Raw genomic sequence first — 72,089 nt, 5'->3', positions numbered from 1 at the left:
GACATCTAAGTATTGGAAAACTCAAATTTCAAATTATTGTTTTATGAGGATAATCATATAGTGATTCTTAAGTGGATCCTAAAATTTCAAATTGAAAAAATCCTCACAAGTAGGTCTTCCAGCTGAGGGAGTATAATTATTTCTCGTCCCGATGGTGCATAGTATACGTGCTCAAATGTATATACCATTCTAGTGCATGTTATTTGGTACATGTTATAAAATGTTATAAACTGCATTTAATCATATGTTACACGATGATACTAATATATTTTAAAAAAATTAGGTTAGGTTTTGTGGGTACTTCAGGACAAATTTTAGGGGTTCAAACCCTAGACCTCCCTCATGTACAATCGAGGATTGTATACAAGGACAAATTTTAGGGGTTCAAACCCTAGACCTCCTTTATGTACAATCGAGGATTGTATACAATGAGATAATTTACATTCATATAAGATAACAATCACCTTAGTTATCGTATGTGAAATTAGAGGGCTAGAGGTGCCTGACAAAGTTCAATAATTATTTGCTTGAACTTGCTTATTGGAACACCCCTAGCTCCATTCCCGTAACAAACCACTAAGGAGGACTACAACCGTCTTCTACTAAAGCAAACATTTTGCATACTTTTTAGGAAAAATATACAATGAAACCATTTATATTTGGTACAAGGTGGTCACAATTAATCTTGACTAATGAATGTGCAATTAGATGACTCTATTTATTTTATTGACCAAGCTTAAACTTCAAAAGAAATTTTATTGAACCTTGTGGTACACTCAAGCTATTAGATTTCATATAAGAAGGTCGCAATTAATTGTGACTTCCTTGTATCAAAAGTAAATTGTCTCATTATATATAGGAAAAAATTTATATAGAGCCGAGGCTCTAAACAATTAAATTTGAGCCTACCACAAAAATTTCACTAGAAGAGGTTATTTTGAAGCCCAAATATCTTCAAATTAATCATCTCGACATCAAGATGTATGCACATCAAAAAATTGGATTTCAAATTTTGGAAATCGTGTATTTTGTAATGTATTTTTAGACCGTCAATTTTCAAGACTTTCAAGTTTTCATAGATCTATCGATCTACTCTATTTTTGAAGCTTTAAAATTTATAAATAAATATAAAAATATATTTTAAGTCTATCACAAAGATTTCCAATATTGAAACCACATTTCTCGACACTATTTGCAGGTGGGCTCTAATTTGATTGTTTAGAGCCTAGGCTCTATGCAAACCGCACCCTTGTATATAATCCCTATTAAATACCATGGTTCAAAAAACCGTAGACTCAACTTCCTGCTACTTGAGTCAGATCGGGACCGGTCGGTTCTGGGGTGGGTCCCCCGCATAAGCCTTTCTCAACTTGTTGAGCCTTTTTTGAAAATCATGCGATCTCAACCAAATTTAACACCTATTTTATCAATTTCTCACAAATTGATCTTCTCTCAGTCCCCTTTGAGATCCAATGACAATTTTTGGATCAAAATTTTCTTTTGACGAGATATTTGTTGTCAAAATCTCGCCATTTTTTAGACTCAAATCCCTCTCGGCTTTTCTTGTGATTTCTCTCTCAATTCTCAACCAAATTATTTGAAATTTGTTTCAAAATAGTTGTTTTGGAGCCTTCAAAACTAGTTCATAGCTTGTTGGATCAAATCAATTGTTTGAAGAGATTTCACCTGTTCTTCATCATATGAACACAAATATGTTGATTTCTGAAGTTTTATTGACAATTTCTTTGAGGATGTATCTGTTAAACTTCTGAATCCTCCAGGAAAATCATTGTGTATTGATTAATCATCAAGAATATACAGAGTCCCCTATACATAAACGGCTAATCAGTTATTGATTATAATGAACTAATCTAGTCTTATCAAGAGAGTGCTAATCAGTTATTGATAATAATGAATTAATCTAGTCTTATTAAGAGAGATATCTATATCCAATACAAGATAACTTAAAATTAAAAACTATCATCAAGTAACTATATCTCTTCGACTATCTCTATCTCTACAATTCCCCTCAAACTGAGGTTGGGTGAGCATCATCAGTTGTTAACGAGATAGTCATGACGAGTACGAGTAAGTGCCTTGGTAAAGATATATGTAAGTTGTTGTTGGGAGGTAATATATGAGAGTGTAACTTCTCCGACCAGAAATTTGTCACGAATGAAATGACAATCCACTTCTATATGCTTTTCTGCTGTCATGAAACACTGGATTTGACGCAATACGTATGACGCTTATATTATGAGCATACAATGGTGTAAGAGTTCGATGAAGAATATTGAGGTATTGTAAAAAGGCTCTCAACCAAGTAATTTCACTACAAGCTGAGGACATTGTTTGGTATTCGGCTTCTGCAGAATATTTAGACACAGTTTGTTGTTTTTTATATTTCTATGATATGAGAGAATCTCCAAGAAAACTACACCACCTAGTGGTTGAGCGTCTAGTATCGGGGCATCCTGCCCAATTTGCATTAACATAAGCTCATAACTGGAGTGAAGAGTTAGAAGACATCTATGATATGTACCTTGTAGATAACGAATAATATGATGGACATCAGAAAGGTGGATGTGACGAGGATCAGCAATAAATTGACTAATGACTTAAACTGCACGAGAAATATCTGGACGGGTCATAGTGAGATAAAGTAGACTCCTAACCAGTTGTCTATAAAGAGTAGGATCCAGAAGTTTTTCGCCATCATCCTTTTTATATTTTACATTCACCTCCATTGGTGTATCCACTAGTTTTTCATCAACTAAGTTGGTCAGTTTGATCAAGTCTTTGGTGTACTTCTTCTGGTTAACTATGTATCCATTAGGGGAATAATGAATCTCCAGCCCAAGAAAATAAGTTAACGAACCCAAATCTTTCATTTTGAATAATTGATTGAGAAGCTCTTTCAAGTGTTTGATATTATCCAGGTTGTCTCCTGTAATGAGAATATCATCAACATATAGGAGAAGAATTGTTATTCTTGAAGAACAATGATGAGTGAATAAAAAATAGTCATGAGCCTTTGTTTTAACCCAGCATGCAGAACGCCCTGTCGAAATCGTTCAAACTAAGCTCTTGGAGCTTGTTTTAAACCATATAATGACTTTTTCAAATGACATACCATAGATTGCAATAACCAGGATGAGGTTGCATATATACTGTTTCTTTCAAATGTTCATGGAGAAATACATTTTTCACATCCATTTGAGATATAATCCACTGAAAAATTGCGGAGAGGGTAATTATTGTTCATACAATAGTCATTTTAGCAACAAGAGCAAACGTTTCATCATAGTCTGTGCCCTACGCCTGTTTGTAACCTTGAGCAACTAATCGTGCTTTATATCGTTTGATCCTTCCAGCAGATTTAAGCTACACACATTTACTGCCAATAATAGATGTGTGAGGAGGACACGGAACAAGATCCCAAATATCGTTTTACAACAAGGCACTGATTTCTGCATTTATTGTCTCTTTCCAACAAGGCATAGTCAAGGCTTGCTGGTAGGAGGGAGGAATATCCATCAAATTTAAAAGGGCAAATAATGATTTAGGGAGTAAACAGAGATCTAGATCTTTAAAAAGAACCCCAATCATATCAAGAGAAGTAAATAAAGCTCTAGGCTATAGTGAAAAGTCAAAATCATCAAGGGAGAAGTCATATCGATTAAGTATGTGAAGTACATGTGAAGAACGTCGTAACCGAGTAGAGATATCAATAGGAGTAAAAATAAAATCACTTACAGGTAAGGAGGAGGTTTGACCTTGCTCTGTTTGGTGAGATGGAGGGTACGTGGATTGGTATTGTTGGCCTTGCTGTTGAGGTACTAAAATGTGTAATGGTTTATCAATGGAGAAAGCTTGAAAGAAATGAGCAGATGACCCTGATGATTTTGCAATTGAAGAGTAATAAAAGATGCTTTCCAAAAAAATAACATCGTGAGAAATATGTACACGACGAGCTGTTAGATCATAATATAGAAACCCCTTTTAGTCGGGACAATAACCCACAAAAACACAAGTGACTGCTTAAATCGAAAATGTTGTTCGTTCATGCTAAAGAAGATGAACGAAACATACGCACCCAAAAACATGCAAGAGAGAATAATCAGGATGATCATGAAATAATGAACAATATGGAGATTGTTTATGCAAAACCAAGGAAGGGAGACGATTTATGAGATAAACAGTTGTAGATGCAGCTTCAACCCAAAAACTATGAGGAATACGAGAGTCATGCATAAAGGTTCTCACAACTTCTAAGATATGGCGGTTTTTCTTTTCAACTATGTCATTTTGTTATGAAGTACATGGACAAGTTTTTTGTGATTGAATACCCTGTGTTTTCAAAAATCTAGAAAATCATTTGATAAATATTCCCCCCTAGGAGTCTGACCGTAAGATTTTTACTTTGGTATTAAGCTGAGTTGCAATCATGGATAAAAACGTTTAAAATGGGAGAACATTTCTGATTTATGGCATATAAAGTATATCCAGGTATAACGTGTACAATCATCAATGAACAAAACAAAATACTTATATCCCATTCTAAATAAAGTTGGAGCAGGATGCTACACATCACTATGAATGAGATGGAAAGGTGCAGTTGTTTTATCGACTCGAGTCAGAAAAGGTAAACTGGTGCTTTTATTCAAATAACAACTAATACAGTATTTATTGATATAATTTAAATCAAGTGCTTTATTTGGCAATGAACTAGAACGAAACAAAGTATCTTATTTGCATTCGGATAACCAAGTCTCCGATGCCACATATGCTATTATTTATTGGAAATAGGAAAATCAAAATTCGATGGAGAAAAGAAAGAAGTATCATGGTTTGGTTTCTCAAATTCCAAGGCAAACAAACGACCAATTCTACACCCCTTCCTTGTCACTCTCCTAGTGTGTTGGTCTTGTCTTAGATAACCATCACGAGAAAATTGAACATTATAACCATCATCAATTAGTTGGCCCACAGATATTAGATTAGCAGTTAATTTAGGAACGAAGAGGACATTACGTAAATGAAAAAGTGTACCACGGGAGATAGAAAGTGAAAGATTATCAGTACCAATAATATTCAGTTTCTCCCCATTAGCGGTGAGAATCTGACTATTACTTTGGTATGGTTTAGTAGATGCTGGACTTGTGTGCACTCAAGTCATATGATTAAAGGCACCTGAGTCAATAAACCAAAAGGAATTTACACTAGGGGATAGGTGAGAGTTCTTACCAGACAAGCCCATAGCGGAAAAAGCAGAAGGGATAGCTGTAGATACATAGTTTTATACCAACTGTTAAATATCATATGATGTCTGGGACATTGTCATAGTTGAGTCATGAATAGTATTGGATGGAGGGGTCTCTACTTTTAGTCCCTTGGAAGCATCATTAGCAACTTGGTATGCCCTGTATAAAGGTCTTCGTGTATCGCATGCTCGGTTGCCTCGCCGAGAAAGATTTCGACATTCTTTGATAATATGCTCAGCACGTTTACAATAAGTACAAAATTTTTTCTTCTTACACTCGGATGCTATATGACCATAATCTTTATACTCATAACATTATAGCAAATATGGATCCTTTTGTGATGGTGTTCCTCTAGCTCGTTGAGCTACAAGTACAGACTCTATATCCTTCTTTCCCTCAATGGTGGCTTGGGTCATGATTCTTGTTTCCTCACGAAGTAATTCACCTAGAATAGCATCCATATTTGTTATTTTTTTGCAATTCAAAATTTTGACTTGAACAATCTCATAGTCTGGATGTAACTTCATCAAAAACTATATCACCTCCCTATCACCATTTATCTCCATTAAGCTCTGAATGCAACAAGCACTAGTGATAGCCTTCAAGTTTACATATTCATATTTTGTCCACAAGTGAATATTTTGTCCACAAGTTCCTGAAACCAGCATAATATTCCTAAATGATTTTCTCCCCTCGACTATAGGAAAACATATCATACTCGATTTGGAAGCATCTTGCAAGATTTGTTGCTGATAAACATTTTGCAAATATTCCCACATTTCTTTCGCAGTATGAAAGCCTCTCATTGGCCTTCCAATAATCAAATCTACAGAGCCAAGGATCCATGAGATAATTTTTTCATTGTTGATCTTCCATTGTTTGGTATCTTTAGTATTGGGTGTAACCGGTTCAGGTTTAGTGCCATCAACATACCTCCACAAACCTTTCCCTTTAACAAAAAATTGAAAATGGAACCGCCAATCGAAATAAATTTTTCCATCAAGTTTTATAGCCAATACATCTCATTTTTCAGAAGCCATATGTAAGTTGTATCAGAACTCACAGACGTGATCAACAATTTGGATCTAGTAAATAATTTATGAACATAAAAAAGAGTTTTGATATAATATGGTCCCTATAGACCACCTCTTTTATTTAAAAAAAAACCTCAAAGAGATCAACAAAGAAGAGAGAGATTCACGGGTAAAGAGATCCACTGAACAGAGCTTAACATAAACGAAGAGAGAGAAAGTATAGATCTGATTCTGGCGAAGATGTAGTAAGGTACGTGTACGAAAAGGCTGAAACGTCACCGCGATTTTTCGGCAAAGTTTTTCGGTGTTTTTGGGTGAGTTTCTCAAGCTCGCAGTGGTTTCTCTCTCTACAACCAGTAGGGAGGACACCGAGAAGATAGAGGTGGCTTGCAGACGACTTGGTCAGAGCGTTGTGCCAGATAGTGGTTGATTTTAGGTTTGAAGCTTCTTCTTCTTGCGGTATGGCTTCTCTCTCTAAACTCTTCTCTTGTATCAAATCTCTTCAATAAAAAAGAGGGAAGAGAAACATGGGAAATGCAGCACTAGTTGGGCTTGGGCATTGGCGAGACAACACTAACACGTGGGGTTAATAGTAAGGTTATGGACAGCTTACATCGTTAACACGTTGGTCTCTAGGTTATGAGAGAGAGAGCTTGGAGCATGACCATAAGGCTTTGATCAAAAAAACGAATCATGTTGGGCTCAAATCTAAGGTTCAAAGAGTCGACAGTAGGTCACAAAAGATCCAACGTTTTAACTGCACAATTGGATGGGATATGATAAAGGAATAACATATTAGCCATCCAGTAGAGATCGGAAGGCTCAAACTGGATGCTGAAGAACCGAGGTCAAAGTTCTGATACCATGTTAAACTTCTGAATCCTCCAGAAAAATCATTATGTATTGATTAATCATCAAGAATATACAGAGTCCCCTATATATAAACGGCTAATCGGTTATTAATAATAATGAAATAATCTAGTCTTATCAAGAGAGTGCTAATCAGTTATTGATAATAATGAACTAATCTTGAGTTATTGATAATAATGAACTAATCTTGAGTTATTGATAATAATGAACTAATCTAGTCTTATCAAGAGAGATATCTACTTCAAATACAAGATAACTTAAAATTAAAAACTATCATCAACTATCTATATCTCCTCGACTATCTTTATCTCTACAGTGTCTCTACACGGGGTTAGATTCAATCCATCTATATCTCCTCGACTATCTTTATCTCTACAGTGTCTCTACACGGGGTTAGATTCAATCCACAACAAGAAGTTTGTTAATCATATTTTTATTCATTTTAATTTTTCCTCATTATTTTATTACTTTTTGGAAAAATGCTTAGAAAAAAAAAGAAGTCACTTTTTTGTAACTATTATGTTACATTTTTGTTGAGGCTTTTGTTCTAGGGCGTGTTATGAATGATCTAGATAATTTACTTGTTGATTTAAACTTGTTCCTCAATTGATGGAGCGACGTTGGGGCTGACACCGATCAGGATGACTATGAACGATCATATCGTTTCTTTTGGTATTAGATTGCATATTTTGACTTGTTTACTTATAGGAAAAAGTTTGCAACCTTAAAACATAGAATTAAGGTTATACCTCAAAAATCAATCGAAAAATGTTGTTTTAATTTTGAAAAAGCCTCTAATTGATCATCTCGACATTGAGATATACGAATACGAAAAAGAAAAAGATTTCCAGTACCAGAAATAGTGCACTTTCAACACATTATCTAGACCATCTATTTTCAAGGTTTTCATATGTTAATAGATCTACTTGATTTAAATTATTTTTGGAGTTTAAAATTTTATAATTAGAGTTGGAAATAGATTTTCAAGCAATTTAAAATTTTCTTTTTCCAAAATTACATCTTATGATAAAATTTAGAGATGCACCTTAATTGGATTGTTTATGGTCGCAGCCTTACCAACCACACCCTTACTTATGTTATTGATATGTTAAATATTGGGATTTAGTGCTTTTTACTTTAGAATGTGAAACAACTGGGAGGCACTCGAACACAAACTAAATTCGGTATTTGCTCCTCTTCAATAATTTATCAAAATATGTAACATATTCGTTAAACTTTTGTCTTGCAAAAAACAAAGACAATTTTTTTATTAATATTCCAAATTTTTACATGCCTCCTCAACCGATTCAATCAATCCGAGTTGGTCTAGTCCGGTTCACCGAACCAAACCGAGACCTATATGTGCCCTGGTTCGAGCCACCAGTTGGTATTTTTAAACACAGTTGAATACTGACATATTTTTGTAGCCTTGTACTAATGCACTAAAGTCTAACATGGTTTTTCCAAATGAAAGTCTCCCCATCCACATGGTTGAGATCAGTGTTTTAAAGGTCATTGATTTTCAATTCAGATGGAAATAGGCCAGGACTTAACGCGTTTAGGATGGTATGAGTCCCGACCCGATCCCACGTAAAACGCCCTTATAAGTCTTTTTTAAAAAAAAAACAAAGAAAAGAAAAGAAAAACTTATCCAACTTTTCTTGGGTCCCCTCTAAATTTTCACCCCATCAAGCCCTTATTTTAATTTGAGTAATGATCCTATAGGACCCCAAAGGATCACAATTAAAGTTGGCATGAATCTCAAAAAAAGTTATGACATGGGTGTAGGATTTGACTTTTCTATATATCAATGCTAATTTAATGGTGATCCTTCGGGGCCCTACACACATGGGTGGGGGAGGGTCCTATAGGATAATTTCTCTTTTAATTTTTATTTTATTTCATTTTTGTTTAATATTTTCTGGATTACCAGATCCAATAATTCAACATGGATCTGTGGGGTGAACGATTTGCTCCACCGGTCTAGGTTTTGAAATATTAGTTTGGATTAACATGACTACATCTAACTGCCACAAAAGTGTTTCGTATTTTATTTTTTATTTGATATATTTATCTCAAATTTGGGATATGGATGCATTTTTAAATGACATACTAAATAAAAATAATAAGAAATATTTTTTAGGGAAATTATCGCAAATACACCTTAATTTAAGCTTAATTGAAAAAAAACACAAACTTTTCCTTATCTCGTCTGCCCATTTTTTTCTTTATTTTTGGGTTTTTTTTTTTTTTTTTACCAAAATAACTTTCACGGTAGTCGTATTACCGCAATAGTTAGTGCATATTATACGATACTTTAAGTACCTTAATACTTAGATAATTTTATATGGTACTTTTAGTACCGTAATACTAAGGGCATTTTATACGGTACTTTAAGTACCGTAAACTTACAGTAATCCTTATACAACTTACACTAACCCTTATACGGTATTTTAAGTATTGTAATTACAAACCCATATTATACGGCACTTAAAATGTCTTAAACCCTTTCCTCATTATGTTTATCCCTTTCCTCATTATGTTTATCTCTTTTATCTCTAATTCTTTTTATGTTTATCTATTCTTTCTCTCTCTAATTCTTTTAAAAATGAAAGAGATAAATATAAACAGGATGAAAAAAGATTTATGGCATTTTAAGTGCCGTATAAGATCGGATAGTGTTTACGATACTTAAAATACCTTTAATTTTTATGGTACGTAAAGTACCGTAATTGGCTTCACAGTATGGCCAGAGTTTTACGATACTTAAAGTGCCGTAATATTATTTGAAGTTACTACGGTATTTTAAATACCGTATAAAATGATATGTATTATGGTAGTAAGACTACCGTGAAGATCATTTTGATCCAAAAAAAGCAAAAAATGAAGAAAAATGGTGTAGACGAGATAAACGAAAGTTTGGGGTTCTTTTTTTCCAATTAACCTTAAATTAAGGTATATTTGTGATAATTTTCCTATTTTTAAAACTTTTTTGCCAAAATTACGTTTGAAATAATTTAGGGGAATTTTGGTCAAATATGTTGTTCATTTTTTTTTAATCGGGTGCATCATATAAAATTTCATCTATATCTCAAATTTCAAATACATCAAAATTTTAAATAAAATAAAATATGACTTTTTTTTTCTAGGCAATTGAATATGGAAAAAGTTTCTACAAGTTGTCAAACCTTATACTATATATATATAGCAGATGTTCTAACACTGCAAAGCCTTCCAATTGTTGAGCTTACCCTACGTATGGATATGAAAAAAAACATGATTTCAAGTATTGAAATGGTGCATATTATAGCACCTAATGTCAATCACATTTTAAGATTTTTAAGTAGATCTACCTGATTTGCCACATTTTTTAAGTTTTATATTTTATGATTATAGACGACCACAATTTTTTAGGCCATTACAAAGTTTTCCGACACAAAAACTACATCTTTTAGCATTATTTACTGGCACGACTTATTTAAATGGTTTAAAGTTGACGTCTTATACAATCAACACCCCAATAGATATGTTAGATTCAATCTGAACCGTTAAAAAGTGTTTGCGTAACTTTTAAACATCCACATCATACCACCCCTTGTTCTGTTCGATGCTACTGGACACAATTGTTTTGTCACGACCCCACCACTTGAACCTTGTCGTACTTACTGGAGGGAAACATGGGTTAAGGGCCGGGTCGTGACATATTTCTTTCCATAAATATCTACATATGTTCTCTTCACATTTTTCTTTTTTATTACCTTCACGTTATTCACATCTTACTGGGGGTCCCCTACAATAAAACCAATCAATACCTCTCACTGCCTCTCAGATATTGGGCACACGAACGAAGGTCTCTCTTTGTGGGGATCTCCTTTTATTCCTTTCACATAAGCACATATCATCCCCGAGACACACATGGGACATGAATTGTAAAGTTAGGGCAGCAACGGGCCAGACGGCCGGGCCTAGTTCTAAAAAAATAGGGACTTCGCCACAACCTATAGCCCAAAGGTGGGTTTGGGTTTATGATAATGTAACATCTTTACCGTAAGGGTAAGGTTTGTATGAGGTAACCTTATACTATTGATGTAATGTGCATCTCAAAATTATGTTGAAAATGCAGATTTGGTGCTTCAAAACCTTGCGATGATATGAAAATCTGTTGTTGTTTTCAATTATGAAATTTAAAGTTTCAGAAATGGTGCCGATTAAACAAATTTATAAACACTTGAAAATCTTAAAAATAGATGGTCCAACTAATGTATTAAAAAATTAACTATTTTTTAAATTAAAAATCTTATTTTTCATGTTTATGAATCTCGAGGTGGAAATGATTGATTTTATGGTTTTCCAGCATAAAAACAACAGTCTCTAGTGACGTTTTTATGTGCACCTTACTCGTACATTACAAGATTGACACTTTATATAAAAAATTTCCTTACTGTAAGCCTTCTTTGTTATTATTAAAAATTTCAAACATTGTTCTAAAAAAAACAGATGGGCTAGGGTCTGGTTTGGCATAACCATGCCCTCCTTTCTCTCCTTCTTTAAACTTTATTTTTTTAGTTGTTTGTAGCCGGGCCGGACCCAAGGCGCGCGTGACTTTATGTAAGTCCTCTTTCTCACTCTAAAATCTTTATTTTGAATGTTCTCTCTCTCTTACATCTTAGTCATGACGTTTCTTTCACTTTACTACCAACTATGAGCACGAGTGTCACACGCCTTAACGATTGAGCAAACATTTCGCTGAAATAAAAAAACACGTGCGAGAAAACCACCGCCTCTCATTTCTTTTGTGCGTTAATTGCGCGGATACCCTTGCCCTTTAAAGACCATCATTCAGCCATCCCTCCCCTCTCTCTAACCTCAAATCTCTCTCTCTCTCTCTAAACTTTGAGACGTGGATCCCCATTTTAAAAACCACTCTAAACCCCCATCCCTCACTCTCTCCCATCTCAAAAAACTCTTTTTCTCTCTTTAAACACACACTCTCTACCCAAAAAAGCCGGAAATAAAACCCCTTATTTAGAGCAACGCAAGAAGGTGGGTTCGAATTTAAAAGCAACTGTTCTGTGTATAAAACACCAAAGGTTTTGACCGTTTTCAGCTCACCCTTGTTTGGACGGGACCAACATCGGGTTATAACGCTTGACCACCTTCACTATTTTTCCTTTTTTCTCCCTTGTATGGACAGGACCAACATCGGGTTATAACCCTTGACCGCCTTCACCATTTTTCCTTTTTTCTCTCTCTCTAACCTCGAAATTCTCTCTCTCTAAACTCTCTCACTCTCTAAGCTCGACCAAATGGAACGAGTCCATTGCCCTCAGACCTCACATGAAAAATATCCAATATTGCCACCGGATGCCCTGGCTGCCACGTCAGAAATGATTGCCACGTGTTATCCGAGCTCCTCTTCCTCGATCTCACACGTCAGACTTAATGCCTTACATGTGTCCAACCACTGCAACTATTTACCCGAAAACGAAACATTATTTGCGAAACGTACCGTCTCTTCGGACGACGGCTACCGGAATTCGCCCTTTTCAAAAGACGCCTCTGCTGCCACGTCTGACGGTTTCTCCACGTGTTCACCGTCATCATCGTCCTCTCCCTTGGACGTGTGGTCCGAACCGCGCCACGTGCCGAAGAGAAAGGCGGGACGCAAGAAGTTCAAGGAGACACGTCACCCCGTTTTCCGGGGCGTACGTCACAGGAACGGAGGAAAATGGGTTTGCGAAATTAGGGAGCCCCAAAAAAAGTCACGAATATGGCTGGGAACGTACACGTGTCCTGAGATGGCGGCAAGGGCGCATGACGTGGCGGTCATCGCCCTAAGAGGGAAGGGCGCGACCCTCAACTTTGCTGACTCAGCATGGAGGCTACCGGCTGCCCGTACGACGTCACCGGAAGACATTAGGGAGGCCGCACAAACTGCCATTGAACACCTGACAGTGGCCGTAGCGGCTGCCACACCGGGGACGCAGAGCCGGAAACCGGCGCGTCCAAGCCGTGAATTGACGTCGTCGGTGGAGCCGTTATTTATAGACGTGGAGGCGTTATTTGACATGCCGGGTTTGATAACGGATCTAGCGGAGGGGTTGTTAATAACACCGCCTTCTTTTAAGGTGGTGTCCAGCTGGGATGACGTGGACTGCCACGTTGACTTGGATCTTTGGAACCAGTAATTATGGTTTCAACACGGTTTGACGTAGACCTTATAAATTTATTTATAAGGTGGATTTTTGGGCCTACTTTTAAACGACATAATCTTAAAATATAGAGACCATGAATATAATATATATATATATATATTAAAAATTAAAAATTAGAAATAATAATTTTATTTAAAAAAATTTAGACGGCTAGTTTCAAGTATTTTTAAGTAGACGGTCCATTTGCTTTCATCTTTAAAATGAAAGCTTTATACCTCATGGGACACAAATGTAGAAATGCGTCCTCCACTCACTTAAAAAAGCTGCTTTCATCTTTAAAATGAAAGCTTTATACCTCATGGGACACAAATGTAGAAATGCGTCCTCCACTCACTTAAAAAAGCTCGTGTTAAATGACGTGCTATGTGAATGGAATTACAAGGGACTTTTTAGTGCTCGACATGGGGTAGACTTTGTTAAGACTCTTCTCTTCTCTTTTTTCCTTTTCTTTTTCATTGATTTAATTGAACTTGGGTTATGATTTTAAAGGCACACTTTAGTTTAATTGATTTCAGGGTTGATCATGAAAAGTTTTATTTTAATTCTTCTAGATATTGTGATACATTAGGTGCTTATGTCTGTGTTCATTAATGCCTGTTTGTGTTCTTTGTTTGCTTTATTCAAGCATGAACCAACCACAAAATAACTTTGATAAGGAAAAGTATAACAATTTATTTTTAGCATAAGGAGGTCGTAATCACGGTTCTTTTTTAAATTTCAAATTGAGTGGTTGTGAACAATATCATTAACTAAATCAAACTTCAAAAATAAATTTTTCGAACTTTATGACATCCCCAACCATCCAATTTGACACTTAATTGCTAGGAGTAACTATGAGATCATTTTAAAAAGGATAAATAGTCACATAGTATATAATCCCTATTTTAAATCAAGGATATTCGTTTCATTTTATGATAAAAGGTACAGTTCCTGTAGGGCCGTAAAATTATCATAATTTTTTTTTTTTTGGGTAGATCAGTGGGGAATACATGCTCCTACCCTTTTTTAGAAATAATCAGTGATTTTCGAATGCATTAACGGGAATGAAAAACAACACCTTAAAACTCCACGAGAAAAGGCAATTTTGGCCGAACCCTTGTTATAGCTTGAAGGTATGTTTCAACACATATTACTGAATTTAAAGCTTCAAAATAATAATGCAAACACTTAAAATATTTTGCCTCGAAAAAGTGCTACGACATTTTCAGGGCTTGAAATCACTTTTTTATATCCAATTTGAGGTGCAACTTTAAGAACCAGGACCAAGAAAATGCTTTCCCGGTGATAAATATGCTAATAAATAGGGAAAAGTATACAAGAAGACTATTTACTTTTAATACAAGGAAGTCACAATTATTCTTATCCGTCAAATTTCAAATGGTGTGGTTGTGCAGGTGTCATTTATTGGGCTTAGAGTTCAAAAAAAAAATTCTCGAACTTCGTAACACAGCCTAAGCCGTCAAATTTGACATCTAATAGCTTTGAGCAATTGTGCCCTACTTGTATTAAAGATAAATAGTCTCATAGTATACAATCCTAATAAATAACTATATCTTCTCTAATAAAAAGGTTTATATAAAGTTGCAATCGTAAAATGCAGAATTAAAGTGCACCTAAAATATCTATTGTAAAATACTATTTTGAAGTTTGAAAGCCCTCAAATAGATCATCTCGACATCAAAAAATGTGAATATGAAAAAACAAAAGGTGCTTAACTCTAAAAAATATTGTATCTCGCAACACATTATCTGGATCGTTCATTTTCAAGATTTCATGTGTTTATAAATCTACTGTATTTGAACCAATTTTTGTAAACCATTTTTGGAGTCTAATATTTTGTAATCAAAGATGAAAATAGATTCTCATGCCATCCTAAAAAGTTTTGACACATTTTGGTAATTAGAGATGAAAATGGATTCTCAGACTATCCTAAGAATTTTTAACACAAAAATTACACTTTATGATAAAAATTTGGTGGTGCACCTTACTTTGATGGTTTAAGGTATTATTTATAGGCTTTATGACAAATATTCGAATTATTAGACGGCTTCAAAAAAATTCCTTTCATTTCTTTCATATGGATATCGAGGCTCAAAAGTTCAAGAAACATATGTTTTTCTTCCAAGGAATAAATTCATAATTCAATCTAGTAAGGAACTCTATTTATAAGGTTCGTGAAAAATGTCGACTGATTCATAAGCGAGGACGGATTATAGTAATTTGTTCCAATGCAAGATACAAACATAAGCGAGGACGGATTATAGTAATTTGTTCCAATGCAAGATACAAACATAAACAAATAAAGGATCTATTTTAACCTTATGCAAAGCACATCAGAAAACTAGTAACGAAGGGAAGCATGCAAAAGCCATTGTACTCACATGGAATCGTCCTGGTAAAAGGTATTGCATAAGTTCATCTTTGATGGAAGTGAGATTACCTTCCTCAAGGACACAAAGTGACCTCTCGTCGTCGTGCTTTTTTCTTCTTTTTTTCACTTTAATGTTTGACCCATAAAAGCAGCCACGCTTTATTCTGAATGAGGAAAATATCAGTCCACGTGATGATAATTGCAAGAAATGCCAAAGGCCTTTGTCCTTTTTTTGGGTAGATGAGCGAGAAAGGAGTACATGGGTAGATGAGCGAGAAAGGAGTACACTACCCTTGGTAGAATTAAAGGAGGCCACGGGTCCGGTCTGGGTCTGGGTCTGTGTCTGTGTCCGACCCAACCCGAGTGAACCTGAAGTTATTGGACTCGGACCTAAATCCGACCGGACCCAATTGGACCCGACCAAAATAAATAACTAAAATGATTAAATATATTTAAATATTATGCTTAATATATACATGTATTATTTAAGTGTTATAACTAAAATACATAGCTCTACTTATTTAATTGTCGGGTGTCAGATCTCGGTTCATTGGCACCCCTAGGTAGCATGGAACTCAAGATGTTGTATTATAGATCCACCACCCTAACCACCTCTGTCTTGAGTGTGTTCCAAAATGCCTTGGCTTTTTGGCGCTACAGAATCATCCAAAACATGCATGATTATATTTTATGTATGCACGCACACATATTATCATCAGAGTATTTTTCTAACTATTTATGATCGGCTACATGAATCTTGATCTGCCATTTTATTTTATCAAAAAAAACAGATAACGTGGATTCAGGATTCATAAAGAGTTTTAACAAAGCTTTATATCGATTGCCAACCTAACACAGCCCACTTCTTTTACCCTAGTTTTATGTGCATGCAGATATATAGGTTGTATATAGCAACACCGTAGTTATTACTTATACAATTTATAAAATTGCGGGAGTATACTACACGCTTACTCCCTCAGCAAATTACCTTCTTAGGATGATCTTCCCAATTAGGGTTTATTTTCAAATCACCCAAAAAAAAGCCGATTTAGTTCCAAAAAATGGATAACCTATGCTTAATTTTAGAACATTACATTTAAGCCCACATGTTTCAATCTTTCTCTTCTTTCCTTTTTTTTTTTTTTCCTTTTTTTTTCCCTATTTTATTATTATTTTTATTATTATTTTCTTCTTTTAGTTTGCTTGCAAGGTTGAGGAGGGTGGATCTTAAAAAACACTCCTACACATGCTTGCAGGGAGTTAATATACGATATGCTCCCATATGAGCATATAAGTTTATGTATTGTACACACCCCATCGACATTTTGGACAGTCATATCTAAGTGTTTAAGATTTAAAAATCCCTTACGTGGATCACAAAACATCGACCTAGGTAGCACTTTCACATGAGAGAGTAAATGCGCAATATGCTTAAAGCATTCACATGAATTGATAGCACCAAAAAGTCTCCCATAGAGCTAAAGACATTATCCACCAATTTATAAGAATTTATAAGAGTTTACTTGTCACTAAGTTGGTAATCACGTTTATGAAGCACCACACTTCTTGATTAGGCAAAAAGACAATTCAACAGATAAAACAGATGTTAACTAGATAGCCAATATTTATGCACGTTTGGGTTAAAAATTGGATCCTCGGTAACTACCAACTTTGTTTGTTTCAGGTAGTGGTTATAAAAAATAGATTAATGCGGTAGATCATCTACCCACTGATCATTTATTAGATTACGAAATCACCGATTTGAATTGGTTCGAATGAGCGATCCAAAAGATAGAAAAAACTAAACGAACTAAAAAAATAAGTTTGTGTCACGATTTACTAAGAAAAAAACTAAATAAATATTTTTTGTTTAGGAGGACCAAACCGGTATCAATTTCTTCCCATAATTGATTCGTTCAAGCTAATCATCTCAATTGGGTAATTTCTGACCTAGACTATAATTTTTAAATCACTTGTACTCACCATGAAACACCACTTTTCTTGATTGTTTAAAAGTCGAAAAGACAGTTCGTCACTTGCAACAATGGTTTAACTGAATAGCCAATAAGTAAGGATGTTTGATTATTTCAAAGTTAAAAGATGATTCATCAATTACACATGTTGCATGCAATTGGATACCCAATGTTCATGAACCTTTTGGGATGTCATGGGACGCAAATGTAGAAATGTGTCCTCCACTCACTTCAAAAGGCACGTGTTAAATGATATGTGCTATGTGAATGGAATTAGAAGGGACTCTTAGTGCTTGACTTGGGCGTAGCCTTTGTAAAGACTCTTCTCTTCTTTTTTTTTTTTTGTTTTGTCATTGATTTAATTGAACTTGGGTTATGATTTTAAAGGCACACTTTAGTTTAATTGATTTCAGGGTTGATCATGAAAAGTTTTATTTTAATTCTTTATTGAAGCATGAACCAACCACAAAATAACTTTGATAAGAAAAAGTATACAAAGAGTCCATTTACTTTTAGCACAAGGAGGTCATAATCATTGTTGTTTTTTACATTTCAAATTGAGTGGTTATGAACAATGTCATTAACTAGATCAAAGTTCAAAAATAATTTTTTCGAACTTTGTGATACATCTTCAACCATCCAATTTGATATCTAAAAGTAATTATGACCTCATTTTAAAAAGGATAAATAGTCACATAATATATAATCCCTATTTTAAGAAAAGGAAATTTGTTCCATTTTATGATAAAAGGTACAACTGTAGGGCCATAAAATTATCATAGTTTTTTTTTTTTTTTTTGGTAGATCAGTGAGGAATACATGCCCATACCCGTTTTTAGAAATAATTAGTGGTTTTCGAATTCATTAACGGGATTTGAAAGCAACACCTTAAAACTCCATGAGAGAAGGCAATTTTGGCACTAGGAACCCTTGTTATAGCTTGAAGGTATGTTTCAACACATATTATTGAATTTAAAGCTCCAAAATAATATTGCAAACGCTTTAAATATATTGCCTAAAAAGAGTACTACAAGACTAGAAGATAGATATTTTTAGGGTTTGAAATCCCTTTTTTATATCCATAACTATTGAGATCAAGATCGTTGAATTACAGATTTTCAAATACCCCAACTACATTTTCCTGCACAATTTGAGGTGCACCTTCAAAAATCAGGACCAAGAAAATGCTTTCTTCGTGTTAAATGTGTTAATAAATAAGGACAAATATACAAGAAGACTATTTACTTTTAATACAAGAAAGTCACAATTACTCTTATCCATCAGATTTCAAATGGTGTGGTTGCGTATGTGTCATTTATTGGGCTTAGAGTTCAAAAAAAATTCTCAAAACTTATTTTTTTCTTCCAAGAATACTCAATGGTCAAGAACCTTTTGGGATGTCATGGTAGGCCAAACAACCATGACGATCGAGCGATGAATTGACTATTTACAAACATGTGAAGTATAAAGTGTACCTCATACCTTTGTACCAAGGCATATACATATGGTACTTATTTTCTCCTCATTGTTCTATGAATATAAGGAAGATGATATTTTTATATATAAACATGTAATTTTTCATTGTGCGACTAAAGCCCATTACATGTCTCCCTACAATAAAACTGTTGTTCAGAAAACTAAGTTTAAAAGACATTGTCTCTTCAAAAACATTCAATAAAATTAGAACGATATAGTGAAGATTAGCACGGCCGTTACACAAGGATGACATGCAAAAATCAAGAAATTTTTACCATTATAAATAGATATTATTTTTAAATAACATCTTACATTTATCTAAAGCAAAATTACTAATATAATCCAGTGGGGACCATGGAATTTGGAAAGAAACTATTTATATACAGCACATTTCACATGTAATGTGATCCACATGGTCAACTAGCCCATGAGTCCTATCAATGGGGTGGGTCCTGTCGATTGTTTGCCAGTGATGGAGGAGTGGGGGTTTCGCCATGCTATTCAATTATTGAATTATACATTCTCTACGGTCATAGTTGTTACTTGGTAGTATAATACACTCCAATGAGATAAATTTGAGTTAAATTTGGCATATTGAAAATAGTGTTTTTATTGATTTTTAAGATGGAAATTTTTGTGATAAATATCATTTAAGGGATTAATATCTCTTAATTAAAGGGGTCAAAAGATACCAATTAACATAATAAATTTCACTTTTTAATTTTCATTTCACTCAACTAACCTTTCAAAAAAATATCTTCAAAACTGTCATATTCAATATTGGGAAATGGGAACCTTGAACAATAAGGGTAGTTCAATAATTTAGCATCCAGAATATGCAATGGCACCCCAGTTGATACCTCTTAATGCATCAAATTACTGAAATACCTCTAATTATTTAGGGTTTCCACTGGCAAGTACAATAGGGAATTTTTTAAGCATTTTACGAGGAGATAATTAAGTGAAATGAAATGCAAAAAAAACTTCTAATATTTATTGATGTGTTGTGACCCTATAGTTTTGTAAAAGAATTTGATCTTCGATATTTTTCCCTTTCTTTTAAAGGAATTGTCTACTAAAACACTATTTATCTTTTGTATGTGGTCACAATAATTCTTGTCTTTTAAATTTCAAATTGGGTGGTTATAAGAATGTCATTGAATAAACACAAATATCCAAAAAAAAAATTCTCAGATTTCATGACTCATCCCAAGCCATCCAATTTGGTATCTAATGAGTGAGAATGATTGTGACTTCTATGTACAAAAGATAAATGGTCTTTTTATAGATAATCTTTTTTTTAAAGTAGATCTTAAAAAAAAAGAAAAAAAAAAAAATTTGTCAACAATGTCAGCACACCACACCGTCTTTCTCTCTCTAATTTCACATGATTGATTGTCGTTTATACAAAAATAAAATAAAATACAAGCAATGTTATTACACCACACCATGTCTTTCTCTCTCTCATTTTGATTATCTTTTATCTTTTCTCTCTAGCCACCCTAAAGACTCTCTCTGAAAAGAACAGTTGCAGGGAATCTCTGCAACCTTGCAGGAAGCCATTGATTGGCGAACTCGTGTTTCAAAGAGAAACACACCGACAGGTTTCATATGCAGAGCAATCTCGATAATTTGGTAGAAGCCATGAAAGAGGTAAAAGAAAGACATATGTGATCTTTTATTTATTTTTATTTTTTTTATTTATTTGTTTAATCTTTTTTTTTTTTTTGGTAGAAGCCATGAAAGAGGTAAAAGAAAGACATATGTTATTTTTTATTTATTTTTATTTTTTTTATTTATTTGTTTAACCTTTTTTTTTTTTTTGATAAAAGATCACATACAGGTGGTCTTTATTACAATAAGATAAATTTCAAAATATATTCAACATAACAATAAAACCAAAATCTTAACAACTTGATGCCATTGAAAAAACTATGCACTATGCTTGAAAATAAAAAATAAGAATGTAAGAAACAAAAGGAAGAGTCCTGGAGATTACCTCAACCAGGCTTATTACACCCCACACCGAGTTACCACCATCCGATAGCGCGGATCAACAGTCTAGCTTCAATCTCGAAACGGAAAAATAAATTTCGACCAAGCCACACCAATGAAACATGAACCTTTTTTATCACAAACTCTAACCCTACATCATATACACCCAACATGATATGATATAATATTAAATAACATGGTCAAAGATTTCATCATTATCTCTTAGAGATAAAACACATTATAAAAGAGTATGACGTTGGTTATTGTAGCTCTCTTGATAGGTTTAACCAAAACCTCTTCTTATTGGTTGGAACCTCTCTATAGTAGAGAGAAAAAAATACATTGATCCTTCTTTTATAGAGAAGAGAAAGAAGGAGAGAGAGAAGAAAAACCATTTTTCTTTTTCCACAAAAGAAAAAAAACCTCTGAGAGAGAAAACCTAGAGAGAAAACCCTTTAGAAGAAATCAGATAGCTGCTCCAGAAAGCTTGTTTCAAGAAAGAATATTGTAATTATTATTTTAATAATAGATCTGTCTCTCTCTTTCATGGACGTAACTTAAAAAGCTGAACCACATAAATCTCGGTGCCAGTAAGTTTTTTTTTTTTTTTTATTGCATATTTTCCTGCTCATACACACACGCACACCATTTTAGTGTATTTTATGTCCTATAAATCTGAGTTCTGTTGCGCGCATCCGCATTCGTGGGAGAAGGTTCGATTGGGTGAGCCAAACAGTTGAAATATTTGTCAAAGTGTTTATAGGTAGGTCAAAGCTCAAGTGAGGTTTCCTAACTCTAAAAAGATGAAATGCAGCTAGTCTTTGTAAGTACCCACATAAATCCTGACCACTTATTAAAGGGATCAACGGAAGTCTTAGTATGACTGGGTGCTGTAGGGTAAAGAATTATGAAGGGGTCTCATAATTAAAATTGAGTGATTCCTAACCATTTCGATTTCCAACCGTTGGGTACCCCTCTTAACGTTAATGCCGACTTCGAGGGTTTTTGAAAATTTTAAAATGGTTTTCTAGGATTTACCATTCATTGTGTGCAAAAAGTGTGGAAGGTATGCGTGTGTCTGAAAAGTGAATGGCAAAGTAGGCAGCACTAAAAAGCAAAATAATAAAATTCAAAACTAAATCAAGGAAATCAAAACTGAAAAGAATGGAAAAGGGAGAAAACATCCCTATGGAACAGCCACCAGAGGGTGCAAGTGAGGAAAACAGGGATTTTAAGGCCCATTATGACCGCCATTAATGGCCAGATAAGCCAGAAAGACGACTCTGACAATGCAATGTGCATCTTTCTCCTATGTGACGCACAGTGCGTTGTTATTTTCTAGATCCTTCCTGGAAGTGTCTGATTTTTCTGATGCAATATTCGAGGTCCCTGTAAGTAAAAAACATGCCCCCAAAAGGTGTTTCAGGGTTGTTTTCTAACGGATTTTGAACAATTTCAAATTCAATGTGTCCCACGGTGGGCACAAAATTGTTTACAGTGCAAATCTGAAGGGATATTGTATGAAACTTCCTCAAATTTATGCTTTAGACTAAAACAATTAAACTTTGATAGAGAATCATAAGGTTCGTCACGCTCTAAAAACAAAATCTGACCTCAAAAGATTAGTCCTCTTTGAGAACCGAATGGTAGTACCGGCTTGAAATCACACAAAATCCATTAAAAAACAAAAACAAGTAGGAAAAAAAAATAAAGGAAAAAAATAAATTAAAAATTATAGAAAATATAGAACGTACTTGGAATTTGGTCCTTAGGAAATTTTTGGCTCATTTTAAGGATTTTTCCAAAGGTTTTTTTGGGATTTAAGGTTTAAGAATTTAGGAACTTGACCAATTTCAAATTTGGTGTCTACAATATAATATATTGTTCACCTACTCCTTCACACAAATTTGATCCTAGGAATGATTTTTGAATCATAAATTTTAAGATGTAATCTTGAGAACCCGATGATCAACCTCAGATACTAAAAAAATTGACTTGCACTCTCTATGTGCCTAAAAAACAGACATCCCAAGATTGCACAGGAACTATCCAATTTTTGGAAGGAAAGACCTAGATGTTCAAGAACTCAAAATCCAAATCTTTTCTTTAAAAAAAACAATCATCTGGTGATATTTAGATGGATTCCAAAATTTTAATTTACAATAGCAGCTACTTTGCTTGAGGAAGTTATTGTATAGTATGCTCCCCCAGAAGCTCCTTAGCTTGATTCACCATTCTAGGGACGTCTCAATTTGACTATATTTTGTGCGGAATAGTTGTTTTGTATTTCATGCCCTTTGCATGGTCACTCTCTTGGATTTCATGGCCATTTTTTGTTAAATAAATTCATAAACTTAATAAAGAGGAACATTTCAAAAGGGCCACGGTGATATCTTATATTTAAATTTTGGTTTTCTATAAATTGGAACGATATGTATTTTATATTTTAATTTTGGTTTACTATAAATTGGAACGATATGAAAATTTGAAGGTGTATGTCATGATTAGGTGCACCTGAAAAGTTATTTAAAAATAATTCAAAAATAAATTAACTAAAATACCTCTAATATTTTATGGATGTATTGGACAATTTATTTTTAAATTATTTCCTTTTTAATCTAATTTGTATAAGAAACTCAATTTAAAAAACTGCGTACAAAATTGTGGGTACAAATTATGGCCATTCATTTTCTTCCCTGGTAATATGCGTGGTTAGGAGTGTGTTTTGTGCAACATTCAAATGTTCGTGTCATGGCAAGGCTGGAATGTCCCTTCAAAAAATTAGGACTTCAAAATAAATTGATTTTTCTAGAGTCTTACAATTTACTTATGGAAAAATGTATATAAGGGTGAGGCTCTCAACAATCAAATTACGGCGTACCTTAAAAACTCGCTAGAAAAGGTTGCTTCGATGGCCAAAAGTTCTCGAATCAATCATCTCGACCTCATCATGTATGAACATGAGAAAAACCGGATTTTAAGTTATGGAAATAGGGCATCTTGTAATGCATTTTATGGACCATCAATTTTTAAGATCTGCTCAATCTACACAATTTTTTAAACTTTAAATTTTATAATTAGAGATAAAAATAAATTTTTAGGTTATCACAAAGATTTATAGTGTTGAAATAAAATCTTTCGACACTATTTAAGGGTGCGCCTTACTTTGATTTTTAGGGCCCCAGCCTTTTACTAGCCGTGCCCATTACTTATTTGATGCAGTTTCCAAAGGGCTGCTGCTGAGATAAAGAGATAAAGCTGTAGCCATTTCTACTCTACCTATTTATTTTTATTTCTTATTTGATGCAGTTTTCATAGGACTGCTGCTGAGATAAAGAGATAAAGTTGTAGCCATCTCTACTCTACCTATTTATATTTATTTTTTTGGTAGATCAATACGGAATACAGGCCTCTACCCGTTTTTAAAAATAATTAGCGGTTCTCGAGCGCGTCAGAGTGGGAATGAAAACCTAGACCGGTACCTGAGACTCAAATGGTACTACCAACATTATCTCAATCCCATTCCCACTACCTATTTATTTGGATAGTATAGATGACGTACCCAGAATGCATGTTTGTTTCATGGAGGCTCAGCATTTGGCGTTGAAACGTCCAAGAAACAAACATGTCCAATAAAGATAGAAACCAGGGCTTTCATGTTCCCCACTTTCCCTTGTTGAGATCCCTCGCTTTGGCAGGGGAATCGCAAAGAAAGTAAGGGAGAAGAGAAAAGGAAAAAAAAAAACCAAAAAGGGAAAGGAGAAGGAAGTAAGGTGAGGGAAAAAATTAGAAAAAAAAGACAAATTATAAAAAATAAATCTTAGTTTTGGCTTAATTAAAAAAAAAAATAATCAAACTTTCATAAAGCTCGTCCATACCTTTTCTCCTCAATTTTAGATTTTTTTTTTTACAAAAATAGCCTTCACGATAGTCATAATATTATGAAACCTATGCATCACATTATGGTACTATAAGTACTGTTATTCATAGGACAACTTACACGACACTTAAAATGCCTTAAGGAGCCAAGACTAACAACCTCCCATGGCATCCCCTACTAATGTGAAAATAAAATAAGATGAAGAATAGCAACGCGCCGATAATATTTTCATTTATCTTCTCTTTCATGTCTATCTTACAAATTAGAAAGATATTTTTTTTTTTTTTGACAAATAATTACAAAAATATCCTTCTTATATTTTATTTCTCATTGCACCACTCTTTTCTTGGATCATACCAGGATATATCGTTATACTATTTTTCATTTATCTTCTCTTTATCTATTTTAATTTTAGAAGATATCTTCTTGAAATCTTTCTTTCTCAAGAGTTTAAGGGATTTTATATAAAGAAAACTCCTTCTCTCTCACGAAACTCTCTTCCTCACACATTTACATCTCTCTATCTCTTAAACATTATTTTTAAGAATCATTTCCATCCTATTTAAAAAGCACCAAAAAATTTTATCTCCCTCACGCATTTACATTAATTGTTATTGCAGATTTCACAGTAAACTCTTTCTCCCTCTCAACCCTCCGCCGATTGATTAATCAATAAAAAAGTGAGTCACCGCAATGATCGTCGCAGGGATGAGGGCAACAAGCAAATGGAGAAAAAGAAAAGGGGTTCTCTCTCTAAGTGTAGAAATAAATATCAAGAAGAAATGTTGCTATTCTAAACATAATGATACAAATAGAGAGGAAAATGATGGATCATCCATGAGATGGATTCCGTTGCAATGTTTATCTGGTCACTTTCCCTATTCTTCTCCTTTTGAACAAGAACAAAGGAAAAATATAATTACCACACTTTAATTGTTATTATAGATGATCAATTAATGTCAAAATGACCTTCACGGTAATATGACTATCGTGAAGGTTATTTTAGTCAAAAAAAATTTAAAATTGAAAAAAAAAAAAAAAAAGTGGTATGGATGAGATTTACGAAAATTTGAGTCTTTTTTTTCTAATTAAGTAAAAATTAGAGTACATTTCTGATAATTTCTCAAAAAAAAAAAGAGAGTGGAAAAACGATTGATGATTGAAGATTTAAAAAAAAAAAAAAAAAACAAACAAACAAACAAGCAAAGAGATATTTTGAAGCAATATTTTGTGAATCACCTCAGTACCTTGGCGAGGTGAGTAACTCGGCCAAAAAATAAAAATAAAATTAAAGTATTTTCAAAAATATTTACACTAATAGGAATTATTAGAAGACAAAAGAAGATGGAAAAAGCTATAAAACATGGACTATAAATTTTTTTGATATATACCTTGAATATTTGAAAAAATAACAAAAATAAAAATATGAAAGATCTCAAGTTATCCTGAAAATAATCTAAAAAATATTTCTAAGCAATATATTAATCATTCTTAGTGAATATTTGAAAATAATCGAGCAGTGTAGGCAACAAGCAAAGCCTGTGGTGCGTCCCACTTGGGCAACTTGCGTCTTACTTGGGGCGGCCGAGTTACCCGGCCGATTCCGAGTGAACGCCTTTGGAGATGATGTTGTTGCGTAGGTTGAGCTATAGAGTGGCCTACCATCAATGCCTAATTCTCTTTTGTCATTGATCACATGGTGGTTTAACCTTGAACAAAACAAATATACAAAACTTATAATCAAGGTATTGCAGATTGGGTGGCAATGGACTCGGACATGACCTGAGACCTATCGGATATACCTAATATAGGTTTGGATATGGGTTTAATATTTAAACCCGACAGATCGGGTCTGGGTCCAAAACCTAGACCCTAACACCATTTAGGTTCGGGTTCGGGTCCGGGTCCGGTTGAACCTGATCTGTACCCATAAATTGTTGGAGATATTTCCAGCCTTATTCATTTGGTTGAACCCGATCTGTACCCATAATAGTTGGAGATATTTCCAGCCCTATTTATTTGGTTATATTAAGGATCATATGCAGTGAGAACTCGTAATCATGTTTAGCTTTTAAACAACAAATCCGACAGCTTGAAATCAAATAATACGTGATTGTGTCTTTGTTGTCAATAATATAGGTATATGATGGTAAAAAAAAAATGGCAAAAAAAAAACAAAAAGAAGCTCATAGTAAGGATGGCAATGGACCACACCAGACCTGGGGCCCAAGGGGATAAACCCAGGATGGGTGTGGGTCCAATTTTTGGATCCGACGGGGCGGGTCTGTATCCAAAACTTAGACCCGAACAATATTCGAGTCTACGTCCACATCCAGCCGGACCCGACCCGTTGCCACCCCGAATATTGAGATGAGAGTTCGAAAGAATAGAGGGAGGTGGGATCATTTGGGTTTTCAACAGAGAGAAGTTTTGTTGCTGCCTCTTTAGCTGACGCTGCACCTTCTTCCTTTCTCTCTCTCTCTAGCAGACTACATCTTGCCCACCTCTTTCTCTCTCCTCTGGCAATGGAATCAAAACTTTACCCATTTCTCTCTCCAATAATCGAATCAAAACGTGACCCCAACCCCTTAATTCCTTTTAAGTGTAGGAAGAATTTTGTTGTTAGTTTTTTTTTTAACTTCTTTTAAGCGTAGCAAGAGTAACCTTTTTATCGATACTGCTTTTTATGGCCCACCATTTTGCGCAAGCCATTGATTGACAAGCAGCCACCTAATTTTAAAATATTTAATATGTTCAGGCGAATTTAAGAACTGGATATAAAAAAAAATCGTTTATCTTTCGTATTCAGAGGTCACGATCGTTATGTTCTTTTATATTTAAAAATCGGTGATTATAAAAATATCATTGAATGACCATAAAATTCTAATATATATATATATATATATCGAAACTTCTTGACTCACTTCAAACTATCCAATCCAAATGATTCTCAATTAGGTTCTTGACTCACCTCAAACCATCCAATCCAAATGATTCTCAATTAGGTTAGGGTGCGCATGAGGTGCACCTACCTGCAAGGCAAAAATGTACAATTCATCTTGTGGCCAAAACTTTATAGTTGGGGGATTTAGGTGACCTAAAACTTTCTCAAATATCTTTGATGCATCCTAAATTCAGTTTTTTTAAAAAATAATAAAAAAGAAAAAATTTACGTTCGGACACTGTTTTCACTCGTTTATTATCTACTGGGTCATTTTTGGTGTAAATTACCTTGAACACCCCCTCGTCGGCAGCCTTTTTTATCCTCTCCATAACTGTCTGACTATCAAGCAATTATGACACCAGACATGAGGGAAAAACACGTCCTCGTATGTTCTTTATACATTGCATACAGTGTGCTTCCACGGGGCTTACTCTGCATCTACTTCCTCAACCAAAACACCTAGTTGTATTGATTTTTTTTGTCTAAAATTTTGAGAACCAAGTAACAATTACTAGATGATTATTTAAAAATTTTGAGTTTTATGGTACATGGATCTAACCATTCAAAAATTCGATGATCTCTATTCAATCTTGAGGTATTATTTTTTTCTAGTATTAGAGATTTTATTTCTGAAATTTTTTTGCTGAGATTATTCTATATGTTGTTTTATATCCCTAAAATTTGACATCTAAAAGGAATCCTTATCATTATTTTGGGTAAGGGAATAAATAAATAGTATATTGTAACAGAAATAAATAATTATAAAAAACATTTGAAAACATGTGTATTTCCCTTCTGTCTGTGTTGTAATTGCATGTATGTGTTGTAATTGCCAAACATAAGGGTAGTTGTAATAAAAAAAAACAGGGGGCTTTTGAATTTGGGTGCGGTTTGTATAGAGCCTAGGCTCTAAACAATCAAATTAGTATCGAGAAATATGGTTTCAATACGAGAAATCTTTGTGATAGTCTTAAAAGATATTTTTATATTTATTTATAAAGTTTAAAGCTTCAAAAAATAGTATCGATCGACAGATCTATGAACACTTGAAAATCATGAAAATTCACCGTCGAAAAATACGTTACAAAATACACCATTTCCAAAAGTTGAAATCCTTTTTTTTCTCCTTTATATGCATCTTGATGTCGAGATGATCAATTTGAAAATATTTAGGCATCAAAACAACCTCTTCTTGTGAGAGTTTTGAGGTAGGCTTAAATTTGATTGTTTAAAGCCTCGACTCTATATAAACTTTTCCCTTTGAATTTACACAGAAAATGTACTCATTTGATAACAAACACATGGAATCAAAATTCCCAACTCATCCTTCACAATGCATTACAAGATACACTATTTTTTAAATTTAAATATTTTTTTTGTCATACATCTCGAGATCGAGATTATGAGTTGGAGGTTCTATAACATTGGAACAGCCTTTTTTTAAGTGTATTGTTTAGATGCGTATTACTTCTATAGCATAAGGTCAAAACCTAATAAAAACTTTTTCCTACAATCAATTGTCATCTGTCAAGAAAATACCTCCTCACCAGTCCCATTAAAAAGCGTTGCTATTATACCGCGATCGCAAATGTACAAAAACAAGGAACGGCGTTTGAGAAATCAATGATGCGGATTTGTATGAGATATTGTTGGTCAGATTCCTTGATTGAATCATTAAGATGATTCACATGTAGAATGACTTAAATCTATGTTTAAATCTATTTTTTTTATTTTAAATAAAGATTTTTCCTCCTATTTTTTTTTTTTGCTTTTTTTATCTCGATTCTCTCGATTTGGATATCAGGTTTGGCCGATTGGGATTAGAATCGACAGGTAGTGATCCACTCCATTGATATATATGTTTTAAAACACTATTTCACAAGGACAAGTTGAATTTTAAAATACTCATAACCATTCAACCACATATTTATAGGCGGGGAAATTTATCAAAATACCCTTGACAGAAGAACTATTTAACATTCTCTATATTTATCACTGTTCCAACTTATGGTTACGTCTTTTTAGATAGGTTTTTTGAAATGGAAAAGTATACAATGAGATCATTTACTTTTGATATCACAATTATTTACAACTATCCGATGTGAAATTTGATAGCTAAGGTGTATCACAAAACCCAAAAAAATTTCTTTTGAAGTTTGAGCTTCATCAATGGAATAAATACAACCATCTAATTTTACATCCAATAGTTAAGAACAATTGTGACCGCCTTATACCAAAGATAAATGGTCTCATTGTATACTTTCCCTTTGCCTTTTATACAAGGTAGTCACAATTATGTACAGCCATCCCATGTGAAATCTAATAGCTTGGGTGTGTCACAACGTTTGAAAAAATTTTCTTGAAGTTTGAGCTTGGTCAATGGAATAAGTAAAGCCATCTAATTTCACATTCAAAGGTCAAGATTAATTGTAATCACCTTGTACTAAAGATAAATGATCTCATTGTATACTTTTTCCAATATTAAATAGTTCATTTCTCATAGGTATTTTAAAATATTTCCCTTATAGATATTTAAAACAATAATCTAAATCTTTGTATCAAAAGTAAATAGTCTCGTTTTATATAAGTCTTTAATTGTTTGATTTCACATCCGATGGCTTGCAATAGTCGTGAACGTTTGTACCATAAGTAAATGATCGTGGAGATGAATAACTACCATTATTTTTTAGAACTATAGTGTATCGACTGTATTCTAATGTTCCTGTGGGAAAACATGGATTTCCGGAGTAATATAAAGTGGTGTAATCTCGTCAACCAGACATTCTCGAGATAGATGACAGAGATAAGTTGTTGTGTTAGTAAGATGACTGCTAGCAAGGTACGATTGCAGATTTTTTCCTTTTGGAATTGCATGAGAATAGGTTATCTTCACCGTCCGTTGTGAAAACCAAGGGATACTTTTTGTAGGGACGCTCGTAAGATTGTAGAGATAGAGGGAGGGTGATAATGCTCCATGGATAAAATATAAGCCAGTCCTCGAGGACTGGGCCTCTAGCCGGGCATAGTACCCGAGTAAAACTTGGGCCATTTTAAAAAATAAAACAAGTTTATATATATATATATATATATATATATATATATATATATATATATATATATAGAGAGAGAGAGAGAGAGAGAGAGAGAGAGAGAGAGAGATACTACAAAACGGCTATAGACGAAAAGGAACAATGATTTTTTTTACCCTCATCACCATCCAAACTTTATCGCACGGTTACCATTGTCAAGTAGTGTTTCAATTTTTATTTTATTTTTACTAATCAAAATGATTTGAAATGTGGAGCATGTGTACATCTTAATGAAGCGCACTTAATAAAAATATGAAAAAAATAATTCGTAAAATATAAATTGACCAAAATACCCCCATAAATTTTTGGTGGTATTTTAGTTAATTTATATTTTATGAATTATTTTTTTCATATTTTTATTAGGTGTGTCTCACTAAGATGTACACGCTCCAAATTTCAAATAATTTAGATTTGTAGAAAAAATGAAAATTGAAAAACTGTCGGACAACTATGACCGTGCAATGAAATGAAGAAGAAACAGAAGAATACAAGAGGTACTTCCTTCTTCCTTAGATGACCCCTCCCAAGACTTCCAAGCACATCCTATACCCTCGCCTCGAAGGCTTTTACAACACCTACCTTTTAAGACCCCAACTAAACTATACAAAACATTTCCAGTGACATCCTCCACCCAAACATAGCACAATCTACACTGAAACGGCACCCAAGAGAATAATAAGAAACGCTTGGCGGCACACAGGAAGGTGGCGATAACACTAACATGGGTCTGTTGGGCACCCTGTACACTACTTGGCCGAGTCGACTCTCAAAACCGGTCAAATAACTCGCCCGGGGTAGGCCTGATTTCGAGGCCGAGCCAAACTTTAAAACATTAACATTGTCATTACCCTACTAGAGAAAGAGCCTAGGGGGAACAAAAAAAGATTATCATTACCCAACTATAGGAAGAGCCTAGGGGGGACAAAAAAGAGACGGAGATATTTTCCTATAACAATATCTTAAATCATAACTTGAATCCTAACCTAATATCAGGTCATCATCATTTACACTTGACTTTACATGGCCGGCTTAAAACACTCAGGTCACATGGAGCTTTTCTCAAAAAGGACAAATCCCATATATTAGCACAAATCCTACCCATAAAAAACAAGAAATGATGATGGCCCCTTGCCATTTCTTCTTTCTTCCCTTGTTTTATGGATTTCTTTTCAACTTGACAAGTGATAAAAACTAGACCCTAAATTTTCTTTAGTTAATGGGATTGCAAGAGGAGAAAAGACAAAGGGTCATTCAAATCTTTCTTTCTGAGGTTTATTATTCTACGTACCAATTATAGCATGCATGACCACGTAAAGTTCATGGCTCCTCCTTATAGTTCCACAAATTGTCATCTCCACAACCACCACCCTCCCCCTCATCAAGCCTGGGAGGACTGAGCATCATGCCCTCAGCCATGTTCACCAGCAGATTTGGCATGTCAAATATCAACTCCTCATCCATAAACTCAGTCATGTCAGAATTTCCTAACACCCCAAAAGTCGGATTTTTTGACGAATCACCGGTGACTTTCGGATCACTGGAAGTCGTTTGGGCAGTTGTCCTGGAGTCGGTTTTTTGGAGTTTAGAATCCGATTTTCTCGACAAAGAGACTGCTTCTGCGGTAGAAGCAGCTACAACCCGAATATCAAAAGGGGAATTTGAGGCTGGAAAAGGGAGATCTGGTACAGAGTCTGGAAAGTTGAATATCGTACCATGTTTGCCCTTTAGGGCTAAGGCCGCTACGTCGTATGCTATGGCAGCCATCTCTGGGGTGGCAAACGTCCCGAGCCATATCCGTGTTGATTTTCCTGGCTCACGTATCTCGGAGACCCATTTCCCACCTTTTCTCTGTCGAACACCTCGATAAATGGGGTGGCGCCCGGATTTGGCCGTGCCACTGCCACTGGTTGACTCTGGCAAGTTTGATGGATTCATGAGTAAGAGAGAGATGTGAAGGTGATCCTAAAGCCTTCTGCCTAGCATTTTCATCTTGGAAATGGATTCATGGTGAAGGAGAGATAGACTCTAAGCTTAACCTGTCCTAGCTTTTGGAGGCTTAAAATGAATACATGAGAAGAATTGAGAGCTTAATCTTGAACCGCCCCCACGCCTAGCATTTGGAACTTGTTGATGAACTCAAGAGTAAGAGAGAGAGGATTTGTAACCTGAGTCCCAAGACTAATTGCCCCATATTGATTCACGAGTGAGAGAAGAATTATGAGTAACCTATGCCTAGCATCTCATGCTTAGAGATGAATTCATAAGGAACAGAGAGAAATGCCAAGCTCAATCTCAAGGCCAGTAGGCCAAGCATTTGGAGCTTGTAGAGATTCAAGGGTTCGACAGAGAAACTGTTAGCTTAATTCTAAGGCTAATTTATGAGAGGCTCTGAATGAAGAGTAGAGGAGCAATGGTAGAGACACCAGTTGGGAGTAGTAAGCAATGTTGATTCCAGCAAATGCCTTGCTGTTGAGCAAGGACCAGAGACTTCCATTCTTTTTCTTCCCTTTTTTTCTTTTTTTTTTTTATGAGTTCTATGTGGTCTTTTATGTAGCGTGTTTTGGTTGTACATAAAGGATTTTAGAGAAAGAAAAGAACTCTCGAAAAATGATTGTGCCTTACGCTCCATGGTGATTCTTACGTTACCATAGGTTGCATATGGTAATATCCAAAATCATCTATATAAAGAAATATAAAGAAATCTTATATTGTGGGGGATTAAGATTGATATTGATAATTTTTCAAAAAAAAATAGAAATCCAAAAAGATTAGGATTTTGGGATATATCTCTTGGCTCTTGAGATATATTTAACATCTATAAAAAGTTTCTTACATAGTGTGGACTCCTAACCTTATTATATATATATATATGATGAAAGATAAAAGACTATGTGTGTCTTATTTGGGTCACCATATGAAAAATGTAACTTACTCTAGAGAAAGAGATGTAGGAGCCTCTTCTACATCAGTGGAAAGGCCTTCTCTTAGAGAGAAGAGAGCTTCTCATTAAGAGAAACATCATGCATGTGCATCCTATAGATTGAGAGGCTGGTTTCTTATAAAAAAGCAGCTCTCACGAAGATTTTAGGTGGTTTCTCGATTGCTCTCATGGGTCTATTCCTAGATAACACTTTAACTGTGGAATAGAAATGGGTCTTTTTATGTACATCAATTTGGCTGTAGAATAGAGATGGGTCTCTTCTTAGACAATGATTTAGTTGTAGAATAGAAATGGGTCTCTTCCTAGATATTGGTTTAGTTGTGGAATCGCGATAAGAGATCGACAGGTCGTGCCGATCGGGATGTCTAAAAGGATTTGCATGACATCAAATTAGTGACAAAAAAAAGCAAAAGTATATTAAGAGACCATTTACTTTTAATACAAATAGGTCATAATCACTCGTATCAATCAGCTTTTAAATCGATGGTTGAGTGTATCATTGACTAGATTTAAAAGTTCAAAAAAAATTCTCGAACTTTATGTCACATCTCAAGTCTTTCAATTTGACATCTAATAACACTCGTGACCTCCTTGGAATAAAGATAAATAGTCTCATTGTATACAATTCCATAAAAAAAATACCTAACATGGTACTTGATTTATAATATATATACCGAGAAGCTCAAATACTTGGCAGTTTATGAATATATTGGCCCCACTAAAAAGTTTGAATCTTGACATATCCATGCATAGGTCCATGTGTACATCTCTCTCTTTATAGGCCATGGCATGATTCCCTGTTTCTTAGACACTAATGAAAGAGGAATACACATACATACATCTCTCTTTATAATATGTACATACATCTCTCTCTTTATAGTACATACACACAGTATAATACAATTTATCATTCTTAATTTATACTAATGGAAAATGCAACAAAACAAGAGGCAAAATAATGTTTCTAACGTCGGAATGCTTTTAATTGTTTTTTAAGGTCTAAGGCGGTTTGACTTTTTGAACATCTGGCCAATCCAACTTCTAAGATAGTCTCATGTTTGAAACATCGGTCAGACCCCAAAATTATCCCCCGGCCTCTCGAACGGTCCTCAAACTTCAAAAACTAAAAGATAATAAAATAGAAAATGAATTTGGAAAAGAGTACAAAAAATTTAAGGGGACCCGACATCCATGTAAATATAGCATTTTTTTTTACCTTCACGTAATAACGGTAAAATAAAAGTGCACGGACAAAAAATTTTGAAGATTTTTTGACCTGTGTGATATGACTTTTGATGGGTTTGTTCATGCATACAGCATATTGAGAACAGGGTGAATAGAAAACTAACTTGAGAGCTACATTGCAATTTAATTTTAAAAAAATCACATTACACGAGGCATGTAGTTTGGTTGAAAAGAAAGGAAATGAAATATCAACAAATTCTATAAGTTTTATGGTATGAAAAGTCTATAAAGACAAATTTATATACTAATGGGAAATGCATTGCTTAACATCTTACCAATTGGCAGCTATTCAAACTCATTATCACGTATCATTTGATGGATACTTCGAAATTAAGTCAAACTAACTGGGTAAAATATTAAATAGTCCAATTTTAATCGGTATTTTGATCAATTTCTTTAGTTTTACCGTATCCCTTGTTGTGTAAATTTTAAGAAAAGTATACATAGGACCATGCATTTTTTTTGTACAAATAGGTCACAATCACTTGTGATTATCAGATGTGATTCCAGATAGTTGGGCATGTATCATTGGTTAAGCTTAAAATCTAAAAAATATTATGAACCTTGTGACACATCCGAAGCTTATTTTACATTTGATAAAGTGATTGTGACTTTCATGTACTAAAAAAAACAATCTTGTGGTATATAGATCTTGAATTTTACATGCACAACATCGTATCATATATGCTCAAGGATAGAATTCTATATACATGTACATGGTAGGAGTTTGTAAGAAGGATGTGCGTGTTTAATGTTTTCGGTGGATGCCGTGATGACTAACCCCAAAATCTTGGCATATATTTCTTACCTTAAGACTTTGCCTATTTGAGCAAATTCTTTCTCCTGGTGCATCCCAACTTTAGTCTAGGTTTCAAACATACAACACACTGAAAACATGACTCCTATATTTGATGTTTTAGAAATTCAGTTACTTCTAACATTAATTATATATATATATATATATATATATATATATATATATATATATAGGGACATTGGCATATATTTCTTACCTTAAGACTTTGCCTATTTGAGCAAATTCTTTCTCCTGGTGCATCCCAACTTTAGTCTAGGTTTCAAACATACAACACACTGAAAACATGACTCCTATATTTGATGTTTTAGAAATTCAGTTACTTCTAACATTAATTATATATATATATATATATATATATATATATATATATATATATATATATATATATATATATATATATATATATATATATATATATATATATATATAGGGACATGACTTTGTGAGACCCTCCCACATCCATATGTGTAGGACCTTAAAAGATCACTATTAAATTTGACAATATTCTTTAGAAAGGTCAAGTCCCACACCCATCTGATAACTTTTCTAGAGATCTGTGCTAAATTTAATGGTGATCATTTGGGGTCCTACAGACATGAGTGTAGGAGGAACTATATAAGATACTACAAAATGGCTATAGGCGAAAATGAACAGTGCTTTCGCCTATCTTCATCAACGTCGAAAGCTCATCGCATGGTCACAATTGTCCGGTAGTGTTTCAATTTTCATTTTTTTTTCTACAAATCAGAATGACCTGAAATTTGGTGCGTATGTTCATAAAAAATAGGCAAATTTTTAAAAAATATTAAAAAAATAGTTTACATGAAAAACATTGACTTTTTGAGGTATTTTGGTCAATTCGTGTTTTGTAAATTTTTATTTTATTTTTTATTAGATGCGCCTCACTAAGATATACGTACACTCCAAATTTCAGGTCATTCCGATTTGTAGAAAACAAATGAAAACGAAACACTACTGGATAATCGTGACCGTGCGATGAACTTTGGACGATGATGAGGGTAGACAAAATCACTGTTCATTTTCACCTATAGGCATTGGAAAGACTTTTCATATATATATATATATATATATATATATATATATATATATATATATATATATATATATATAGAGCGAGAGAGAGTTGTGAAGGGTGGATTTATTAAGTTGTAAATATTACTACAAGACAAATGGTATTTTTGTCATCTCCATAAGGGGTAAATTTGAAATTTTAACCAAAAGACAAGGGCGCTCTACAAATAAAGTTTCACTGATTTCTAAAATGCCATTGTATTTTTGTGAAAATTTCAAATTTACCCTTGTTTGATTGTAAAGTTATCCATTTAAATAATTTTTTAATAAAAAATAATGATTGTTTTGATAAATACACCCACCACAACCCTTTCTAACTTGAACCTTTGTATTTTGAGAGGTTGTTAACTCTAGACAAACCTATATATATATATATATATATATATATATATATATATATATATATATATATATATATATATATAGCGGAAGCAAGCATAAATAGCAGAAGAGAAATCAATAATAATAAAAAATAGTAACATTCATGTGTAACATTTAAATTAAAGTATAAAACAGAACAGAGAGAAGCACTTACATAAAGGCTCGAAGTAGAGGTGAGAGGCAGAAAACAAACTTGAAGTACTTCTAGTAAGTACTCAAGCTTACAACAGTCACTCAGAAATTATAATCACTCAAACTTACAACAATCACTCAGAAATCGCTCAAGCTTACAACACTAGCTATAACATGCAGAAGAAAATCCCAAGGTGTCTGTCACACCCCAAGAATTTACAATACCGTTATTCTTGATATGTGACAGGCAAAACATATATACATCTATTGATAGGACAAATTTACAGTGGCGAGGTCTTACAAAGTAAATAAAGAAAGCTAGCACAACAACAGTATCTTCCAAGGTTGATCTTGACTAGCACTCAAAATGAATCCGCAGTTATCCTGAAAAATGTTTATCATAGTTTGATGAGTTTGGCTACTCAGTAAGTGATCATCATAATCCCAAAAATAATCATGTTTGAAAGATATCAATATTTTCCAAAATGAGATCTATTAACAGAAATGCATCAACAGTTTTACTTTCAATAAATGCATAATTAAGTATAATCCGAGTAATTGAAATGCTTATAACACTTTTAACGGCAGTACATAATTCAAAGGATTTCACAAAATACCCTACTGGCGTCCCAAGTAAGTCACCTATATACCCCATCAGCGTCCTGATGGGTCCACTTAATCCCTATCGGCGTCCCAGATAGGTCCACTTAATCCCTGCAGGTCCACTTATACCTCACCGGCGTACCGGATGAGTCCACTTAATCCCTACCGGCGTCCCAGATAGGTTCACTTATACCTCACCGGCGAACCGGATGAGTCCACTTGCATACTTAAATTATTTCTAAATCTCTTTAAACATTCGAAAGCAGCAATATCATGTACTCAACATATCACTGAAATCATTAATATGAATTTCACTTAAACCATTAATAACAGTCACTCTCTATAACATTTCAAAAATAACCAATCAAATATTTTGGGCTCAAATTTAGAAAGGTAGCAGTTTGTTAAGGCATTCTAGCATAATTGCCAATTTAATATGTATAGAAAAACTCTTATAGAAATTCAAGAATAGGGAATTATAACAATTTATGGGATATCAATCCACAAATAAACATTTCACGACAATACTATAATCAATTGCAAAAATAATAAGGCAGTCATTTGCACATGAATTTTACAATGTCTAAATATTCAAAACAGTAGAAAGAAATATCACAATTTTACTAAAAGCAGAAATATCACATTTATTTCTAACAATAGACAAGAAAAATAAATAAATTTATTTTTCTAATTTACAGCATTCAAAATTTCTAACATAGATAAAATATCACAATTTTTATTAAAAAGATTATTTTTCAAGATAATGAGGTCGTGTGCACATAAAATTTATCGTGCCAAAAATTCATGATAATAAGCAGAAATAATTATTTCATTTTATTTTTAAAAAGAATGGATTATTTTTCGAGACAATGAGGTCACTTACACATAAAACTGATAAAATAAAGATCCTAGACGGAAATATCACTATTTATTAAAAATAGACTAATTTTCGGGAAGACGATGTCACTTACCCACAAATATTTGAGAGGGAACTTCGATAAAATTCGGCTAGAGAGAAAGAGAGATCTCAAAATTTTCTAAGGTAGGAGTGCTCACCTCCCCTATTTAAATTCTTAGAATGTATTATTATAATATTTTATTACGCTCTACCTCATACCTGAGGTATCGCGTTAAGCGTCTGCTTTTAACATACGAAAACCACGTTCGCTAAAGGACGTTGCCAGCTGCAAGCAGCAACTGCAAAGGCTGCAAACAAAAGCAGCAGCAAAAGTTTAAACCAAGTAAAAAGTTTTGAAAATAGTGATGGTCCCCAAGGACCATCATACTCAATCAGACCATCACCTATTTAAAAGCATCTTTTCTCCCGTTTTTTTTTTTTTTTTTTTTTTGAAATTTTAGGATTGTTACATTCTTCCCCCCTTAAAGAAATTTAGTCCTCTAAATTTGTGTACCTGATTACTGGAAAAGATAGGGGTATTTTTCTCTGATTTCGTCTTCTCGTTCCTAAGTCGACTATTCTCTTGAATGTTACTGCCATAATACACGGACCAAAGGAATCTCCTTGTTACGCAACACTTGCACCCTTCTATCCAGTATCAAAATTGGCTGCTCAATGAAGGATAGGTCCTTCCTGATCGGTAAAGGTTCATATTTTAAGATATAGGATGGGTCGGGCTGATATTTTCGTAGTGAAGATACATGAAAGACATTATGGACATTTGCCAATTCGAGTGGTAAGGCAAGTTTATAAGCGACACCTCCGATTCTTTCAAGGATTTCAAATGGTCCGATGTAACGTGGGCTCAACTTTCCTTTCTTGTCGAATCTCATAATGCCCTTTATTGGTGAGATTTTTAAGAAAACTCGATCACTTTCCTCAAATTCAAGATCTCTCCTTCGGTTATCGGCATAACTCTTTTGCCGACACTGAGCTGTCCTGAGCCTTTCGCGAATTAATACTATTTTATCTGTGATTATCTGGACAATTTCTGGCCCCAAAAGCTTTTTTTCACCAACCTCGTCCTAACATATGGGTGACCTGCATTTCCTTCCATACAGGGCTTCATATGGTGCCATCTGAATATTGACTTGGAAGCTATTATTATAAGCAAACTCAATCAGGGGTAAATGGTCATCCCAGCTTCTTGTAAGGTCAATAACACAAGCCCTCAGCATATCTTCCAAGGTTTGGATGGTCCTCTCCGATTGTCCATCAGTTTGGGGGTGAAAGGCAGTACTAAAGGTGAGTCTCGTCCCCATGGCTGACTGTAGTCTAGCCCAAAATTTAGAAGTAAACCGAGTATCCCTGTCCGATACAATACTGACAGGAACTCCATGCAACCGCACTATTTCCTTAATGTACAGCTGAGCCAGTCGATCCAAAGCGTACGTCGTGCGAATCGGTAGAAAGTGGGCAGCTTTGGTGAACCGGTCCACAATGACCCAAATGCTATCATGTCCTGAATTTGTTCTAGGCAAGCCAGAGACAAAATCCATAGAGACGTGCTCCCATTTCCATTCTGGCACCGGTAAAGGCTGCAACAACCCAGCGGGCCTTTGATGTTCAGCTTTTACTTGCTGGCATATTAGGCATTTAGACACAAATAGTGCTACCTCTTTTTTCATATTATTCCACCAAAAGGTTTTCTTCAGGTCCTGATACATTTTAATACTTCCGGGATGTATCATATAACGAGAATGATGTGCTTCTTCTAAGATAGCTTTCTTTACACTCTCATCATTCGGGACACAAACCCGACTTTTGAATCTTAGCAAATCCTCACTACATATAGAGAATTCATCTCTCTTTCCTTGCTTCACCTCTTCTATAATTGTTATAAGCTGAGGGTCTTTCTTTTGTGCCAATCAAATCTGTTGGATTAATTGGGGTTCCGCCTTAATATTGGCAATCATACTTACCACACCATTAATGGACGGAGTTGGATGCCAATCCACTATTTCCTCTAACAATCGCATTTCTTGGATCATTAGATGAGCTAAGACTCCCGTAGATTTTCTACTTAGAGCATCAGCCACAACGTTAGCTTTTCCTGAATGATAATGGATTGTACAATCATAATCTTTTAAGAAATCCATCCATCTTATCTGCCGCATATTTAAATCCTTCTGAGAGAAAAGGTATTTCAAACTCTTATGATCCGTGTATATTACGAATTGCTCACCATATAGATAATGCCTCCATATTTTCAAAGCGATAACTATTGCAACTAGCTCCAAATCATGAATTGGATATTTTTTCTCATATTCTTTCAACTGTCTGGATGCATATGCCACTACTTTTCCATATTGCATTAATACACAGCCCAAACCTTTATGTGAAGCATCACTATAAATCACAAATCCCCCACTCCCCTCAAGAATAGTTAAAATAGGTGCTGAAGTTAATCGAACTTTTAGTTCTTGAAAACTCTCCTCACATTCACTTGTCCACTCAAATTTGACATTTTTCTATGTCAATCGAGTCAATGGGATTGCGATTCGAGAAAATCCTTCTACAAATTTTCTGTAATATCCTGCCAATCCCAAAAAGGTTCGAACTTCAGTCACATTACTTGGTTGTTTCCAATTAACAATGGCTTCAACCTTTGAAGGATCAACTGATAGACCTTCCTTTGATATGACATGTCCTAAAAATGTCACTTGTTCAAGCCAAAATTCACATTTACTAAGTTTGGCATACAATTTCTTTTCTCTTAATATTTGCAATACCATTCTTACATGCTGCTCATGTTCCTTCGGATTCTTGGAATAAATTAAAATATCATCGATTAATACCACAATAAATTTATCCAAAAAGGGCCTAAAGATTCGATTCATCAAATCCATAAATGCAGCCAGTCCAAAAGGCATAACTAAAAATTCATAATGGCCATACCTTGTTCTGAAAGCTGTCTTGAGTATATCTTCACTTTTAATCTTAACCTGATGATATCCAGATCTAAGATCAATTTTTTAAAACACTTGTGATCCTTGTAATTGATCAAATAAATCATCAATTCTAGGTAATGGATACTTATTTTTCACTGTCACTTGGTTCAACTGTCTATAATCAATACACAATTTCATAGTCCCATCTCTCTTTTTGACAAACAGTACTGGAGCACCCGAAGGTGACACACTGGGCCTGATAAAACCTTTATTTAATAATTCTTCCAATTGTTGTTTCAGTTCTTTAAGTTCTGCAGGAGCCATTCTGTAAGGTGCCTTAGAAATTGGTGCTACCCCTAGCAATAATTCAATGGAGAATTCAATTTCCCTGTCAGGCGGTAATCCTGGCAATTCTTCAGGAAAAACGTCGAAAAATTCTTGGATAATCGGAATGGTATCCAAATTTATTTATTCCTTCCTATCTTCTTTGATATAGGCAAGAAAGCCTTGACACCTTTTTCGAAGGAGGCGATTAGCTCGAATACAAGAGATTAAATATGATGGGGAGTCTTCTTTGACACCATTGAAGAAAATTACTGGTTGATTCGGAATACTAAAGGTAACAATTTTCTTATAACAATCAATACTTGCATGGTATGCAGAGAGCCAATCCATGCCTAAGATTACATCAAAATCTTGAATTTTCAGGAGTATTAAATCAACCAACAGTTCCTTTTCTTCTATCTTTATTACACATGATTTGTACATTATATTGGTGTTAATTGAATCTCCCATCGGTGTGGCTACCTCTAGAATGTATTCTAATTGTTCTGGTTCTACCTTTAAGTGGCATGCAAAGTGTTGTGGCACAAATGAATGGGTAGATCCAGGATCAATCAAAACATGAGCTACTTTTTGGAAGATAGTAAGAGTACCTTGGATCACTAATTTTGAGGCCTCAGCGTCTTGCTCGGTAATCGTAAATACTCTTCCCTTCATCTAAGGCTTTGGAGCTATCTCTCCCTGCTTTGGAAGCTGTTGTGTCTGTAAGCTAGGACATTGTTTAATCTGGTGTCCCAATTTTCCACATTTAAAACAGGCTCCGGTATTCCAATAACAAGGGCTTGATCAATGATTTTTTCCACATTTTCTACATGGTTCTATTGGGTTTTGAAATGGCGAGGGCCTTGGCTTCTTGTTTGGCCTTTCAAGCTGTTGTCGATTAGATGATGTAGGTTTAACATGACTGTTCTGATTTTTCGTCTTTTGGTAATCTTCAAAATCTTTTTCGACAATTTGGGCACGATCCACTATTTCAGCATAAGTTCTTAATTTCAAAACTGATATTCTGCTTCTAATAGCTGGCCTGAGACCCCTTTCAAATTTCTTCACCTTTCTTGCCTCATTGTTAATCATATGTGGTGCAAACCTGGCCAATTCAGTAAACTTGGCCTCGTACTGTGCTACTGTCCTATTTCCTTGGATTAATTCTAGAAATTCCATTTCTTTTTGGTCTCGAATAAAATCTGGGAAATATTTTTCATTAAATGCCTCTAGAAATACTTCCCAAGTCAAGGTTTTATTTTCTTTGACCAATACTCCTTTTGCCATTCGCCACCAGTGTTGTGCCTTACCTTCTAACATAAAAACTGCTAAGGCCACCTTCCTATCATCAGGACATTCCATAACCTCGAATATTTTTTCCAATTGCATAATCCATCCCTCGGCTTCCAGTGGGTTTACAGTACCCTTAAAAGAAGGTGGGTTTAATTTCTTAAATTGTTCGATATTGCTGCCACCATTTCCTATAACTGACTGCCTGGGTGGATTGTTGTTTTCCATCTGATGTTGTATTAGAGCAACCATATTTTCCAAGGCTTTGTGAATTCCTTCCATATTGGCTTCAGCTATTCTGAATCTTGACTTTATCCCGGTCTGTACACACAATAAATGTGATTTTTACGTACATTCTTTTTAAATTTCCTAAGGATCTTAAACCTATTGCTCTGATACCATAATTGTCACACCCCAAGAATTTACAATACTGTTATTCCTGAGATGTGACAGGCAAAACATATATACATCTATTGATAGGACAAATTTACAGTGGCGAGGTCTTACAAAGTAAATAAAGAAAGCTAGCACAACAACAGTATCTTCCAAGGTTGATCTTGACTAGCACTCAAAATGAATCCGCAGTTATCCTGAAAAATGTTTATCATAGTTTGATGAGTTTGGCTACTCAGTAAGTGATCATCATAATCCCAAAAATAATCATGTTTGAAAGATATCAATATTTTCCAAAATGAGATCTATTAATAGAAATGCATCAACAGTTTCACTTTCAATAAATGCATAATTAAGTATAATCCGAGTAATTGAAATGCTTATAACACTTTTAACGGCAGTACATAATTCAAAGGATTTCACAAAATATCCTACTGGCGTCCCAAGTGGGTCACCTATATACCCCATCAGCGTCCTGATGGGTCCACTTAATCCCTATCGGCGTCCCAGATAGGTCCACTTAATCCCTGCAGGTCCACTTATACCTCACCGGCGTACCGGATGAGTCCACTTAATCCCTACTGGCGTCCCAGATAGGTCCACTTATACCTCACCGGCAAACCGGATGAGTCCACTTGCATACTTAAATTATTTCTAAATCTCTTTAAACATTCGAAAGCAGCAATATCATGTACTCAACATATCACTGAAATCATTAATATGAATTTCACTTAAACCATTAATAACAGTCACTCTCTATAACATTTCAAAAATAACCAATCAAATATTTTGGGCTCAAATTTAGAATAGCAGTTTGTAAAGGCATTCTAGCATAATTGCCAATTTAATATGTATAGAAAAACTCTTATAGAAATTCAAGAATAGGGAACTATCACAATTTATGGGATATCAATCCACAAATAAACATTTCACGACAATACTATAATCAATTGCAAAAATAATAAGGCAGTCATTTGCACATGAATTTTACAATGTCTAAATATTCAAAACAGTAGAAAGAAATATCACAATTTTACTAAAAGCAGAAATATCACATTTATTTCTAACAATAGACAAGAAAAATAAATAAATTTATTTTTCTAATTTACAGCATTCAAAATTTCTAACATAGATAAAATATCACAATTTTTATTAAAAAGATTATTTTTCAAGATAATGAGGTCGTGTGCGCATAAAATTTATCGTGCCTAAAATTCATGATAATAAGCAGAAATAATTATTTCATTTTATTTTTAAAAAGAATGGATTATTTTTCGAGACAATGAGGTCACTTACACATAAAACTGATAAAATAAAGATCTTAGACGGAAATATCACTATTTATTAAAAATAGACTAATTTTCGGGAAGATGATGTCACTTACCCACAAATATTTGAGAGGGAACTTCGATAAAATTCGGCTAGAGAGAGAGAGAGATCTCAAAATTTTCTAGGCTAAGAGTGCTCACCTCCCCTATTTAAATTCTTAGAACGTATTATTATAATATTTTATTACGATCTACCTCATACCTGAGGTGTCGCGTTAAGCGTCTGCTTTTAACATACGAAAACCACGTCCGCTAAAGGACGTTGCCAGCTGCAAGCAGCAACTGCAAAGGCTGCAAACAAAAGCAGCAGCAAAAGCTTAAACCAAGTAAAAAGTTTTGAAAATAGTGATGGTCCCCAAGGACCATCATACTCAATCAGACCATCACCTATTTAAAAGCATCTTTTCTCCCTTTTTTTTTTTTTTTTTTGAAATTTTAGGATTTTTACAGTGTCTTACTTCTGAGGCTTGGTCCTCGTGTTATAAAAGAGGGGAGGGCGGATTCCAAAAACTCTTAAGTCCGTACCAACAAAGTAAGATGCATTTTCTTTCACGTCAAAGCAAAAGGTAGGGTAAAAGCAATTATTCTTGTCGTTTTTACTGTAGCAACACTGTCGGCAATAATGCTTCTTTTACTGTAGCAACAACGTCGGTAATAATGCTTCTTTTATTGTAGCAATAGTGATTGATGTGTTGACAGTCTTCTTTACCGTCATATTTGGGACACGTGTCCTGAATGGTGATGGAGTTGTACCGTCCCTAATATTTTATCTAATTTAGTTGGGAAAATATCCCCATACAATCATCTTCATTTTGAAGGTCCAGATCTTCAGTTTCTGTATCATTTGAAGAAGTTGGTTTTTTAACTTCTACTTCTTCTTCAAGGGCAAAGAGTAATTTTTTCCTGAGCTCTGCTTTTGACAGAGTGGGATTTTTCAGTTGCATTAGAGCAATGTAGTCGGAGAATCCCATATTTGATTTTGGTGAAGAGTTCGGAATTGTCTTCATACAGATTTTTTCGGGATCTAGATAATCACTCTTATAGTTGTCCCACCATTTAATTGAAATTTGTCTTTGTAGTTTTGGAATACAATCACACAGGTCTAAATCATCTTCATAAACTTGGTAGGACCATTTTAGAATCCAGGGAACCTGATATAGGGCCATGAAATATATGTGATAGTCTCGTTTTAGACTAGCTTTATTATATTCAAAGAATTTTCACTGTGATATTTAGAATTTTTTTGGAAGTATTTGGCTTAATGATCCCCATTATAGGAACCAACTTTTAAACCAGTTTGGAAATTCTGTTGGCTCGGTTCTTTTAAACTGCACATACCAGCTGTGTGTATTTTTTGCATTCTGGTAGGCAAAGACTTCGTCCCATTCTTGACTGTATTCAAAATAATGATAGGATTTGATTTTAAATCCTTTTATAATTAGTGCCCTTGGTTTTAAGGGATTTAGGCCCCAGTCATTATAAGAGATAATCTTATGTATTTGGAATTTTGAATATGCTATTTCCGAGTCATTGTTTCTATAATAGTGTACTATTGACACCGACCCGGTTTCCATTAAAATAGCTTCATACCAATCTCTACATCTTTCTCCCATATTAGGATGTAGATGATGGCGCAGATATAAGGCAACTAATTCAACAGGGCTTTTTTCCCTGTGTTCATTTTCGATTACGATCAGCGGGATATAAGCTGTATCAAGAAATGAAGTTCTATCAGGGTTTAGATTATTATAGCTCAAAGGGGATTGTTGAGGAAATATCTAAATTTCTTGAGCTTGCTTTCTTATTAAAGCATTTGGATTTGATGAGGATGCCAGGGATTTTCCTGGGCTAGAACTATTTGCAGCCAGGTGTTTTTCTGGGCTATTATATATAATCAGGCATTTTCCTGAGCTAGGGACTATATCCATTGACAGTATTCTCGGCTGTTGGCTTCTCCTTCCCTCCCTGCAAAAATTCTCTTGTCAAAAAGTCAGGAAAATGATTATTTTTTCCTTGAATATGTTCAATGTCAAATTCAAAAGCGGAAAGAATACTTTGCCATCGAGCGAAAATTTGCTTGGCGACGAGATTTTTGACATGTTTTTCTAAAATGTCTTTGGCTGATTTGCAATCAGTTCGTATGAGGAATTTTTTGTTAAGTAAGTCACTTTGAAATTTTGTGACACAATGTATTATTGTTGAGACCTCCTTTTTAACAGTAGAATACTTCTGTTAACGCGTATAAGTAATTCATCATCTAGGATTTTCTGTTTAAGGATACCTCCTAATCCTATTTCAGAAGTATCGGTTTTAATAATCTTAAAAGGTGTAGAATTGGATAGAGCTAAACAATATAATTGTTTGGCCTTTTGTTTTGATTTTCTAACTTCTATGGTATGTTCATTAGTCCAATTTGGAGGATTCTTTTTTAGTCTCTGGAATAAAAGCTTAGCATTAGAAACTAAATCTTTATAAAATTTTGAAATATAATTTAGACATCCTAAAAATCTTTGTAATTGCTTTTTATCGTTTATGATGTCAAGAAATTTGGAACCAAATTCAATTGCCCTATCGATAGGAATTGTCCTTCCTTGAAACATATTATGTCCAAAGAACCTAATTTTTGTTTTAAACAGGTTCATTTTTCTAACAAAAAAAAATAGTTTGGCATTTTTTATGGCTTTAAAAAATATATTCAAATGTTTCCAATGTTGGTCAATATTATCAGAATATACCAGGACATCATCAATATAGATAATAATGAATTTAGTATATAGATTAAAAATGTCATTCATAATGTTTTAAAATTCTGAAGGGGCATTTTTTAACCCAAAAGGCATTACTTTCCATTCAAAATGCCCGAAAAGAACATTAAATGTTGTTTTATATTTATCTTTCTCTAAAATTTGAATTGGCCAATATCCTGATTTTAAATCAATCTTTGAAAAAATACAGGCATCGTCTAATCTATCAAAGAGATCCATTTTATTTGGAATAGGGTAGTGTATCCATCTCAAAAACTTCTTCAAAAGCTTATAATTTATAACAATGTGTGGGGCTCCCCTTTCAATCTCCGAAGCTCTTTCTACATAAAAAGTTGTACCACTTCAGGGTGACGAACTTTTTCTAATTAGTTTTTTGTCAAGGAGTTCTTGTATTTCAATTTTACAAATTTCTAGGAGGCTGCTATTCATTTGTATTAGCTTGGCTTTAGTTGGAATTTTCTGTTTGTTAAACCCTGGTTCATAAAGAAGTTCCACAATGTGTTGCTTTCTATTCCAAAAAGCATTAGGGATTTTTGCACAAACTTCTTTTTCCAATATCTTTTTGAAGTTATTGATTTTACTTTGTATTTGTGGAGATGTTAATTTTTCATCAATAGTTTTATATTTAACCTCTTCTTTTAAATGAAAAAGAAAATTTTCTTTCGTAGAAATCTTATTTTTTATACTATTTATTTCATGAATTCTTGGTTTTTCAATAAAGTCAAATTTTACTTCATATCCTTCAATATCAGCTTTTATCCTAGTATTATCAATTCTAATGGGATATAGTATGTTTAAGAAGGAAGTTCCAAGTATCACAGACTGGCTTAATCCTTTAACCATTATAAAAAGAAATTTAAAGCATGCACCATTATTGCAAACTACTGCATCAGATACTTTATATTTTATTATTATTTTACTACCATCAGCAGTATTCAAAACCTGGGTTGTTTTGCTGAAATATTTGGATAGAACCAGTCATTTATTTATACAGTTTAGATCTGCTCCTAAATCGCTAATAGCAGTAGTTTGAAAAGTGAATTCCTTTTGTACCATTATTTTTATGATGGTAAACCATTTTGGGTTATCACTTTATCCATGAGGTTTACATATTTATAATCTTGTAATTTTCTTAACATATTACAATTATTGGAAGTTTGTGGATCGTCAATTACTTTTGGGAGTGTATCTTCTATTTCGGGTGGCAACATATTGTGATTATAATCATGCATTAGATTATTAAATTCTTCTTCAGGATTTTCTTTCTCATTACCACTTTCATTTCTAGTGGCTGCTACTTCAAGAATTTGTACTCTGGTTTTTAGAGTTATCAGTTCATTTTGAACCTCACTTATTTCAGTTTTTAGATCATGAATTGTAAGTTATTTTTTATGTTGAGTTCTATTGAACTCTTTTCAGAATATCACTAAAGCTGTAATCTTCATTAGTAGGAACAATAGTTGGTTTAGGAGCAAGAAAACTTGAAGGTTCTTTGGCCATGTTGATATAATGATTTAAGGCTTCTCTTTTAGCCTCAGGGTCACTTATTTTATCAATTAAGTCAATTATGAGATTTTTTTTCATTAGTTAGAGTATTTAAGTTTAGGTCTTTCAAAAAATTGCATGGACAATTTATATCTTCAAAATCTGTTTCAGAATCTGAACTGGAGAAAATCAATTCTTTATCATTTATTTCTCCGATGAGCATTTCTTCATCAAAGTCAGAAAATTCTTCAGAATCATCTCTTTTAATTAAGAGGACATCAAATAATTGATTTTTTATTTCAAGGTCTATTTCTAAAGTATTTATTTTTCTTTTCACACAACATTTATTTTTATAATGTCCTATTTTTCCACAGTTATAGCAAACTGATATTTTTCTTTTTCCCTTTTGTTTAAAGGAGTGATCTTGTAAGAATTTCTTAGGAAAGGTATTTTTCTTTCCTTTTGAATATCTAGACTTTGTCTTTCTAGAATCTATAGAGTCTCTAAATTTCTGTTTGTGAGAGAGTTTGGAAGTAGGTATTGTATTAAAGCCGAATTGCTCACAAAAATCTCCCAATTCCTTTTTCCCAGTCATTCTTTGTTTCTCCAATTGTCTTTTCAATTTTAAATCTTTGCATAAAGCAAAACCTTCAGCACATATTTCTACTGATAACTCTCCAATTGTGTACAGAGAATAAGGAATAATTCCTCCATGCTTATTTTTCAATCTTATCTTGATTTTTTCTCCAAACAAATTAAGAAGTCCAGTAATGAATTTTTCTTTCCAATTGTCAGCTTTATTATCTTCTCTGGATAGCAGTTTAGAATAAAATACATCTTTATACCATTTGAAATGTGATAGAGTTGGACAACAGAGATTTGAAAGTAGATCCTCCGATCTAGCTGATAAAAGAGCCGTACTTCCCACAAAGTGAAGTGTGATGGTATATATTAGAGTATTTACTGCATCTCCATCAGTAACTATATTATCAAGGACCTGTCCTGGTCCTACCTCACTTTTAACAGCCCATTGCTTTGTAGCATTTAAGATTTGATTTTTTGCTTCTTCGTCCTTATGAAAACCCCACCATCCTCTAAGGCATCCAGTAAAACCACATATAATGGCTTTAGCAATTTTGTGGTCTTGGTTTCCACTTGCTTTATATGCGGTGGCATACATAGTCATATGTTTCATGAGATCGAGAATTTGATTCTCAGAGATCCCATCTATATTCTAATTTACTATAGATCGTCCTGAATGGGAGATTGAGGTAGTAATAAGGTCATCTTCTATTTGTAGATTTACAGGAGTGGGCTTAGGATAATACATTCTTATTGGGGCAACATGCCTAGTCTTTTTATCATAATCAATCCTATTAAGCTCTAAGCTTTCTGGTTTAAAAGCTTTTTCCTTTTTAAATATTTCTAGATCATAAAAAATTTTGTCTTGTTGAAGTATTTGGACATTACCTGATTTTCCTGTAATATCTAATTTTTCAAATCTTTTCATCAGTTCATCTACCAATTCTTTATTATCTTCTTTCCTTTTAACTCCTTGCAGGTTAAATTTTCTTGCGGCAGTACTCGGAGGCGGTTTGAATAAAACTGCACTCTTTTCTTTATCTTCTTTCTTCTCTTGAGGTTTTATTTGATTTAAGACGTTTTCTATTCTATTGGTGTGTTTCCCTATAGTTTGTATGAATAAATTTGTATAATTATTTTGTTCTTTTATATGAAGTATGGCTTAAATTTTAGCCATCTGGTTATCAAAATCTTTTGGTCCAATTTTGAAAGGTGAAGCTTTTATGTCTTGTTTTTTTCTTTTTAGATTTAGACTAGCTTCAGGATGATGGATAGCTTCAATGCTTTCTCCTTTAACTGTATGAAAGATTTGAAAGGTGTTTTAGACAGTATTAATATTCTGGAGAGTATTATCCTGAAATTCTGGGTATTCTACTCCTTCCTTTTTGAGGATATACCAAAGCCATTTAAAAAAAATTACATTTGTTTTATGTTGTATCATGAATTTATTGAATTTACTATGAAATAGTTATTTTAGTCTTTCACTGAATTCTTTGAGGAACGATTACCTTATTTGTTTATTTTCTTCAGACAAAAAATCCCTTTTTACCCATTCTTTATCTATGACAAACTTATCTTGGGTTTGAATTGTAAGAACTTCAAAATCGAATTCAGACATGGTTGGTTCATCAAGCTCAGTCTGAGAAGAGATAGGAGTATTTACAGTATAAACTGAATGTTGTACCTGTTTTTCATTTTTTCTTAATCCTTCTAAAATGATTTTTTCATCATGTGCTTTTTCATAACTAGATTGAGGTACCGAAGAAGGCGAACTTCTAGAAGGAGTATAAGTTGAAGGTACAGTATTCCTGGTATACAGCCTAGGAGCTAAAATAGTATTTGGAATACTCAATCTAGTTCTTCTAAGGGATGGAAACTGAATTTCAATTTCTCCATTTGGATATTCAATTATTTGTTCAGGATCTTTATTTTCGAGAATAGGTAAACGAGTCTCAGTTTGTAGAGACCAATTTTCAGGTAAATTTACCTGCTTCCAGCATATAGCTTTAGGTGTGACAGGAGTGGATTTTTCCATATTTGTTTGAAAAAATATTGTTTGTCCCTTTTTATCCATTAATTTTGTATTAGGACTAAGAGTGTTCATGACCTTATAACAAATTCGATAAATGAAAGCCAAATTCTAGGATCCATGGTCCATGTCAAAACCTTGAGTTTTAAGGTTAAGCGTTAGCACTTTTCATAAATTTGGGTCGGATAAGGATACAAAAAAATTTGGAAAGCAGTTGAAATATGGGTCTATTACAGACACTCGACTCAACGATCCCTAAAAGAGAGTCACTGAATCTTCTATGTCTATTATCACTTAGACAAAGTAAAACCGAATTATTTAATCCTTCTCTAATTAATGGTTTTATTGCTATTTGTACAAGACCTATATGAAGATAGTTATAACCATTTTTTATATGATCTGCAATCATTTTATTTGAAAAGAGTTGAAAGCTATCTTGATTTTCCATAACTAAGAGAGTTTCTTCAATCGTGTTTATTGAAAAACTACTTTTAAACTCAAATGTTTCTTTTTTATATATATCATTTGTAGGGACCTTTGGGATATTCCAGTTTTGTAATTGTTTCTCAATATTATCAATTATTATTTCTTCTCTATTATTCACTCGTAGGGTATTATTACTAGAACTACTGGAAACGGTTCTATTTGATAGTGTTCTAAACAAATTTGTCATTTTATCGTGGTTTTCTTTCCCTGAGTCAACTGGAAACAATCCCTACACCTTACAGCCTTTTTAGCTCACGGTGGTCTTTGGGTCACAGCGACTTTAGTATGTTAACCAGATAAATGTACAAATTGGTTCAGTTTTCTACTGAATAAATTTTGGCTCTGATACCATATGTAGCGGAAGCAAGCATAAATAGCGGAAGAGAAATCAATAATAATAAGAAAGAGTAACATTTATATATTAGTATAAAACAAAACAGAGATAGGCACTTACATGACGGCTAGAAGTAGAGGTCAGAGGCAGAAAACAAACTTGAAGTACTCCTAGTAAATACTTAGGCTTACAACAGCCACTCAAAAATTATAATCACTCATCCCAATTTGAAGATACACTCCTAAAAGTAATAAACGATCCACAAACTTCCAATAACTATAATATGGTAAGAAAATTATAAGATTATAAATATACCTTTCCTAAAAAATTCTTACAAGATCACTCCTTGAAACAAAAAGGAAAAAGAAAAATACCAGTTTGTTATAACTGTGGAAAAGTAGGACATTATAAAAATAAATGTTGTGTGAAAAGAAAAATAATAAATAAATAAATAAATATATATATATATATATATATATATATATATATATATATATATATATATATAGGAAAATGGTCTATTATGCCCATGTGCATACCGCTACAGTAAATGTCCAATGGCCCAGATCGAATCTGGGCCGATCTGACGGTCACGGTTGTCCGAGAGTGTTTGAATTTTAATTTGTTTTCTACAAATCGGAATGATCTGAAATTTGAAGCGTATGTACATCTTAGTGAAGCACACCTAATAAAAATGTAAAACAAATAATTTGCAAAAATAAAATTGATCAAAATACCCTTGAAACTTTACAGGGGTATTTCGATCAATTTATTTTATGTAAAATATTTTTTTGATATTTTTCGTAGATTCGCCTATTTTTATGAATACACGCTCCAAATTTCAGATCATTCTAATTTGTAGAAAAAAATGAAAATAAAAACTGTCGAATATCCTTAATCGTCAAATCGACCTAGATTCAATCTGAGCCGTTTGGCGTTTACTGTAGCGGTACACGAATCGGTGTACCGTAGAATATATATATATATATATATATATATATATATATATATATATATATATATATATATATATATATATATATATATATATATATATATATATATATATATATATATATTCTTCATGCGGACTGGACTGCATTTCTACATATACAGTCCAGAAGTATAAAGTATCCATCTAAAAGACAAATGCAAATATGTGGTCCAACTAAAAATAATCAAAACTAACGGTCCAAATGTTTTATTAATAGAATTATTATTAAAAGTTTTTAAAATTATTTTTTTTTTCATAGCCATGATCTCCATGTTATAGATTTTATATTCTTAAAAATTAAATCCAAAAGCCCTTCTCAAAAATAGATTCATTAAGGGGCCTGCAAGCCAGCCCGAAAGCCAACCACATCCTATATATATATATATATATATATATATATATATATATATATATATATATATATATGAGTAATGATCTTATGAGACCCTCCCACACCGGTGTGCGTAGGACCCCAAAGGACCACCATTAAATTTGGCACAAATCTTTAGAAAAGTTATCACATGGGTGTGGGACTTGACTTTCTTAGATATCGATATCAAATTTAATGGTGATTCTTTGGGGTCCTACAGACATGCGTGTGGGACACTCTCATAGGATCGTTACTCATATATATATATATATATATATATATATATATGTGTGTGTGTGTGTGTGTGTGTGTGTGTGTGTGTGTGTGTGTGTGTGTGTGTGTGTGTGTGTGTGTGTGGAAGATACAACAGAACGCCTATAGGCGAAAATGACCAGTGATTTCGCTTACCCTCATCAACATCCAAACTTCATTGCACGGTCACAGTTGTCCAGCAGTGTTTCAATTTTCTTTACTTTTTTACTAATTAGAATGATCTGAAATTTGAAGCGTGTGTACATCTTAGTGAGGCTCACATAATAAAAATATAAAAAAAAATAAGTTGTAAAATATAAATTGACCAAAATACCCCAATAAATTTATCGGGATATCTTGATGTTTTTATAGTTTACGAATTATTTTTTTCATATTTTTATTAGGTGTACCTTACTAATTTGTACACACGCTCCAAATTTCAATTAATTTGGATTTGTAAAAAAAAAAATGAAAATTGAAGTACTACAAGACAACTGTGACCATACGATGAAGTTTGGATGGTGATGAGAGTATGGGAAGTCACTGTTCATTTTCACCTATAGGCATTGGGAAGGCGAAAATGAACAGTGATTTCGCCTACCCTCATTGCCGCCCAAAGTTCATCGTACGATCAAGATTGTCTTATAGTGTTTCATTTTAAAAAAAAAATTCTACAAATCAGAATGACCTAAAATTTGGATCGTGTGTTCATCAAAAATAGGTGAATCTATGAAAAATATCAAAAAAATATTTTACAAGGAAACATTGACCAAACTAACCCTAAAACATTTTATGGGGTAATTTGGTCAATTATTTTTTCACGAATTATTTTTTTTATACTTTTATTAGGTGAGCCTCAATAAGATGTACATACGCTTCAAATTTCAGGTCATTCTAATTTTTAGAAAAAAAATAAAAAATAAAATACTACCAGACAATTGTGGTCGTACGATGAACTTTGAACGGTGATGAAGGTATGCGAAATCACTGTTCATTTTTGCCTATTGGTGTTGGGAAGGCTTTCGAAACATTTCGCGGGTATTTTAATCAATGTTTTTCATGTAAAATATTTTTTTTATATTTTTCAAAGATTCCCCTATTTTTTATGAATACACGCTCCAAATTTCAAGTCATCCGATTTGTAGAAAAGAAAATGAAAGATGAAACACTATGAACAATCGTGACCGCGCGATAAACTTTGAACGGGGATGAGAATAAGTGAAATCAATGTTCATTTTCGCCTAGAGGCGTTGCATAGTATTTTCCATATATATATATATATATATATATATATATATATATACTACTCAAATATTACAGCTGATGGTAGTAGATTATTTATAAAATATAAATTATCCAATACTATAGTATGTAATAAAGAACATTGTTTTCCTACACCCTTTATTATGGTACAAGGACTAAGTCAATCAGTAATACTAGGAATTCCATTTCTTACTCTATTATATCCAATACTAATAACTCATGAAGGAATAGAAACTTCCATAGCTGGAAATAAAATCTTATTTGAATTCATAGATAAACCCAAACTCAAAGAAATTAATAATGTTAAAACAATTATCCAAAATAAAGAATCATTTTTGTACTCATTAAAAGAAGAAAATCTTTATAGAAATACTGAAGAAGCATTACAAAAAGAAGAAATACAAAACCAAATTAAACAAATCAAACAAAAGATTGAACAAGAAATTTGTAGTGAAATCCCAAATGCTTTTTGGAACAGGAAAAAACATATTGTAGGATTGCCATATGAAATTGGATTTGAAGAATAAAAAATACCAACCAAAGCAAGACCTGTCCAAATGAATTCTACTTTATAAGAAACCTCTCAAAATGAAATAAAAAAATTATTAGCCAAAAATTTAATAAGACCAAGTACATCTCCTTGGAGCTGTGCTGTATTTTATGTCAATAAAAATGCTGAAAAAAGAAAGAGGTGTGCCCAGGTTAGTAATAAATTACAAACCATTAAATAAAATTCTTCAATGGATACGATATCCAATCCCAAATAAAAAAGATTTATTAGACAGATTAGTCAAGGCTACAATCTTCTCTAAACTTGATTTAAAATCAGGCTATTGGAAAATACAAATAAAAGAAGAAGACAAATATAAAACTGCATTTAATGTGCCGTTCGGACAATACGAATGGAATGTAATGCCATTTGGCCTAAAAAATGCTCCATCAAAATTTCAAAAAATCATGAATGAAGTTTTCAATCCATATTATAAATTCATGATTGTCTATATTGATGATGTTTTAGTATTCTCTGAAAATATAGATCAACATTTTAAACATATTAATGTTTTTATTAATGCAGTTAAACGTGCAGGACTAGTAGTCTCTGCTAAAAAGATTAATATATGCCAAACTAAGATTAGATTCTTAGGACATCATATTCATCATGGAAAAATTATCCCAATAGAACGATCTATTCAATTTGCTGACAAATTTTCAGATATTATGTTAGATAAAACTGAATTACAAAGATTTTTAGGTTGTTTAAATTATATAGTTGATTTTTATGAAAATTTAGCATTAGATGCTAAACCACTATATGATAGACTTAAAAAGAATCCTCCCAAGTGGACAAATGAACATACTCAACTTGTACAAAAAATAAAACTCAAAGCAAATGAGTTACCTTGCTTAACTTTAGCCCAACCTAATACTTTCAAAATAATTAAATGTGATGCCTCTGAATTAGGATTAGGATGAATATTAAAACAACGAATAAATACTACTGAACAATTGGTACTATATACATCTAAAGCATGGAATTCTACTCAACAAAATTTTTCCACTGTCAAAAAATAACTTCTTACTATTGTACATTGTGTTACCAAATTCCAAAGTGATATTTTAAATACTCATTTTCATATTCGTACTGATTGCAACACTGCCAAATATATTTTTGAAAAAGACGTGCAAAACTTGGTGTCGAAACAAATTTTTGCCAGGTGGCAAGCAATTTTATCATCTTTCGATTTTTCTATTGAACATCTCAAAGGTTCTACTAATCACCTTCCTGATTTTCTCACCCGTGAATTTTTGCTGAGAGGGCTACACGGATCGCTTTGATCCACTTGAATTATCGTTACCATTAATATTATTCAATAAAAATAAAGCGATTGAGAATCAAATCATGAATACCAATACCATACGATCCAAAAGAAATGTTCCTATGGAAACATCCCTAGATATTGTCCCGATACAATCTCCCAACAGAAGCCTGACTCCATATTCACCCAGTATCCCAAATAGTCCATTAAACTATCCACAACATTCTAGCCAAATACTATCATCTCCGCAAACTCCATTATTTATACAATCTCCAACCATTAGAAAGCCTACAACCTCAGACAAATCCCCATATGAAAATATTGCCTTTATTGTAGATGCTATTATTGAAAACATACATGCTTCAGAAGACCCAAATACTGTAGCCAAATATTACCTATGTAATAACCTAAACCCCTCTAATGGCATGAAAAGCAGAGAGTGGTTTGAGATGATTCTACTTGAGACGGGTTTTATATACCTTACTCATTACTATCATAAGAATTCAAAGATTATATCATATTCAAAAATACAGATATGGGAAATATTGAATTTTAGTGAATGAGGCTCAGACCCTTCACGTTCTAGAAAATTACAGTCTCCCGATTTTTCAAATAAACATTACTGATACTCTGACTACATTGATGCCTGGCATCGCATACTTACTATCCAGAACCAATATAATTCTCACACATGGTTCCTCCAGTTTAAAATGGTGGTAACCGAACCAGTTCCTAAATTGGTTTACAATTTGGGGATCTTTATCCCAAATAATGCCAGAAACTTTACAAGCTTCTCAAGAAAAGTTTATTGAATACAATGGGAAGGATCCTAAAATCAATTATCATTTATATTTTGTTGCATTTTATCAGATATCGTGGATACTCAAATGGTCATTTGCTATATCTGATGATAATATCAATAGTTATGAATATATCCCTTGTTTAGGAAAACAGATTGCTGTGAAATGGTGGGACATCTTTGTCTACCACAATTTAGACCCATAGCATATTATACTAAAACAGGTCCCAACTAGTTTCAAACCTTCTTCCTACTTTAGCCCAAATAATCTGTCTGAATATATATCCCAAATGAGGAAATACAATCCTCAACCCACTAGAGCCGAACTCGAAAAACAGTTATGGGAGATCTTTTCAGAAGAAGCTGAGACAGCCATAGAAACAGATGCAATTGAAGTACAAGAAGAAGATACATTAGCCCACGATATGTCCCAAAAGCAATCATTGTACTAAGCCCATAACCCGATGGAGTATTATACACTATTTCCTATGATATGACACAAGATGCTCAAATATACCTTGATATGACTAAAAGCTGCTATGACAAGACTCAATAGTGCCTTTGAAGTGACTCAATAGTGCCGATGAAGTGACTCAATATTCCTGCCGACATACCCTCGTCATCATTTTCCAATATACGACAGAAATAAAGCAAAGATTCCCTTCCCTTCGACGACCATTCGTACAACCACCTGTCAAACCAACTTGCTACATAATGAAAAAAGTTATATAATCCCTTCGAGCGAATCTTACCGTACTCGCCACGTAAGAAGAGCATCCACCCACTTCTCTCTCCATGGATTAAAACGAATCTTGCCACTTGAAGCCAATAATTGAAAATGAAATATGATTCAGAAGAACTTGAAGTCCAAAGCATATATATATGAGACCTCTCCTCAGTTACTGGCATCGAAAGATTTCAGGACAAGCTCAAAATACTCTTCTCATGTTTTTCTTCTTCTTCTCTCCTCTTCTCTTGTAAAATGTTAAGTAGAATATTAGAGTGTGATGTGTGATTGTCATTTCAAGGATCTACCAAGGTTCTGTCCACCCAAGTGGAAGTCGTTTTGCAGTTTCTGTATTTGTACTTTGTAAGTATGTTGCAAGTTTGTTTTTCATCTGTAAGTTTTATTTCTGTACACAATATGTCGTCACTGTAAGTTTCTGTTATGTTTCTGTCATACAAGTATGTTCGTCTGTATGTTGTAAACCGTATGTTTTATAAACCTTGGATAAATTTATGTTAATTCGTATTGTACTAAGTGTTAAAATTTATGAGAATACCTATTCTACTTGGTTAGTAATAGAAATAAATTATCTCAAAAATTGAATTAAAATATTGGAATTACAGAATGAGGTTAATGGAGAAATAACTGATTCAGATGAAATTGAGTTCACCCAATTATTAGATATACCTGAAACATCAGGAACAAAAATAGAAGAAATAGATACTAATACATATGTAAATATACTCAATAAAATAATAACTCAAAAATGGTTCGTTATAGTTAAAATCATTATTAATCAAGAATATGAGTTTCATTCATTAGCTCTCATAGATTCAGGAGCTGATTTAAACTGTATTAATGAAGGATTAGTACCTACAAAATATTTTGATAAAACTACTCAAATATTAAATACAGCTAATGGTAGTAGATTATTATAAAATATAAATTATCCAATGCTATAGTATGTAATAAAAAACATCGTTTTCCTACACCCTTTATTATGGTAAAAGAACTAAGTCAATCAGTAATACTAGGACTTCCATTTCTTACTCTATTATATCCAATACTAATAACTCATGAAGGAATAGAAACTTCCATAGCTGGAAAAAAAATCATATTTGAATTCATAGATAAACCCAAACTCAAAGAAATTAATAATATTAAAACAATTATCCAAAATAAAAAATCATTTTTGTACTCATTAAAAAAAGAAATTCTTTATAGAAATACTGAAGAAGCATTACAAAAAGAAGAAATACAAAACCAAATTAAACAAATCAAACAAAAGATTGAACAAGAAATTTGTAGTAAAATCCCAAATGCTTTTGGAATAAGAAAAAACATATTGTAGGATTGCCATATGAAATTGGATTTGAAGAATAAAAAATACCAACCAAAGCAAGACCTGTCCAAATGAATTCTACTTTATTAGAAACCTGTCAAAATGAAATAAAAGAATTATTAGCCAAAAATTTAATAAGACCAAGTACATCTCCTTGGAGCTGTGCTGCATTTTATGTCAATAAAAATGCTGAAAAAGAAAGAGGTGTACCCAGGTTAGTAATAAATTACAAACCATTAAATAAAGTTCTTCAATGGATACGATATCCAATCCTATGTAAAAAAAGATTTATTCGACAGATTAGCCAAGGCTACAATCTTCTCTAAATTTGATTTAAAATCAGGCTATTGGCAAATAAAAATAAAAGAAGAAGACAAATATAAAACTGCATTCAATGTGCCGTTCGGACAATACGAATGGAATGTAATGCCATTTGGCCTAAAAAATGCTCCATCAGAATTTTAAAAAATTGAACACCAGGCATTAGCCTTTACAGAAGCAAATACTCCAAAAATTCAGAGAATAGCATATGGTAAAGGTTGGAAACCTACCACTGCTAGACCTTACCATCTTAGATCCACACCAGTCAATATTCAATTTGAAGAAAATTTAATATCACATACCACTTCCTATTCTGAAAGATCAATAGTTAATTGGAACATTGATGGTATGGCTGAAACCCAAGTATTAGATACTATGAAACATCTGACAATGTATGCTTCAGCCTGCAAAATGCTTGGCAACCAATATCAGGAAGTCGCCAAAGCTATAGTCTGTGGATTTACTAGATGGCTAAGAGGTTGGTGGGATTTTTACCTCTTTGAAACATTGAAAAATCAAATATTAACCAATACTCGTCAATGGACTGTTAAAAATGAACAAAATCAAGATATCTTTATTCTGAAAGTGTTGTTGTTAATACACTCATTTATACTATAACACTTCACTTTGTGGGCCGTACTGCATTGATGGAAGTTCGATCTGAGGATTTACTTTCCAACTTAAGATGTCCAACTTTATCACATTATAAATGGTATAAGGATGTTTTCTTTTCTAGACTCTTATCTCGAGAAGATAGTCATCTGGACCACTGAAAAGAAAAATTTATTTCAGGATTGCCACATTTATTTGTTGAGAAAGTCAGAATCAGATTAAAAAATAAACATGGTGGAACTATACAATATTCTAATTATACTCTAAGAGAATTATCAGCAGAAATATGTGCTGAAGGATTAGCCCTTTGCACAGATATGAAATTAAAGAAACAGTTGGATAAACATAATATAACAGGTAAAAAAGAATTAGCAGATTTTTGTCAACAATTTGGCTATCATATAGAACAAAAGGACAAAACTCATAAACATAAGCATAAAAAATATAGACCAGATAAGAAAGAAAGAAAATTATATAAAAGAAAGAAAAAAGAAAAATATATAAAAAAATTCTTGCCCAAAGACCAATATAAAAAAGGCAAAAAGAAAATATCTATTTGTTATAAATGCGGCAAAATAGGTCATTATAAAAATACATGTAAAATTAAGAAAAAACTAAATGCAATTATATTAGACGAAAGCATAAGAAATCAAATATATGACATTACACAATTAAATAAAGAAGAATCTACCTCAAGTTCAGAAAGTAATAGTAGTAGTGATATTTCTCTTATAAAACAAATAGAAGATGAAGATATTATAATTTCAAGCTCTTAGGATATGGAATGTTTTTGTAATATGTCATCTTGTAATATGTTATCAAAAGAAGATTCATTAATCTTGGATATCATAGATAAGATAAATAACCTTGATGTGAAAAGAGAAATCCTTACCCAGTTTATAAATCTTGCAAAATCTAAACCTAAAACTACTCCTTTAATAAAACCACCAGATGAATATAATTTTGCTGATATAATGAAGAGAATTAATCAAAAACAAAATATACAAAAAGAACCTACTATAGCTGAACTAAAACAAGAAGTCAAGGAAGTAAATAAAATGCAGCACAGCTCCAAGGAGATGTACTTGGTCTTATTAAATTTTTGGCAAATAATTCTTTTATTTCATTTTGATAGGTTTCTAATAAAGTAGAATTCATTTGGACAGGCCTTGCTTTGGTTGGTATTTTTTATTCTTCAAATCCAATTTCATATGGCAATCCTACAATATGTTTTTTCCTGTTCCAAAAAGCATTTGGGATTTCACTACAAATTTCTTGTTCAATCTTTTGTTTGATTTGTTTAATTTAGTTTTGTATTTCTTCTTTTTGTAATGCTTCTTCAGTATTTCTATAAATAATTTCTTCTTTTAATGAGTACAAAAATGATTCTTTATTTTGGATAATTGTTTTAACATTATTAATTTCTTTGAGTTTGGGTTTATCTATGAATTCAAATATGATTTTATTTCCAGCTACCGAAGTTTCTATTCCTTCATGAGTTATTAGTATTAGATATAATAAAGTAAGAAATGGAACTCCTAGTGTTACTGATTGACTTAGTCCTTTTACCATAATAAAGGGTGTAGGAAAACAGTGTTCTTTATTACATACTATAGCATTGGATAATTTATATTTTATAAATAATCTTCTACCATCAGCTGTATTTAATATTTGAGTAGTTTTATCAAAATATTTTGTAGGTACTAATCCTTCATTAATATTAAATCTTCTTCAAATTGAATATCGACTGGTGTGGGTCTAAGATGGTAAGGTCTAGCAGTGGCAGGTTTCCAACCTTTACCATATGCTATTCTCTGAATTTGTGGAGTATTTGCTTCTGTAAAGGCTAATGTCTGGTGTTTAATAGTGTCTTCTATTACTGGTATTTCTTCTTGAAGAGTTAAGGTAGAAGATTCTGGTATTAATTTAGATTTTCCTTTTATTTCTTTTATATCAAGATCAGCTAATTTGGATATAAGTTGATCCATTAAAGTTTTATAATTTTCAATCATACGGAATTTATTTAATTCAAGAGGAGGTTTAAATAATAAAGTCTTTTTAGGTTCTAGAATTGGTTATGGCCTGATCATATTTTCTATCCTCATAGTTTGTTTTCCTATAGATTGCATACATAAATTGGTATAATTATTCAGTTCAATAATATGTGGAATTAGTTCATTTCGATGAACAATTTCTCCAGATGTCATTTTTTAAGGCGTAGCTCTTGTTTCTGAAACGATTGAACTTTCTCCTTCTTTGTTTGATCCTTTTATAATTATGCTTCTTTCTGGAGGATGTATACTAGTTATATTGGTACCTTCTATGGTTTGATATGTGGTCTATAATACTTATTTTATTATTAGTTTTTTTAAAATCTGGAATTTCAACATTTATTTCTATGAATGTTCTTCGTAGTCATGTAAAAAATCTTATATTACATGTTTTCGATTTATATAACTTATTATACTTTTTATGGAATAATTCTATCAATCTGGGTTGAAATCTTTTTAAATACCATTCTCGTATATCTTTATTTTCTTTAGAAAGATAATCTTGTTCTATCCATGGTTTAGATAGTAGTTTAGTGAGGGTTAAAATATGAAAATCCATTTCTGTATCTGACACATCTGGTTCAGTTTTTAATGTGGGTTGATATTGTGGAATCACTAAATTATCTTTTGTTCTTAATAAACTTTGTATTTTTGGATTTATTCTACTTGAAGTAGAATGTCTAGATGATTCACTAATGGATATAGGTGATTCATTAATAGATTGACGAAGTATAGAGTTACGAATGCTTGTATCATCTTTTATTAGTTGATTGGGGAATTGGATGTCTATTTTCCCATCCTAGTGTTCTATTATTCTATCAGGAATATTTCTATTTGGTGCTTTTAAATGATGATTTTCATTATCTATGTTCCAATTTTCTGGTAATTTAATATCTGATCATTGTATAGTTTTAGGAATTATTACATTTGATTTCTCAATATTTGTCTGGAAGAAAGTAGTTTTTCCCTTGGTGTCCATGTGGACAACATTTGGACATAATGTATTCATTACTTTATAATATATTCTGTATACAATAGCGATATTCTGGGATCCTGGTAACATATCAAAACCTTGGGTTTTAAGATTTAATGATAATACTTTTAAGATATTAGGATCAATTAAGGATATTGAATAATTTGGGAAACAGTTAAAATATACTGGTCCACTACATAGACTTGATTATATCATTCCTAATAGAGAATCAGAAAACTTATTGTGTCTATTATCTCTTAAACATACTAGGATAGAATTATTTAATCGTAAGGGTTTAATAGCTACCTGGATTAATCCTATATGTAAATAATTATAGTTTTTAGTTTTATGTACCTGTATTATTTTATCTGATAATAATTGAAAGTTTTCTTGATTACTAGTTACTGATAATGTTTGTTCTATAGTTTTTATTGTATAACCTACTTTTAATTTAAAAGCTCCTTTATTGTATATATCTGAAATAGGTACTTTAGGTATATTCCAATTTGTGATTTGTTTTTCAATATTGTCTGTTACAACTTCTTCTTTGTTTTTTATCATTAGAGTATTGCTAGCTTGTGGTAGTGTATTACTTGATAGATTCCTAATTAAATTTGCCATTATTAAGTTACGGATGAGTACTTTTTCTGGCTACCTCTTACGTCTTTTTAACCTCAGCGGCTCTCCTGGCCTTAACGGTCTCTCGACTGGGTGCTCTTAAGCCTCAACTCTCGGACCAACTTTATCTAATGGTAAATATCAGTAGTGTTTCTACCTTATAACATACTAACACTTACTTGTAAAGCACTTTAAATAAGAAACAAAGATTTATGTTGATTTTAGCATTATCTATATAACGTTTTCTACAGAGTTGGCTCTGATACCATTTACACCAAGATCTACTCTAACGTTGTTTACACTACCAGATCTACTAAATTTTTCTATATAATGAGATTAAACTAATCTGACATAACCTAAGTATAACAATAGTAAAACTATTATGACTATTGAAAAGGAGCTATATCTATTACTAACCAAGTAGAATAGGTATTCTCATAAATTTTAACACTTAGTACAATACGAATTAACATAACTTTATCCAAGGTTTATAAAACATACGGTTTACAACATACAGACGAACATACTTGTATGACAGAAACATAACAGAAACTTACAGTGACAATATACTGTGTACAGGAATAAAACTTACAGACGAAAAAAAAACTTGCAACATACTTAAAGAGTACAAATACAGAAACTGCAAAACGACTTCCACTCGGGTGGACAGAACCTTGGTAGATCCTTGAAATGACAATCACACATCACACTCTAACGTACTATTTAATATTTTACAAGAGAAGAGGAGAGAAGAAGAAGAAAAACAGGAGAATCCAGTCTGTGTAGTGGACCAATATATTTTAATTGTTTTCCTAATTATTCTGTATCTTTAACATATCCTAATATTTTAAATGTTTTATCCTTAAACCTGAAAACACAAGGATTTGATCTGAGAATAGGATCCCAAAATATTGTCATAATATATCGACTCTATTATAAAGTTATGACTACTTTATGTCCTAATGTACTTCAAGTAGATACGAGAAGACAAATTATATTATTTCAAACAAATATGGAAAAATCTAATACTATTGTCCCCAGAACTATATCATGGTCAGAAATAGTTCTACCACAATCATGGTCAATACATAATCAACCTTCACAATGTCCTGTTCAAAGTATTTTAGATAGGATAATTGAACATAATGATGGTAATATAGAAATACAATTTACAAATGATCGAAAATATGTAACTCAAGATGATTCAAATATCTCTTCTTAACCAATTAAAATAGAACCAGCTCGAAGCTCTGTTACCATTTATAACAAACCTTCTCAAATACTAGTGACATCAGAACAAAGACCTATATCCCGAAATAGTCAAACATCTGAACCACAAATTCAAGGATTACTTAAAACATCTGAAAATGTTATTATCCCTCAATATAAACGAGCTCACGATGAACCTGATGAATCAGAATTTCATATATTAACTCTTCAAAAAGAAGAAAAAATCAATAAAACTCAGATTACCAATGATTATTTATCTGATGAAAACAAACATATTCGGCATTGGTATCTTAATACTTTTGAACCTAGATTAATAGAATTATTCCATAAAAAGTTTAATACATTTATTAAAAAAGAGAAAACAACAATATATTTCTTTGATTGGTTCAGAAAAATATGTAGTGATAAAAATATTAAAATACCTGATTTTGAAGTAAATACTCTTGAATTCCAATTTACTAAATTTAATACTACTGGTGGCAAAGAAATTACTTGTATCCATCCTCCAGAACAAAGTCTCACTATTAAAGGCGTTAGTAAACAACCTTCAGAAAAAGATACAGAGGAATCAAGTAGTTCTACTCAAATCGTTGTATACGAAACTACAGCAACCCCATATAAATTAACTACTTCAGATGTCACAAGATTTGACTTACTTCCTCATATAATTGAACAAAATAATTATACAAATCTTTACTTACAGACATTAGGTAAACAAACAGTACGAATTGAAAATCTTTTATCTCCAGCTCCATCCATTCATGTACCCAAGCAGTTACTATTTAAACCTCCTCCCGAACTAAATAAAGAAAAATTTTCTTATCGAAGATGATAATAAAACATTAATGGATCAATTAATATCAAAACTAACAAAACTTGATATTACAAATAAAGCCAAAGAGAAGGTTCCTGAACATGAAACCTTAATGCTTCAGGAAGAATTTGATGAATCAATAGATGATACATTGAAAATAGAGAACAAGCATTTAATCAATCTATGACATCTAGTCTACATACAGATGAAATCCAAAGAATTACATATCCCAAAAATTGGAAACCTGCAACAGCCTTACCATATCATAGAAGACTAACACCTGTTGATATCCAATTTGAAGAAGCTTTCATATCCAATACTTCTTCATATTCAGGAAGAACTTTGGTAAACTGGAATATAGATGGAATTTCTGAGCATCAAATCTTAGATACTATGAGACATATGACAATGTATGCATCTGCATGCAAAATGGTAGGAACCCATGATCAAGAAATAGCAAAAGCCATAATCTGTGGATTTATAGGATAGTTACGTGGATGGTGGGATATTCATCTCCCAGAATCCATTAAAAAACAAATATTACATAATACACGACAATGGACTGTCAAAAATGAACAAAACCAAGATGTCCTTTATACATAAAGTGATGCTGTCAATACACTAATTTATACTATTATTCTTCATTTTATAAGAAATACAGTTGTCTTAGCCTATAGATCCGAAGACCTTTTATCTAATTTAAGATGTCCAACTCTTTCCCATTACAAATGGTATAAAGATGTATTTTTTTTCCCGTTTATTATTCAGAGACGATAGTCAGCTTGAACATTGGAAAGAAAAATTCGTTGTTGGATTACCTTATTTATTTGCTGAAAAGGTAAAAGAACGTCTGAAAAATAAAAATGGTGGTATAATAAATTATTCTAAACATACGCTAGGAGAATTATCTGTCGAAATATGTGTTGAAAGATTAGCATTATGCACAGCTATGAAATTAAAAAAACAACTTGATAAACAAAAAATGATTGGTAGAAAAGAATTAGGTGATTTTTGTGAACAATTTGGCTACCATATAGAAAAAGATAAAATTCATAAATCTCATAAAAAAATACATAGATCTAAACAAAAAGAAAAATATCATTCTAAGAAATATAAGAAAAATTTATCAAAAGATTTGCCCCTAAATATTCAGCCTTTAAGAAAAAGGGCAAAAGAAAATTACCTGTTTGCTATAAGTATGGGAAAGTTGGCCATTATAAAAGCCAATGTAAAGTCAAAAAGAAAATTGAAACTCTTATATTAGATGAATCTGTAAGAAATAATCTATTTGACTTAGTACAAATATATAATTCTTCTACTAGTTCTGATACAGATTCTCAATCCAGTAGTGATATGTCATTATTAGGAAATATACAAGATGAAAATCTTATTTGGTCAGATACATCAGATGAATCTGATAATGATACATGGGAACAATGCTCTGGTAAAACTCCAACTTGTTCTGGTAAAATTCCAACTCATAGTCTTCATACCTTGACAAAAGAAGACAATTTTATTCTCGATCTGATAGAAAAAATATCGGATCCTGGTGATAAAAGGCAAGTTATTACACAATTTATTAATTTAACTAAAGAAAAACCCAAACCAGTTGCTTTAATAAAACCTCCAGATGAATATAATTTCTCTACTATAATGAAAAGAATCATCCAACATGAAACTATTCATAAAGAACCCACAATTGCTGACCTCAAAACAGAGGTCAATAATATTAAAAGCGCATTATCTCAATTAAAACATAGGATACAAATACTAGAGTTACAAAATAACGCTTCAGAAATCGCAATTGAAAATGATGATATTGAATTTAATAATTTAGTTCATACTTATAATCATAAAATTATACCTGAATCTTCAGGAGTCAAAATAAAGGAAGACGATACGACATCTGTTGATATACTTAATAAAGTAATTACGTAAAAATGGTTTGTATTAATCAAAATTATAATTAATAATGAGTATGACTTCCAATCTTTAGCCCTAATAGATTCTGGAGCAGATTTAAACTCTCTTAGTGAAGGATTAGTACCTACTAAATATTTTGATAAAACAACTCAAATCTTAAACACTGCTGATGGTAGTCGTTTATATATTAAATATAAATTATCAAATGCCATGAACTGCAATAATAGACATTGTTTTCCAACCCCTTTTATCATGGTTAAAGGATTAAGTCAAGCTGTTATCCTTGGTATACCTTTTATGACTTTACTTTATCCCATGACAATTACTCATACAGGGATAGAAACTCATATACATGGTACTCCAATCCAATTTGAATTCTTAGATAAACCTAAAATCAAAGAGATCAATATTGTCAAAACAATTATGAAACAAAAAGAACATTTTCTATGTTCTTTACAAACAGAAATCAAATATAAAATAATATGTGAAAAATTACAAACCTCTGAAGTAATACAAAAAATACAGTCCCTCAAAACATTAATAGAAAAAGAAATATGTAATGATTTACCCAATGCATTTTGAAATAGGAAGCAACATATTATTAGTTTACCCTATGAGCCTGATTTTGATGAAAGGAAAATACCAACAAAGGCTAGACCAATTCAAATGAATACTGAATTATTACAAACATGTAAAACAGAAATAGAGGATCTATTACAGAAAAAACTCATAAGACCTAGTCAATATCCTTGGAGTTGTTCAGCTTTTTATAAATGAAAATGCTGAAAAATAAAGAGGAGTTCTTCGTTTAGTTATTATTTATAAACCTCTTAATAAAGTTCTATAATGGATTAGATATCCAATTCCTAATAAAAAAGATTTATTAGACAGACTTGTAAATGCAGTCATCTTTTCTAAATTTGATATGAAGTCAGGGTTTTGGCAAATACAAATTAAGGAATAAGATAAATACAAAACAGCATTTAATGTACCATTTGGCCAATTTGAATGGAATGTCATGCTTTTTTGTCTTAAAAATGCTCCATCTAAATTTCAAAAAATATTGAATGACGTATCCTAAATTTATGATAGTCTACATTGATGATGTATTAATATTCTCTGATTCAATAGATCAACATTTTAAACATCTGAATATTTTTATTAATACCACGAAACATGCTCGATCAATTGTTTCTACTAAAAAGATCAATTTATTTCAAACGAAAATAAGATTTTTAGGACATAATATTGATCAAGGCACTATCATCTTTGTTCTTAATTCGTAGAGTATTACTAGTTTGACTAACAGCTTTATTTGAGATTTCTAATAAAATTTTCCATTTGTAGGTTGCAGATAAGTGTTATCTGGACAGTCCTCTTTGACTACCTCTTATGTCTGTTTCGACCTCAACGGCTCTTATGGCCTTAACGGTCTTTAGACTGGGTGTCTGAGCGTCTCTAACCCCAACTCTCGGACCAACTTTCTTAAATGGACAATTTTCTTAGATTTCCTAAGGTGAAGTTGTTGTATGTCAGACTAATGATCATCTACCAACTATGAACAGTAAACACGTGTGAACTGGTATGGCTCTGATACCATAACGCGCCAAGATCAACCAGTTTTCGACTATGTAGATTATTTAACACTCTATGAACAGAGTAAAATTACACAACTATCATGAACAGAGTATAATTACAAATCTATTTAAAACTCTATCTTAGGAACATGAATAGAGTATAATTATAATTTTGATTAATTGTTGTAAGATTCCTATATAATAAAAGAATAAAACGATTAGAAAGACAGCAGATATTAAAGAAATATCTACGACAATCCACGACGTATGCGTTGAATTCCTAATTTTAAGACTGAATACTCTTTTAAATTGCATGAAGAATAAACAAAATGATCATATAAAAACTTAATAGACTATTGCAACTCACTGTTTACAAATACAATAACTGGAGAAGAAACTCCATTCAGAAGGACAGTAAGAGGGAAGAGAAGGGATATTACAATCACACATTTAAAATTATAGAGTAATAGAGGTTACCAAATGTATGTCGCTTATACAGGACTGTTATGAAAGCAAACCTACTGTATGAGAATTTACAGTAGTAAAGAAAGGAGAAAGAGAAAGAGATGAGCAAGAGATGACTCAAGGATGTGATGAAGAAGGTCTTCTCGTATGGTGTCCTTGAAACTTGACCTGCTTTCTGCGTTGTAGGAGGTGGTATTTATAGATGCAGAGGGACCATAGATGTGCAACAGGTGGACCGTTGGGATGCGTATGTGATTCATCCTTATCTTCAGGTGAGCTGGCTGACGGTGATGGCCGAAGGAAATGGAGTGAGGACACGTCGGTGATGTGATGTAAAGATGCTTTATGGATAAGGGCTGTTGTCGTGACGCAGAAATGTCTGCGACGTGTCGGGAACGTGGTTGTTTCTCATTGTCGACGAAGGATTGATGAAGGTATTGATGTGACAAATATTTAGTCAAATCAAAACGGAATCTTTGACACTGTAGTTGGGGTCTTTTCTTGCTACGTGGCGATCGTTGGAGTAAGTAGTTACTATGCAAGGGAATATTTACTGTAGTTGGGGTCTTGTCAATTTAAAAGGAATCTGCTTTTAGTCATATCAAAAGTAAAGATAAAGCTGAGGTCTTGTCTTCTGATGAGCCGGGTCTTCCGATGACTTCTGATGAGCTGGGTCTTCCGATGAGCAGGGTCTTTGGTTCAGCCTTCGGGTTTTTGGCTAAAATCTTTAAGGAGAGGATTACCAGACTGAACT

At 33.0% G+C, this 72,089-nt stretch overlaps 1 protein-coding gene and 2 non-coding genes across 3 annotated transcripts; 2 read left to right on the top strand and 1 right to left on the bottom strand.

Annotated features, from left to right (window-relative positions):
* Positions 1 to 12,031: 12,031 nt before the first annotated feature.
* LOC18426153 (dehydration-responsive element-binding protein 1E) lies at positions 12,032 to 13,808 on the top strand. The gene has a single exon (XM_006832815.4). It carries the CDS (start codon positions 12,475 to 12,477, stop codon positions 13,354 to 13,356), a length of 882 nt encoding a protein of 293 aa, XP_006832878.2. The 5' UTR covers positions 12,032 to 12,474; the 3' UTR covers positions 13,357 to 13,808.
* A 5,574-nt stretch (positions 13,809 to 19,382) lies between these two features.
* On the top strand, positions 19,383 to 19,485 carry LOC148783498 (U6 spliceosomal RNA). The gene has a single exon (XR_016047806.1). It is a non-coding gene; the product is annotated as a U6 spliceosomal RNA (small nuclear RNA).
* Positions 19,486 to 32,428: 12,943 nt separating this feature from the next.
* Positions 32,429 to 33,046, bottom strand: LOC18426152 (ethylene-responsive transcription factor ERF024). Its single transcript, XR_016047216.1, has one exon. It is a non-coding gene; the product is annotated as an ethylene-responsive transcription factor ERF024 (transcript).
* Between the last annotated feature and the right edge of the window lie 39,043 nt (positions 33,047 to 72,089).

This window comes from Amborella trichopoda, chromosome 1 (assembly GCF_054954075.1).
Source record: "Amborella trichopoda isolate Santa Cruz 75 chromosome 1, AtrichopodaSantaCruz75HAP2 v2.0, whole genome shotgun sequence".
Classification (NCBI taxonomy): Eukaryota; Viridiplantae; Streptophyta; class Magnoliopsida; order Amborellales; family Amborellaceae; genus Amborella; species Amborella trichopoda.
The sequence above is the reverse complement of the archived record's forward strand: the minus strand, read 5'-3'. Positions and strand labels throughout refer to the sequence as shown.

What these genes read in the sequence shown, in the direction of transcription:
- LOC18426153 (XM_006832815.4), top strand. Translation starts at nt 12,475, where the DNA reads ATGGAACGAGTCCATTGCCCTCAGACCTCACATGAAAAATATCCAATA.